Source organism: Arachis stenosperma, chromosome 6 (genome assembly GCF_014773155.1).
Source record: "Arachis stenosperma cultivar V10309 chromosome 6, arast.V10309.gnm1.PFL2, whole genome shotgun sequence".
Taxonomy (NCBI): domain Eukaryota; kingdom Viridiplantae; phylum Streptophyta; class Magnoliopsida; order Fabales; family Fabaceae; genus Arachis; species Arachis stenosperma.
The window spans coordinates 121,069,783-121,141,871 of NC_080382.1; the positions used below are offsets into that span (position 1 = coordinate 121,069,783).

At 39.3% G+C, this 72,089-nt stretch overlaps 1 protein-coding gene and 2 non-coding genes across 3 annotated transcripts; all 3 read right to left on the reverse strand.

The window, feature by feature from the left end:
• Window positions 1–1,469: 1,469 nt before the first annotated feature.
• On the reverse strand, window positions 1,470–1,573 carry LOC130937150 (small nucleolar RNA R71). Its single transcript, XR_009068382.1, has one exon. It is a non-coding gene; the product is annotated as a small nucleolar RNA R71 (small nucleolar RNA).
• Window positions 1,574–25,487: 23,914 nt separating this feature from the next.
• Window positions 25,488–25,591, reverse strand: LOC130937739 (small nucleolar RNA R71). The gene has a single exon (XR_009068942.1). It is a non-coding gene; the product is annotated as a small nucleolar RNA R71 (small nucleolar RNA).
• An 11,606-nt stretch (window positions 25,592–37,197) lies between these two features.
• LOC130934501 (protein FLOWERING LOCUS T-like) lies at window positions 37,198–39,164 on the reverse strand. The gene is made up of 4 exons (XM_057864065.1): window positions 38,961–39,164; window positions 38,231–38,292; window positions 37,988–38,028; window positions 37,198–37,427 (listed from the first exon to the last, which is right to left on the reverse strand). The coding sequence occupies exons 1-4, from the start codon at window positions 39,162–39,164 to the stop codon at window positions 37,198–37,200; spliced, it is 537 nt and encodes a 178-aa protein (XP_057720048.1).
• Window positions 39,165–72,089: the final 32,925 nt, after the last annotated feature.

A 72,089-nucleotide genomic window follows, 5' to 3' on the forward strand; every position in this document is an offset into this window, starting at 1 on the left:
CTATCTAGCTTATACCACGAAGATTCTGTTGGGGAATCTAAGAGATACACATTCAAGCCTTGTTGCATGTAGAACGTAAGTGGTTGTCAATCACGCGCGTTCATGAGTGAGAATGATGATGAGGGTTATTAACTCATCATCATTCATCATATTCTTGAGTACGAATGAATATCTTGGAATAAGAATAAGATAGAGAATTGAATAAAAGAAAATAGAACTTCATTAATCTTTGAGGTACAGCAGAGCTTCACACCCTTAATCTATGGTGTGCAGAAACTCCACCGTTGAAAATACATAAGTAAAAGAAGGTTCAGGCATGGCCGAATGGCCAGCCCTCTCCATGATCAAGTGACCGAATGATAAAAGACTTAGAGTGGTCAAAAGATGGTCAAAAGATGTCTAATACAATAGATAAATGTCCTATATATACTAGACTAGCTACTAGGGTTTACATGAGTAAGTAATTGATGCATAAATCCACTTCCGGGGCCCACTTGGTGTGTGCTTGGGCTAAGCTTGATCTATCCACGAGCTGAGGCTTCTCTTGGAGTTGAATTTCGAGTTATGATGTGCTTTGGGCGTTCAACTCCGGATTATGACGTTTTTCTGGCGTTTAACTCCAGAAAGGAGCGTGTACTTGGCGTTCAACGCCAAGTTGCGTCGTCATTCTTCGAATAAAGTATGGACTATTATATATTGCTGGAAAGCCCTGGATGTCTACTTTCCAACGCCGTTGAGAGCGCGCCATTTAGAGTTCTGTAGCTCCAGAAAATCCATTTCGAGTGCAGGGAGGTCAGAATCCAACAGCATCAGCAGTCCTTTTGTCAGCCTTTTTCAGAGTTTTGCTCAAATCCCTCAATTTCAGTCAGAATTTACCTGAAATCACAGAAAAACACACAAACTCATAGTAAAGTCCAGAAATGTGAATTTAACATAAAAACTAAGGAAAACATCCCTGAAAGTAGCTCAAACTTACTAAAAACTATATAAAAACAATGCCAAAAAGCGTATAAATTATCCGCTCATCAGAGGACCTAACCGAATTCTTCAAAGAAGAAGAACACATGGCAGCCGAAAACAACAACAACAACAACAATGCAAGGAAGGTGCTGGGTGACTTTACTGCACCTACTCCCGACTTCTATGGGAGAAGCATCTCTATCCCTGCCATTGGAGAAAACAACTTTGAGCTTAAGCCTCAATTAGTTTCTCTAATGCAACAGAATTGCAAGTTCCATGGACTTCCATTGGAAGATCCTCATCAGTTTTTAGCTGAGTTCTTGCAAATCTGTGACACAGTCAAGACTAATGGGGTTGACCCTGAGGTCTACAGACTGATGCTATTCCCTTTTGCTGTAAGAGACAGAGCTAGAATATGGTTGGACTCTCAACCTAAAGAAAGCCTGGACTCTTGGGAAAAGCTAGTCAATGCCTTCTTGGCAAAGTTCTTTCCACCTCAAAAATTGAGTAAGCTTAGAGTGGAAGTCCAAACCTTCAGACAGAAGGATGGTGAATCCCTCTATGAAGCTTGGGAAAGATACAAACAATTGATCAGAAAATGCCCATCTGACATGCTTTCTGAATGGAGCATCATAGGTATTTTCTATGATGGTCTCTCTGAACTATCCAAGATGTCTTTGGATAACTCTGCTGGAGGATCTCTTCATCTGAAGAAGACGCCTACAGAGGCTCAAGAGCTCATTGAAATGGTTGCAAATAACCAATTCATGTACACTTCTGAAAGAAATCCTGTGAACAATGGGACAAGTCAGAAGAAAGGAGTTCTTGAGATTGATACTCTGAATGCCATTTTGGCTCAGAATAAGATATTGACTCAACAAGTCAATTTGATTTCTCAAAGTCTGTCTGGAATGCAAAATGCACCAAGCAGTACTAAGGATGCTTCATCTGAAGAAGAAGCTTATGATCCTGAGAACCCTTCAATGGAAGAGGTGAATTACCTAGGAGAACCCTATGGAAACACCTATAATTCTTCATGGGGAAATCACCCAAATTTCTCATGGAAGAATCAAGAGAGACCTCAACAAGGTTTCAACAATAATGGTGGAAGAAACAGGTTTAGCAATGGCAAGCCTTTTCCATTATCTTCTCAGCAACAGACAGAGAATTCTAAGCAGAACCCCTCTGACTTAGCAACCATGGTCTCTGATCTAATCAAAACCACTCAAAGTTTCATGACTGAAACAAGGTCCTCCATTAGAAATTTGGAGGCACAAGTGGGACAGCTGAGCAAGAAAGTTACTGAACTCCCTCCAAGTACTCTTCCAAGCAATACAGAAGAAAATCCAAAAGGAGAGTGCAAGGCAATCAACATGGCCGAATTTGGAGAGGAAGGAGAGGAAGTGAACGCCACTGAGGAAGACCTCAATGGGCGTGCACTAGCCTCCAATGAGTTCCCTAATGAGGAACCATGGGAATCTGAGGCTCAAAATGAGACCATAGAGATTCCATTGGACTTACTTCTGCCTTTCATGAGCTCTGATGAGTATTCTTCCTCTGAAGAGGATGAGTATGTCACTGAAGAGCAAGTTGCTAAATACCTTGGAGCAATCATGAAGCTAAATGACAAGTTATTTGGAAATGAGACTTGGGAGGATGAACCTCCTTTGCTCACCAAAGAACTGGATGACTTGTCTAGGCAGAAATTACCTCAAAAGAGACTGGGAAGTGCATGGATGAATCTATCATCCTTGGCAGACCCTTCCTAGCCACAGCAAAGGCTGTGATTGATGTTGATGGAGGTGAACTGATCATTCAAGTGAATGAAGAATCCTTTGTGTTTAAGGCTCAAGGATATCCCTCTGTCACCATGGAGAAGAAGCATGAAGAGCTTCTCTCAAATCAGAGTCAAACAGAGCCCCCACAGTCAAACTCTAAGTTTGGTGTTGGGAGGCCACAACCAAACTCTAAGTTTGGTGTTGAACCCCCACATTCAAACTCTAAGTTTGGTGTTGGAAGGTTCCAACATTGCTCTGAGTATCTATGAGGCTCCATGAGAGCCCTCTGTCAAGCTACTGACATTAAAAAAGCGCTTGTTGGGAGGCAACCCAATGTTATATTTTATATATTTTCCTTTGTTATTTTATCTTATTTTGTAGGTTGATGATCATGAGAAGTCACAAAATCAATTGAAAAAGCAAAAACAGAATGAAAAACAGGAAGAAAAACAGCACACCCTGGAGGAAGAACCCACTAGCGTTTAAACGCCAGTGAGGCTAGCAGTTGGGCGTTTAACGCCCAGTCTGGCACCATTCTGAGCGTTTAACGCCAGAAAGGGGCACCAGACTGGCGTTAAACGCCAGAAAAGGGCAAGAACCTGGCGTTAAACGCCAGGAATGGGCATCAGCCCGGTGTTTAACGCCAGAATTGGCTCAAAACACGTTTTTGAGTGCCATTTGGTGCAGGGATGACTTTTCCTTGACACCTCAGGATCTGTGGACCCCACAGGATCCCCACCAACCCACCACACTCTCTTCTTCTTCACCCATTCATCCTTCATAAAACCCCACCTACCTCACCATTCAAATTCAAACCACTTTCCCCCCCTCTTTGGCCAAACACAAAGCCATTCCCTTCTTCCTCATTTCTTCTTCTACTCTCTTCTTTCTTCTTTTGCTCGAGGACGAGCAAACCTTTTAAGTTTGGTGTGGTAAAAACATTGCTTTTTGTTTTTCCATAACCATTTATGGCATCCAAGGCCGGAGAAACCTCTAGAAAGAGGAAAGGGAAGGCAAAAGCTTCCACCTCCGAGTCATGGGAGATGGAGAGATTCACCTCAAGGGATGCACTTTCCTCCACAAAACTATTGGGAGCAAATCAACACCTTCCTAGGAGAATTGAGTTCCAACATGGGACAACTAAGGGTGGAGCACCAAGAATACTCCATTCTCCTCCATGAAATTAGAGAAGATCAAAGAATCATGAGAGAGGAGCAACAAAGACAAGGAAGAGACATTGAGGAGCTCAAGCACTCCATAGGATCTTCAAGAGGAAGAACAAGCCGCCATCACTAAGGTGGACCCGTTCTTTAATTTCCTTGTTCTTTGTTTTTCTGTTTTTCGAATTTTTATGCTTATGTTTATCTATGTTTGTGTCTTATGATCATTAGTGTCTTAGTGTCTATGCCTTAAAGCTATGAATATGAATCCATCACCTTTGTTAAATGAAAACTGTTTTTATTACAAAAGAACAAGAAGTACAGGATTTCAAATTCATCTTTAAAACTAGCTTAATTAGTTTGATGTGGTGGCAACACTTTTATTCTCTGAATGTATGCTTGAACAGTGCATATGTCTTTTGAATTTGTTGTTCATGAATGTTAAAAATTGTTGGCTCTTGAAAGAATGATGAAAAAGGAGACATGTTACTGAGGATCTGAAAAATCATAAAAATGATTCTTGAAGCAAGAAAAAGCAGTGAATACAAAAAAAAAAAGAAGAGAAAGAGAAAAACGAAAAAAAAGGGGAGAAAGAAAAAGAAAAGAAAAAGAAAGAAATAAAGTTGTGATCCAAGGCAAAAAGAGTGTGCTTAAGAACCCTGGACACCTCTAATTAGGGACTCTAGCAAAGCTGAGTCACAATCTGAAAAGGTTCACCCAATTATGTGTCTGTGGCATGTATGTATCCGGTGGTAATACTGGAAGACAAAGTGCTTTGGGCCACGGCCAAGACTCAATAAGTAGCTGTGTTCAAGAATCATCATACTTAACTAAGAGAATCAATAACACTATCTGGATTCTGAGTTCCTAAAGAAGCCAATCATTCTGAATTTCAAAGGATAGAGTGAGATGCCAAAACTGTTCGGAGGCAAAAAGCTACTAGTCCCGCTCATCTAATTTGGAGCTAAGTTTCATTGATAATTTGGAGTCTATAGTATATTCTCTTCTTTTTATCTTATTTGATTTTCAGTTGCTTGGGGACAAGCAACAATTTAAGTTTGGTGTTGTGATGAGCGGATAATTTGTACGCTTTTTGGCATTGTTTTTAGTATGTTTTTAGTATGATTTAGTTAGTTTTTAGTATATTTTTATTAGTTTTTAGATAAAATTCACTTTTCTGGACTTTACTATGAGTTTGTGTGTTTTTCTGTGATTTTAGGTATTTTCTGGCTGAAATTGAGGGATCTGAGCAAAAATCTGATCCAGAGACTCAAAAGGACTGCAGATGCTGTTGGATTCTGACCTCCCTGCACTCGAAGTGGATTTTCTGGAGCTACAGAAGCCCAATTGGCGCGCTCTCAACGGCGTTGGAAAGTAGACATCCTGGGCTTTCCAGCAATATATGATAGTCCATACTTTGCCCAAGATTTGATGGCCCAAACCGGCATTCAAAGTCACCCTCAGGAATTCCAGCGTTAAACGCCGGAACTGGCACCTAAATGGGAGTTAAACGCCCAAACTGGCATAAAAGCTGGCGTTTAACTCCAAGAAGAGTCTCTACACGAAAATGCTTCATTGCTCAGCCCAAGCACACACCAAGTGGGCCCGGAAGTGGATTTTTATGTTATTTACTCATCTCTGTACACCCTAGGCTACTAGTTTTCTATAAGTAGGACCTTTTACTATTGTATTTTCATCTTTGGACATCTAGTTCTTAGATCATGTGGGAGGCTGGCCTCACGGCCATGCCTAGACCTTGTTCTTATGTATTTTCAACGGTGGAGTTTCTACACACCATAGATTAAGGTGTGGAGCTCTGCTGTACCTCGAGTTTTAATGCAATTACTATTGTTCTTCTATTCAATTCCGCTTGTTCTTGTTCCAAGATATCACCTGTTCTTCAACTTGATGAATGTGATGATCCGTGACACTCATCATCATTCTCACTTATGAACAAAGTGACTGACAACCACTCTTGTTCTACAAGCATACGAGGCTTAGTGAATATCTCTTGGATTCCTGATACACGATGCATGGTTAATCGCCTGACAACCGAGTGCTCGCCTGACAAACGAGCCAACCATTCCGTGAGATCAGAGTCTTCGTGGTATAGGCGAGAACTGATGGCGGCATTCAAGAGAATCCGGAAGGTCTAAACCTTGTCTGTGGTATTCTGAGTAGGATTCAATGATTGAATGACTGTGACGTGCTTCAAACTCCTAGCAGGCGGGGCGTTAGTGACAGACGCAAAAGAATCGATGGATTTTATTCCGGCCTGACCGAGAACCGACAGCTGATTAGCCATGCTGTGACAGAGCATAGGAATATTTTCACTGAGAGGATGGGAGGTAGCCACTGACAACGGTGAAACCCTACATGAGCTTGCCATGGAAAGGAGTAAGAAGGATTGGATGAAGACTGTAGGAAAGCAGAGAGACGGAAGGGAAGGCATCTTCATTCGCTTATCTGAAGCTCTCACCAATGATATACATAAGTATCTCTATCCCTATCTTTATGCTTTATTCGTTTATCACTATACCCATTTGAGTCTGCCTGACTGAGATTTACAAGGTGACCATAGCTTGCTTCATACCAACAATCTCCATGGGATCGACCCTTACTCACGTAAGGTATTACTTGGACGACCCAGTGCACTTGCTGGTTAGTTGTGCGAAGTTGTCGTGATCACAATTTCGTGCACCAGCTATTCTCAGGTAATTCAAATTTTGAGGGCAAAATTTCTTATTTGGTGGGTAGAATGTAAGAACCGAACTTAATTAACTATTTAGTTAAGTAATTATATTGCCCAAATTAGGTTCCAAATAATTAGAGTGAAAATTTGAGGATTTAAATATGATTTTTGGGCTCAGTAGATTTTTCTGAGTTAGAAAATGTGTTTTCTGCGAAAAACCGTAAAAAATCGCGAACCAACAGTCGAACCGGTTGAACCGGTTCAAGTCTGCCCGGTATTGCGCAAGAAAAAGTGAAAACAGTCAAAAACCTTAGAAAAATAGTAAAAATCGAAAACCGGGCGTTAATTTTAAAGGTTTGGCCCGAAGTTAGGCCAAACGGGCTAAAAACGCTAACGGATTGGACCGGCCCCAAGTTGGGCCCAAGCCCAACATATATAAGGATCCATTAGTGAACCCAATCAGCCATAACACACATAAACACAACTCCACCAGCTGAGAAAGAAAGGGAGGAAGAAGAAACCCCATGAGCACTATTCACTTCCATCTTCTCAAGCTCATATCTTGAGCTATAGAGCTCTGATCGCCGCACCGTTTGCGGCTACGCGTTCCTTGTGAAGAGCTCTACAAGAACCATATGAGAAAATGGTAAGAAAAGCTCGAATCCTTCTCAGTTCTTCTTTTCAAAATTTTGAGTTTAGGGCTTTTGATTAAAGTGAGATTTTGTGATTTTGGGTGTTTAGGTTCACTCTAATCCTTGCTTAGCATTGGGCTTTGGCTACCAAAACTGTTGGACAAGGTAAGAGACATTGAACTCTTGTGAGATTTTATTTATTTTGAGCCCTAGTTTGATTAGTCATGATTTATGTGTATATAGCTTGGTTTTTGTGAGCTTGGGAGCTATTGGAACTTGTTGGTGCTTGTTGGAGTTACATTGGAAGCTTGGATTGTGGTTGAGAGCTTGATTGTGCTAAATTTGGAGTTTTGGACATATTGGAGATTGGTCAAAGTATGGTCTCGGTTTTCTTTATGTAGTATATAATATTCATGGACACTTAGGCTAGTGACCCATAGGATAGGTTTGGATTAAAATGATTGTTGATTGGTTGAATGATGATGTATGATGGTTTATGATGAGTTGATATGGTTGAGTAATTATGATGATATGATGATGATGATTGATTGTGTGAATTGAAAAGTGAATGGTGATGATATATGTGATGTTGAGGTTGATGAAATGGTAAATTGAATGTAGATTGGTTATAAGTGTTATATAATTGATGTTGAGATTGAAAATGATGAAATATGAATGAATATGTGATAAGATTGGTGTAATTTGACACAAAGAGTAGGTTTTGCTGAAAAATGGAGTTTGGAATGGCTTGATATGATTTGGGTTGTGGTTTACAAGGAATTGTGAAAATTGTGGAGTTTGGTAAAAGTTAATTTTTGGTGAACTTTGTCTGATCATAACTTATGTCTCGGTTTTCAAAATCTGTTGAAACTGGTTTAGAATTAAAGTTTATTGAAAACTCTTCGAATCGATATGAAATTTGTGAAATTTGGAATTTTGTAAAGGAAGTTATGATAATTCAAATATTGGTATAAAAATTTGAAATTTTGCAAAGTTGTAGAATTTTATGATTTCTGGTATGTGCGCACGCACAACCCTGCGAAAATCTTAACCTGTGCGGACACATAGACCTGTGTGTACGCACACGCAGGGTAAGGCTCCCTGTTTGCAGCGCTAGCACAGCTTGTATGCGCATATACCGATGAGGATTTGCAACATGTGCGTACGCATAGCCCTGTACGCACGCACACGTTGGGAAGGCCAGTCTGTTGAGGGCGCTAGCACAGGTTGTGCGAGTGAACAGACATTGTGAATTTTGGTACCTGTGCGTATGCACACCTCTATGCTTACGCACACGTTTTAAAACTTCTCCAGAGCGTGTGCGCGCACACCCCTGTGCGTACGCACACGCCCTGTTTCTCAAATTTTAACTTTATTTTCAACTATTCTACCTTCCCAACAAGATTGTAAGCTTTTATAATACCATTTTAAGACTCTTGGGCCTAGTTTTGGACATTTAAAATATGGGAAAGAACTTAAGGGTTTTAGATGATATTATTTGGAAACAATTAGAAAACGGAGGACTAGATTTCTGGTGTACTGAGGATTGGTTTGATGGTATGTGATAAATGGTTGATGTATGAGATGAGAATTGAGGAACTGTTGAGTTCGGAATAAAAATGTGAATTGACAGTAGTTGAAATGGGTCGAGGACTCGGAATGAAACTATGAACTGACAGTGGTTGAGATGAGTCGAGGACTCGAATGTGTGATGAGAAATCACTGATGTATTGAAAATGTTTTCTAAAAAACCACTAAACTACTATTTTATATTGAGATTATGAGACGCTATGCACCCGGCAGGGACGGCGGTTGGATCCCGCCTGTCGGGGTAGCAGCGGCGGCGTAAGGGCGGTGGTTCGTCCCGCTTGCATTGAGATGTGAGGTCCGTGGCAAGAGTATCCCGCTCACATCCCTTCGGATCAATAGAGCATGCAGGTGCAAAACCCTGGACAGTGATCCGAGCACTATATCGCGGGGGTTCCTATATGATGATTCTGAAGGGCGACATCTCCATGGAGATATGTCGGGTTTACAGTTGAACCGACAATGTGATATCATAGCCAATAGTGCAGGCATTCATCATGTGCATTTTTTATCTGTTTGTTTGCTTTGTCGACTTGTAATTGTATACATATTTGTATAACATGTCTAATTGCTACTTGAGTTACTTGCCTTATATGCTTCTACTTGTGATTTACTTGCATTGCTATTAATTGTGCTTTCTACTGGGATTGAGGAGGTTCAGAAGGCGGTGGCGATGGGATCGGATAGGTTGGTGAAGGTTGTGGGACAGGGGTGTTTGGTTAGAATAGAAATCCCCTTAAGATAGAGTACCCTGTTTATTTATGTTAAGACTTATATATCTGCTTTATTGTTTTTAGTATGCCTTAAGATTGAAATCTTGTGATAGATATGAAGTCTAGGATTGCTTTTGGCGTCCCGGGGTCTTATATCCTACATCACTGGACACTGTTACCATACTGAGAACCTCCAGTTCTCATACCATATTTCTGTTGTATTTTTCAGATGCAGGTCGCAACCCACCTTGGTGAGTTGTTTGGATAGTGACAGAAGCGGAGGATCCTGAATATTTTGAAGTCTTTTTGATTATTTTGTTTATACCTCTCTCACCTTTGTATTTTGTTTTGCCTAGAGGCTTGTATTTGAGAGAGAAAACTTGTATAAGCTATTTTAAACTTCAGGTTCTATTTTGTCTGTACATATATGGCTAGCCGGCTTAAACTCCGTGAGCCGTGGCTAGATTCTTATGATGTTATACTATTATCTTTTGTTATGATGTATCTGTTTCTTGTGCTTTAAGTTAGAAGCTTCGTTAGTACGTTTTGCGCTTTTTGAATCCTGTTTTTGAGCTTTATCCTTCATCGGGCTTCTAGTTTATATTAATTCTTTCTATATATTATATGTATGCACTTAGAACTGTCGTAATCTTTGATTAACATTTGCTTTACGACGCAAGGTAAAGCTTAGGGTAATTAGGGTATTACAACCTGGTGAGGCTTCTAAACCTAGAGGCACCTTCATATAGACCTCCTCATTGAGTTCACCATGCAAAAATGCCGTGTTAAAATCAATTCGTTTAAGGTGCCACACTTTCACTACTGCAGTAGCCAGCACTACTCTCAAAGTCCCTAGCTTTACTACTGGACTGAAGGTATCTCGATAGTCAACACCAGCCACTTGTGTGAATCCTTTGGCAACGAGTCTTGCCTTGTGCCTCCCCACTGTGCCATTCGGGTGGTATTTGGTATGAAATACCCATTTACAGCCAATCGTTCTCTTTCCAATTGGTAAAGAAGTTAGCTTCCATGTCTTGTTTTCTTCCAAGGCAGTTAGTTCAGCTCTTATTGCCTCTTGCCAACAAGTTTGAATGATTGCATCCTCATAGGTTTTAGGCTTTAAATTCTGAATAACAATAGAAAATGCAAGATGCATGGGAAAAAGCCTAGTATAAGATAAGACATTGGAGAGAGGATACCTTTGAGTAGTGAGCTACGATGAGGGTGAAACAGTGTTGATGGTTTGGCACTTGTAGTCCTACAAGTATGCAGGTGGTTTAGTTTGCCTAGTCGATCTCGTTACATCAGCAATTTCAGGCATAATGGAGGATTCAGGCAGAGTAGCATAATTATGAGTTGAAAACTCTTCATGTGATGCAGATGTATGTTCTAAATGATTATGAATTTTAGGATAGAAAAGAATTTCTTCAGTTTTATTTAACTCAGATAAAACATTATCATGTTGATGGCTGAGATTTGGGTAATGCAAGCTTGGTTGAGGGGCTGCATCATTAGTGTTTAAAACCTGAATCTGAGTACCTTCCAAAAATTCATAATCAAAAGGATGAGATGAAACATGAGATGAATTAGAAAAATTTGAAAAATTGTTATCGTTGGAATTATTGGAGTGACAGTAAGGAAAATAATTCTCATGAAATTGGACATCCCTAGATAAGAAAATCTCTCGAGTTTGCAAATCAAAGAGCAGGTATCCCTTTGTTCCCTCTCTGAATCCAAGACGCAAACACTTTCTTGCTCTTAGATCCAGTTTGCCTCGTTGTCTTGCAAGGCTGCTAGAATATGCCAAACAACCAAAGACTCTGAGATGAGAAAGATTTAGCAGAGTCTTATAAAGAACTTGATATGGAGACTTATCTTGCAAAAAAGGTGTTGGCAATCAATTAATTAAATAAACCACATGTCTAACACTATAATTCCAAAAAGATTTTGGCAAGTGTGCATGAAACAAGAGAGTTCTAGCCACAGCAAAGATGTGTTGATGCTTGCGCTCAACAATGCCGTTTTGCTGTGGAGTTTCCACACAAGTTCTTTGATGAGATATGCCATTAGAGTTGTAAAAAGTAGGCAGTAAAAACTTAGGCCCATTATCCGTGCAAATTGTTTTAACTACTGCAATAAATTGGGTTTAGCAAAAATGACAAAATCTTTAACCAATGAAGAAGCCTCGGCTTTAGTTTTCATGAATAAAGTCCAAGTGAATCGAGAACAATCATCCACTATAGTAAGAAAATAACGTTTTCCAATAAAGGAGAGAACCGAAACAGATCCCCAAATATCAACATGAATTAGATCAAGTATGTTGGCTGCAGTACTAGAACTAATAGAAAAAGATAATCGCTTTTGTTTGCCAAGATGGCAAGAATGACATGGTTCCGTATGTTTTGTATCGTCAATAAACTCAAAATTCTTTTGTAATGCAACAAGCTTATCATGAGATAATGGTTGCGGGAAATTGCTGTGATGGGAGGGAGAGCTTTAACTTCGTTGTGCAGAATGTACAATCCATCAACATTGCTAGCTGCACCAATCATCTTCAAAGTGTGAAGATCCTGTATCTCATAAGCCTTGTCAGTGAAACTCATTTTGCAATGTAAAAATGCAGTAAGTTTTGAAACTGATATGAGTTTAAAGTTAAAAGTAGGAATAAACAATGCATTAGTGAGAAAAATATTGTCAGAAAACATAATGGTACCCATGATGCAGCTAGTAGCGAGTGCTCCATTAGGTAATTTGACAATGATTGGATCAACTTTGAAATAATTTTGGAAATCAACCAGAGTATATGATACATGGTCAGTGGCTCCAGTGTCAAGTACCCATAGCTTGTGTTTATTAGTTGAAATATTTAGAGCTCTAACATGAGAATCAAATTGTAAAATATTTACCATTCTACCTGTATAGGGAGAGTGATTGGCTTTGGCTGAAATTTGATTGACACTATGAGAATGAGGCACATCTCGTTTGCTAAGCAAGGCCAAAAGAGCTTCTCGTTGCTCTGGAGTGAATTTATTAACGGTTGGTTTACTTCTAACTAATTGTGGAACATTGAGACCATCATTTTAATCTTCAGGAGTGTTTGTAGCAGTCATACAATTTAGGACAGGAGATTTTTTCTCAAATCTAGGTTTGAAGTTGGGTGAATAGCCATGCTTCTTATAGCAATTATCCACAATGTGTCCTGATTTTTCACAATGAGTGCATTGCAATTTGATGCGATTTTGTCCCTTTCTAGATTGACCTCTACCTCTACTATCAGGTTGAGAAGAGGCTACCAAAATCTTAGTGTCTAAGGCATTATCAAAACTGAAGAGTTGCATTTCTTGCTGAGTGATCATTGAGAGGATTTTATTCACATTAGGCAAATCATCCATCAGCATGACTTGTGTCTTAATAGTGAAATATTGCTCTCCAAGACCATGCAAAAACTTGATGACTCTGTCTTCCTTCCTGTATTGCCTAACAATGCCTAAGCCACATTCACATTTAACACAATCACAGCCAGGGATAGTTCTAAAATCATCAATCTCTTCCCAAAGATTTTTTAATTTGGCAAAATAAGCAGTAACAGACAAGTCCCTTGTTTTAGTGCATAGACTTCCTCATTCAATTCAGCTACTCGAAACCTATCACCCTGATAATAACGATGCTTAAGAACATTCTATAATTCATAGCCTATATTGTTCCATAGAACACTCTGATTGATTTCTGGACAAAAGGAAAGGTTAATCCAAGCAACTACATAAATGTTGCATCATTGCCGTGCCTTGAAATCGGAATTAGTTTTTTCGGGTTTTAGGATGGTGCCATCAACAAATTCAATTTTATTTTTGGATGTAAGAGCATTGATCATAGCTTTGCTCCACGCACTGTAATTTGAACCAGTAAAAATCGCATTGGTAATAGGTATACCTGGATTTTCAGAAGGAAGTATGTAATAAGGGTTTAAAAGATCTTAATTCGGATTTGTCTTGTTGATATGGCTCTGGATTTGCGCCACCTGACTGAAGAACGCTGTGAATTATTGTATGTTCATCGTAGGACCACCTTCTGTGGATCCAGAACTTGGATTTGATTTTTCTTCCATCACTGCAAAGATGACAGAAGCGTTCATAACCTTTCTCTCTTGATCTCATAGATCGGAAACTCGTTATCTCTTCTTAACGGGAAGACAGTGAGATAACAGAGCTCTCATCAAACTCTATGGTATGAGTTCAAGAGAGAAGAAGAAAAGAAATAGATGAAGCAGAGGAGCTGAGATTTCAGAGCGGTGTGAAAGAGAAGGAGAAGAAATTGCGTGAAAGAGGGCGTTCAAATCAAACGAAGAAAAAAAGGGAAAAATAGATTCACGGAGCAAAAACCGCGAAAAGAACTTCAACTGTGAAGCTGGACTCATCATCCTTCTCTAATCACGTTAATGAATTGTGAATCAAAGAGCAAGTTTCTCATCCTTCAATTGAGATCTCCATGTTCCTCCATCTATGTTCACCGCACCATGTAAAAATTGCATATGAGCATGGAGAAGAACAATAACAGAGAATGTAACACCCTACCATACAGAGTCTTATGCTTAAGTCATAATTCAGAGATGGCAAGGTATTACGACCTCTAAAATAAAAAATTTAGTACGTATAATAGTATGAATGATTGATTATAACTAGGAGCCTTTGTAGAAAAAGGGGTAAACAAAAACCGCAACTCAAAAGCGCAACACTCCGATCGTTAACGTAACGAACAAGGATAAACCAACGCGAGATTATATATATACAAAGGAGTGTCAAAAACAGGAATATCAAGACTCAAGATTCGGCTGCGAAGATAACCGGTCCGAGCATAGCAATATATACATATGATAAAATAATGAAAACCCCAAAGGAAACCCAAAGGGACACAAATACATAAAACTTATTCTCCAAGATCTCCCATAAGAGGAGTCATCACAGTTTGTATTATTTAATGGAGATAAAAGTATCTAAGCAAAACATATAAACTAAACAGAGTCCCCAAGAACAAGGAATCTTCGCAAATCTAGAAGTCTCCAACATGCCTCAGCGGGAAACCTCACGTCCTGCATCTGAAAACCACAAAATCCGCATGGGTGAGAACCAGAGGTCCCCAGCATGGTAACAGCTTCCACATATATAATACATAATAATAGAGGAAAGCCAAAGGCAATCCTAGAACTTCCTCCAGATAATTCAAAGCTTATAAACAAGCTAAACCATATAAGGGCATCTGACTAAAGATTCTTCAGTCTAACTAATACTTCCCTTTCCAATTCCTTCTCACCTCCCAACCCCCAGCAGGAGTATAATGTAGCAAACACAGTTATATCAGACAAAGAATATACAAATAGGAGCAGTTAAGACATTTAGACAATTATTAAGTAATATGCAGTCAAATAGGCAATCTCAAACAATTCACATAGTATGCATATGATGAATGCCTGTCCCTAGTGGCCGATGATATCATCTTGTCGGTTATAGAGCCAACCCGACAAGTCCTGGTCGCTAACCATTGGACTGTCCCTCTGTCGCGCATCCCCAACTCGAGTTATACTCGTTATAAACTTGATCATAAACATGATCCATATCCATCACCCTCACTGGTGAATATTTCGGGGGCGAGCTCATCCGGGTCTTTCACAGTGCCCGGCCACACTTACGACATAGGGTCAACAGAGTCTCGAGCCTCCACCTGGAGCACGTGGTGGCTAGCCACTGCTTTCTCCCAGGGATCTCGTGCCTCTGATAGTGGAAGTGCAAATCTCAATTATCAATAATTCAGCATAAACATGCATGAATTCTCATCCATGGATCAACATCCATATCAGCCATCCGGCTCACGGTTCAGTCCAGAACCAGCCAATATTCATATCATACACAGCCTTTCCGGCTCACGGTTAAATCCATAACCAGCCATCCGGCTCACGGTTAAATCCATAACCAGCCGTTTCATTAACAATTATAGCCTTTCGGCCCATGGCATAACAAGCACTTCCACCACCATCCTCCGCATCTCACATAATCATCTTGATCCTCATTGATCATTCCTTTTTCCTTGCTTCACTCGCAAGTTACCTCATTCACTAGCCCCTTTTTAATAGCTAGGCATGTCATAATGATTTAAGACATAAATGGTGAGATCGGAGGCTTAGAAGTATGAGATTTGGCTTTTAAAACTCAAAAATCAACTTTGGGATGAAAACAGGGCCACGCGTACGCGCACTCCACGCGCACGCGTGGATGGCCTCGAAAACTCATCGACGCGTAAGCGTCATGCACGCTAACGCGTGGATTAAAAATTTGCCAATCGACGCGCACGCGTCAACCACGCGTACGCGTGGGTGCTCTCGTGCCCCAGGCACAAAGCTGGCACGGTTCTGGCACAACTCTCTGGAAAAATGGCTGGGCATTGGGTGCAGCACCATCGGCGCGCCCGTGCACACCACGCGCACGCGTGGATGGCGTTTTCTAGAAGATCGGCGCGTACGCGCCAAGTGCGCCCACGCGCAAGTGGTTATTCTGCTAAAAATTTTCTAAGTTAAAAGGCTGCAGAATTCACCAATTTAAACCCCAATCTTCCAACGGACATAACTTCCTCATTTTAAATCGTTTTTCACCCGTTCTTCGAACGGCACGGACATCCCGGATCCAATTTCATTTCTAAAAAGATTTGGTACAAAACAGAGATCCGTAGTCCAAGTTATGTCCCGCCAAAGTATGCCCAAAAACCATATTTTCATACAAAACCACAAAGTGCCATTTTCAAAACAAGACATTTCCAACTCTTTTCAAAACCAATCAAAACATGCCAATTTCATCCCTTTTCTTTGAAATCAATCAAAATATATCAATTTCAACATCAAGCCTCCTCAACTCACACATTGACACATTACCATAATTTACCAAGATCACTATCTTATCATTTTAACCCACTTCACCCAAGTGGCTCAAACTCAAACATATTGACATCTCATATACTCTTCCTCATGCCAATTTCAACAACACCAATTCCAATAAATCATCATTGTACACAATCAATATCATACTCACCATCAACATGGTTCAACCCACAATTCAACCATAACCAATCATCAAGCATATATCACAACATGCATATTTCTCATACATCATACCATCAAGGCATCAATAATCATCATCACATATATGACCACATCATATATCTCAATCATTCAACAACATCAACCATTCAATGCCTATCTTAGGGCCTCTAGCCTAAGTATTTCCTACCACATTACATATTAGATACGGGAAACCGAAACCATACCTTAGCCGATTTTCCCAAGCTCCCCCGAAGCACTTCCAAACCACTTATCCACAAGCTCTCAAGGCCTCAACACCTCCAAGAACAGATTTTTCACCACCAAACCCTTTCCAAGCTTTTCAAAGTCACCAATCGAGCTCCAATATCCACACATACACAACCTAAGCCACAACCATCATACCCATACACAACATCTCAAAACCCAAATATCATAAAATCACAAATTACACTAGGGTTGAGAGTCTTACCACACCCAAGGTCCAAGGAGACAAGATTAACCTTCTCCTTCAAGAGAGTTGGGTCCTATAACATCAAAGAACCCAAAATCTCAACATTTTACCCATGAAACTCGAAAATAAGGGCTGGAATTTCGAACAGAAACACGTGGCTTACCTCAAGATTAGTTGTATGGGTTTTGTAGAGCTCTCCGCGGTGAACGTGTGGCCGCAAACGGAGCGGCAATCGGAGCTCTAGATCAAAAGTTATGGTGATTTGAAGATCAACCAAGGGACTGAACTTGAGAGAGTGTTCTTCCTCCCTTTCTCTCTAAGTTCAGCGTGTTTTTGAGTGTTGTGAGGAGAGAGAGTGCTGAAAACTAGGGTTTTAGTTTAGTTATGTTGGGTCAAGGGCCCACTTTGGGTCCGGTTGGCCCGGTTTGGCCCGTTCGGTCCAATCTTGGTCCGAATTCTATAAAATTGGTACCAAAATTCTCGTCTCAATCTCCTCTATCACATTTTAGCCATAAAAAACCACATTTTAGGCTTTCTAGAATAAATTCTCATTTGTGGGTTAATTAGCCGTTAATTAACCGGGTTTTACATTCTACCCACCTAATTGGGAATTTTGCCCACAAAATTCAAATGCAATTACCTGAGATTAAGTGCGGATAATCCGTTCGCATCTCCGACTCAAGTTCCCAAGTGTGTTCCTCAACACCGCCTCGACTCCATGCCACTTTGACTAATGAAACCTCTTTTCCACGCAACTGTTTAATACTAATATCATCAATTCTGACCGGAGCCACTGGAAGCGTCAAATCTTCCCTTAACTGAACCGACTCAGGTTCTAACACTTGGCTAGCATCAGGAGTGTACTTCCGAAGCTGCGACACGTGAAACACATCGTGCAGGTTCGAAAGATGAGGTGGTAGAGCCATCCGATACGCCACCGGTCCAATCCTCTCTAGGATCTGAAATGGACCAATGTATCGAGGATTCAACTTCTTTGCTTTAATCGCCCTACCTACCCCCGTGGTCGGAGTAACCTTAAGGAAGACATGGTCTCTTTCCTCAAATTCTAAGGGCTTTCGCCTCTGATCGGCGTAACTCTTTTGACGACTCTGCGCCGTAAGCATCCTATCACGGATTTTCTTGATTTGTTCAGTGGTCTCAGCTATCATTTCCGGTCCCAACAAGCTTTTCTCTCCAGCTTCATACCAACATAGCGGAGATTGACATTTCCTCCCATACAAGGCCTCATACGGTGCCATTCCGATGCTCGCATGATAACTATTATTGTATGCAAACTCCACCAATGGCATATACCGATCCCAACTCGCCGGTTGGTCCAAAACACAAGCTCTCAACATATCCTCTAGTGTTTGGATCGTCCTCTCAGATTGACCATCTGTTTGAGGATGGTAAGCCGTGCTCAAGCTTAATCGGGTTCCAAAAGCCTTCTGAAATGCACCCCAAAACCTTGAAGTGAAACGAGGATCTCTATCAGAGATTATAGTAGCAGGTACACCATGAAGTCTCACAATCTCCTTTATGTATAACCGTGCTAGCTCCTCAAGGGTGTAAGTCATACGAATGGGCAAAAAGTGAGCTGACTTCGTCAGTCGGTCCACAATCACCCAAACAGCATCAAAACCAGCCCTAGTCCTTGGCAATCCTGACACAAAGTCCATTGCAATACTTTCCCACTTCCATTGTGGAATCTCTAAAGGTTGCAACATACCGGCAGGCTTTTGATGTTCAATCTTTACCTTTTGACAAGTTAAGCACTTTGAAACATATTCCGCCACATCGTTCTTCATACCCGGCCACCAAAACATCGCCTTCAAATCATGGTACATCTTAGTACTTCCCGGGTGAATGGAGAATCCGCTTTTGTGTGCCTCCTTTAAGATATCTTGCCTCAAAGTGCCAACATCCGGCACAATGATTCTACCCTTGAATCTCCATAACCCATCTTTTTCTTCCGACACTCTCCACTGTTTTTCTTGCTCAATGGCTGGTAACACTTTCCATAACGCTTCATCATTTTGATGAGCCTTTAGGAGTTCGGACTTAAAGTCACTTGAGATTTCTAGTCGGCTCAAACACAAAGTTCCGGATACTTCTCGAGCACCAATTTTAAGACTCTCGAATCCTTTGAGCAACTTCTCCTCTTGAAGCATCATCCAAGCCGCATATAATGACTTCCGACTTAACGCATCCGCCACTACGTTTGCCTTTCCCGGATGGTAATGCAACTCAAAGTCGTAGTCCTTCAACAATTCCATCCACCTTCTCTGCCTCATATTAAGCTCTTTCTGATCAAAAAGATACTTCAAGCTCTTATGATCAGAGAAAACTTGGAACTTAACCCCATAGAGATAATGCCTCCACACTTTCAAGGCAAACACAACCGCAGCGAGTTCCAAATCGTGCGTAGGGTAACTAACTTCATGAGGTCTCAACTGTCGTGAGGCATACGCCACCACATTAAGGTGCTGCATCAGCACGCACCCTAGACCCTTCAATGAGGCATCACAATACACCTCAAATGGCTCATTCGGCTCGGGTAACACTAACACAGGTGCAGTAGTCAACTTTTTCTTCAATGTCTGAAAGCTCTCCTCGCATTCAGGAGTCCAAACAAACGGAGTGTCTTTGCGGGTTAACTTTGTCATTGGCAAAGCTATCTGTGAAAAGCTCTTGATAAACCTTCGGTAATAGCCAGCTAAACCCAGAAAACTCCTTATCTCTGTTACGGTGGTTGGTTGTTTCCAATCCATCACAGCCTCCACCTTAGTTGGGTCTACGGCTATTCCCTTCTTACTCACCACATGGCCCAAAAACTTCACCTCACTCTTCCAAAATTCACACTTAGATAGTTTTGCATAGAGTTTCTTCTCCTTTAAAATCTACAACACGGTCCTCAAGTGTTCCGCATGCTCTTCCTCGGTCTTGGAATAAATCAGTATGTCATCGATGAAGACAACAACGAATTTATCCAGAAACGGACGGAAAACTCTATTCATGTAATCCATGAATACCGCAGGAGCGTTCGTCAACCCAAAGGACATCACAGTGTACTCGTAATGACCATAACGAGTCCTGAAAGCGGTCTTAGGGACATCCTCGCCCCTCACCCTTATCTGGTGATAACCGGATCGCAAATCAATCTTGGAGAAAACTCCAGCTCCTTGTAACTGATCCATGAGATCATCAATTCTCGGCAATGGGTACTTATTCTTTATTGTAACCTTGTTCAACTGCCTGTAATCCACACAGAGCCGCATACTCCCATCTTTCTTCTTTACTAGTAGCACTGGAGCACCCCACGGAGAGACACTTGGCCGTATAAAATTCTTTCCCAACAAATTCTCTAACTGAGACTTTAGCTCGTTCATCTCTAACGGTGACATCCTGTAAGGAGCACTTGAGATTGGTCCCGCCCCGGGCACCAATTCAATAGCAAACTCAACCTCTCGGTTAGGTGAAAACTCATCAATATCATCGGGAAACACTTCCGGAAACTCACACACAACCGGAATCTGTTCCAACCTTTGATCATCTCCCGAAACGCCTGCGGTTAACAACATGATACCCTGACATTCGATTCCAGAACAGTTCACCATCATCGAGTTCAAGTAATAATTATTCACCACGACCGACCCTTCTGTATCTTCCGGCATAAAGTACACCGACTTTGTAGAACAATCAAGCAGAACATGGTTCTTAGATAACCAGTCCAATCCCAAGATAAGATCAAGACCGATCATCGGTAAGCAGACTAAATTATGAACAAAATCATGCTGCTTGAACCTAAAGGAAACTTCCGGGCATCCTAGCCTAGTTACCGTGGCTTCATGGGTAGCATTGTACACCCTTAGATCATAACCTAAGGTTACAACCTTCAAGCCTAACTCATGGGCTTTCTCAATTGCAATGAATGAATGTGATGCTCCCAAATCAAATAAAGCATTTAAAGTTTGACCAGCCATTTCACAGTTACCTCGAATAAGTGTCTCGGATCCCTCAGCTCCTACAGCTGAAGTGGTGAACACCCGACCAGTCTGTTGTGCTTTCCCAGCACCTTGTTTTTGCCTTTCCGGACAACTTGTGGCTTTATGCCCCGCCTTTCCACAATTGTAGCACAAACCCCATCCGGCCTTGCATGGTGCTCCCGGATGGTGACTTCCACACCTAGCACAAGCTTGTTCATTCTGAGGTTGCTTCCCAAACTTCTTCCCTTGGAAATTGTTGTTGTTGTTGTTGGGCCTCCTGAAAGAGCTTCCCCTCTTGAAAGACGGACCTCTAGGTGCAAAGCTCTTCCCTCGGTTCTGTGGGAATGATCCTTTGTGACTCCCTTTCTCAGCGGTTGCCCTTCTCACACACTCTTCAGCAACCCTACACTTGTTCACCAATTCGGAGAAAGTCCTAATCTCCATTGGCCCTACTGAACTGAAGATATCACTCCGGAGTCCTCCTTCATACTTAACACACTTCCATTCCTCAAATTCCACCGGAGTCCCTTGGCACATACGAGAGAACCTGAACAGCTCCTCAAACTTGTCAGTATACTCTGATATGGACATAGTACCCTGCTTCAGCTGTAACAATTCAAGTTTCTTAGCCGTCCTAGCAGAAGTCGGAAAGTACTTCTTATAGAACTCTTCTTGAAAGACATTCCAGGTGATATAGTCATCACCCTGCTGCAGAAGACGTCTGATGAGCGGACAATTTGTACCCTTTTTGGCATTGTTTTTAGTATGTTTTTAGTATCTTTTAGTTAGTTTTTATTATATTTTTATTAGTTTTTAGTTAAAATTCACTTTTCTGGACTTTACTATGAGTTTGTGTGTTTTTCTGTGATTTCAGGTATTTTCTGGCTGAAATTGAGGGATCCGAGCAAAAATCTGATTCAGAGACTGAGAAGGACTGCAGATGCTGTTGGATTCTGACCTCCCTGCACTCGAAGTGGATTTTCTGGAGTTACAGAAGCCCAATTGGCGCGCTCTCAACGGCGTTGGAAAGTAGACATCCTGGGCTTTCCAGCAATATATGATAGTCCATACTTTGCCCAAGATTTGATGGCCCAAACCGGCGTTCAAAGTCACCCTCAGGAATTCCAGCGTTAAACGCCGGAACTGGCACCAAAATGGGAGTTAAACGCCCAAACTGGCATAAAAGCTGGCGTTTAACTCCAAGAAGAGTCTCTACACGAAAATGCTTCATTGCTCAGCCCAAGCACACACCAAGTGGGCCCGGAAGTGGATTTTTATGTCATTTACTCATCTTTGTACACCTTAGGCTACTAGTTTTCTATAAGTAGGACCTTTTACTATTGTATTAGACATCTTGGTAGCTATCTTTGAGTTTTATGCTATCTTAGGTCATTGGGAGGCTGGCCTCACGGCCATGCCTAGACCTTGTTCTTATGTATTTTCAACGGTGGAGTTTCTACACACCATAGATTAAGGTGTGGAGCTCTGCTGTACCTCGAGTATTAATGCAATTACTATTGTTCTTCTATTCAATTCCGCTTGTTCTTTGTCCAAGATATCACTTGTTCTTCAACTTGATGAATGTGATGATCCGTGACACTCATCATCATTCTCACTCATGAACAAAGTGACTGACAACCACTCTTGTTCTACAAGCATACGAGGCTATAGTGAATATCTCTTGGATTTTTGATACACGATGCATGGTTGATCGCCTGACAACCGAGTGCTCGCCTGACAAACGAGCCAGCCATTCCGTGAGATCAGAGTCTTCGTGGTATAGGCGAGAACTGATGGCGGCATTCAAGAGAATCCGGAAGGTCTAACCTTGTCTGTGGTATTCTGAGTAGGATTCAATGATTGAATGACTGTGACGTGCTTCAAACTCCTAGCAGGCGGGGCGTTAGTGACAGACGCAAAAGAATCACTGGATTCTATTCCGGCCTGACCGAGAACCGACAGCTGATTAGCCATATGCTGTGACAGAGCATAGGAACATTTTCACTGAGAGGATGGGAGGTAGCCACTGACAACGGTGAAACCCTTGCATAAGCTTGCCATGGAAAGGAGTAAGAAGGATTGGATGAAGACAGTAGGAAAGCAGAGAGACGGAAGGGAAGGCATCTTCATACGCTTATCTGAAGCTCTCACCAATGATATACATAAGTATCTCTATCTTTATCTTTATGCTTTATTCATCATCTATACCCATTTGAGTCTGCCTGACTGAGATTTACAAGGTGACCATAGCTTGCTTCATACCAACAATCTCTGTGGGATCGACCCTTACTCGCGTAAGGTTTATTACTTGGATGACCCAGTACACTTGCTGGTTAGTTGTGCGAAGTTGTAGTGATCACAATTTTGTGCACCAAGTTTTTGGCGCCGTTGCCGGGGATTGTTCGAGTTTTGAGCAAGCTTTTGGTCCGGTGACATCAGTGCCAAAATCCGGCAACAGCACCAAGTTTTTGGCGCCGTTGCCGGGGATTATTTTGAGTATGGACAATTGACGGTTCATCTTGTTGCTTAGATTAGGTATTTTTTTTTCTTCAGAGTTCTTAAGAATAAATTCTAGTGTTTCATGATGATCTGTTGAAGTCTGGCTGGCTGAGAAGCCATGTCTAATCTTATTGGACCGAGGTTTCAACCTATCATCACAAGAGCTTGTTGATTTCTATCAATTTTGCTATTGGAGCAATGATCTGCTAAGGCTTGGCTGGCCATTGGCCATGTCTAGTGTTTTGGACCGAAGCTTTCTCTGAAAGCTTGGCTGGCTGTGAAGCCATGTCTAATTCCTGGACCGGAGTCTTAGACTAACATTGCAATGATTCCTGGAATCCAAATTGAGAATTCTGAAACTTTTATTTTCTATTTTCATATAATTTTCGAAAAAGCACAAAAAAAAATTATAAAAATCATAAAAAACAAAAATATTTTATGAGTCTAGTGTCTGATTTTAAGTTTGGTGTCTTGCATGCATTGTTTATTTGATCTTGGTTCTATTTTCAAGTCAATAGTACAGGGAACTGAAGATTCAGAACATGCAGCAGAGGAATTACACAGAAAAAAACTGGGCGTTCAAAACGCCCAGTGAAGAAGGACAGACTGGCGTTTAAACGCCAGCCAGGGTGCCTGGTTGGGCGTTTAACGCCCAAAAAGGTAGTGCATTGGGCGTTAAACGCCAGAATGTGCACCATTCTGGGCGTTTAACGCCAGGATGGCACAAGGGGGAGGATTTTGTTTTCAAAATCAATTTTTTTCAAGTTTTCAAAGTTTTTCAAAATCAAATCTTTTTCAAATCATATCTTTTCAATCAAATGATTTCAAAATCAATTTCTTTCCTTTTTCAAAGATACTTGCTATCAATTAATGATTTGATTGAACATTTTAAGTATGTTGCCTTTTCTGTTGAGAAAGGTTTAATGTTTGAATCATATCTTTTCTTGTTAGGCAAGTCATTAGTTTTTTTAAATCAAATCTTTTTAAAAATTGTTTTCGAATCATATCTTTTCAATCATATCTTTTTAAAAGCATAATTTTTTTTATCATATCTTTTTAATCACATCTTTTTCAAAACAGTTTTTAATCATATCTTTTTGATTTCTAATTTCAAAAATCTTTTTCAAAAATTACTTGATTTCTTTCCCACTCTTGATTTTCGAAAATCAATTAAAGTTTTTCAAAAATGTTTTCAAAATATTTCACTTTATTTTCGAAAATTTCTTCCTCTCTTCCCACATCCTTCTATTTATGGAGTACCACTCCTTCTCAATGCACAATTCGAACTCTATCTAATTAAGTTCGAATTCTTCTACTTCTTCTTTCTATTTTTCTGTTCCTCTGACACCTCAAGGAATCTCTATACTGTGACATAGAGGATTCCACATTTTCTTGTTCTCTTCTCTTTCATATGAGCAGGAACAAAGACAAAAGCATTCTTGTTGAAGCTGACCCTGAACCTGAAAGGACCTTGAAGCGAAAGCTAAGAGAAGCTAAGGCACAATTCTCTGTAGAGGACCTAACCGAATTCTTCAAAGAAGAAGAACACATGGCAGCCAAAAACAACAACAATGCAAGGAAGGTGCTGGGTGACTTTACTGCACCTACTCCCGACTTCTATGGGAGAAGCATCTCTATCCCTGCCATTGGAGCAAACAACTTTGAGCTTAAGCCTCAATTAGTTTCTCTAATGCAATAGAATTGCAAGTTCCATGGACTTCCATTGGAAGATCCTCATCAGTTCTTAGCTGAATTCTTGCAAATCTGTGACACTGTCAAGACTAATGGGGTTGACCCTGAGGTCTACAGACTTATGCTATTCCCTTTTGCTGTAAGAGACAAAGCTAGGACATGGTTGGACTCACAACCTAAAGAAAGCCTGGACTCATGGGAAAAGCTAGTCAATGCCTTCTTGGCAAAGTTCTTTCCACCTCAAAAATTGAGTAAGCTTAGAGTGGAAGTCCAAACCTTCAGACAGAAGGATGGAGAATCCCTCTATGAAGCTTGGGAAAGATACAAACAATTGATCAGAAAATGTCCATCTGACATGCTTTCTGAATGAAGCATCATAGGTATTTTCTATGATGGTCTCTCTGAACTATCCAAGATGTCTATGGATAGCTCTGCTGGAGGATCTCTTCATCTGAAGAAGACGCCTACAGAAGCTCAAGAGCTAATTGAAATGGTTGCAAATAACCAATTCATGTACACTTCTGAAAGGAATCCTGTGAACAATGGGACAAGTCAGAAGAAAGGAGTTCTTGAGATTGATACTCTGAATGCCATATTGGCTCAGAATAAAATATTGACTCAACAAGTCAATTTGATTTCTCAAAGTCTGTCTGGAATGCAAAATGCACCAAATAGTACTAAGGATGCTTCATCTGAAGAAGAAGCTTATGATCCTGAGAACCCTTCAATGGAAGAGGTGAATTACCTGGGAGAACCCTATGGAAACACCAATAATTCTTCATGGAGAAATCATCCAAATTTCTCATGGAAGAATCAAGAGAGACCTCAACAAGGTTTCAACAATAATGGTGGAAGAAACAGGTTTAGCAATGGCAAGCCTTTTCCATCATCTTCTCAGCAACAGACAGAGAGTTCTAAGCAGAACACCTCTGACTTAGCAACCATGGTCTCTGATCTAATCAAAACCACTCAAAGTTTCATGACTGAAACAAGATCCTCCATTAGGAATTTGGAGGCACAAGTGGGACAGCTGAGCAAGATAGTTACTGAACTCCCTCCTAGTACTCTCCCAAGCAATACAGAAGAAAATCCAAAAGGAGAGTGCAAGGCCATCAACATGGCCGAATTTAGAGAGGAGGGAGAGGAAGTGAACACCACTGAGGAAGACCTCAATGGGCGTGCACTGGCCTCCAATGAGTTCTCTAATGAGGAACCATGGGAATCTGAGGCTCAAAATGAGACCATAGAGATTCCATTGGACTTACTTCTGCCTTTCATGAGCTCTGATGAGTATTCTTCCTTTGAAGAGGATGAGTATGTCACTAAAGAGCAAGTTGCTAAATACCTTGGAGCAATCATGAAGCTAAATGACAAGTTATTTGGAAATGAGACTTGGGAGGATGAACCTCCTTTGCTCACCAAAGAACTGGATGACTTGTCTAGGCAGAAATTACCTCAAAAGAGACAAGATCCTGGGAAGTTTTCCATACCTTGTACCATAGGCACCATGACCTTCAAAAAGGCTCTGTGTGACTTAGGGTCAAGTGTAAACCTCATGCCTCTCTCTGTAATGGAGAAGCTAGGGATCTTTGAGGTACAAGCTGCAAGAATCTCACTAGAGATGGCAGACAACTCAAGAAAACAAGCTTATGGACTTGTAGAGGATGTCTTGGTGAAGATTGAAGACCATTACATCCCTACTGATTTCATAGTCCTAGAGACTGGGAAATGCATGGATGAATCCATCATCCTTGGCAGACCCTTCCTAGCCACAGCAAAGGCTGTGATTGATGTTGATGGAGGTGAACTGATCATTCAAGTGAATGAAGAATCCTTTGTGTTTAAGGCTCAAGGATACCTCTCTGTCACCATGGAGAGGAAGCATGAAGAGCTTCTCTCAAATCAGAGTCAAACAGAGCCCCCACAGTCAAACTCCAAGTTTGGTGTTGGGAGGCCACAACCAAACTCTAAGTTTGGTGTTGAACCCCCACATTCAAACTCTAAGTTTGGTGTTGGGAGGTTCCAACATTGCTCTGAGTATCTGTGAGGCTCCATGAGAGCCCTCTGTCAAGCTACTGACATTAAAGAAGCGCTTGTTGGGAGGCAACCCAATGTTATATTTTATCTATTTTTCTTTGTTATTTTATGTTTTTTGTAGGTTGATGATCATGAGAAGTCACAAAAATAATTGAAAAAGCAAAAACAGAAAGAAAAACAGCACACCCTGGAGGAAGATGTTGCTGGCGTTTAAACGCCAGTAAGGCTAGCAGTTGGGCGTTTAACGCCCAGTCTGGCACCATTCTGGGCGTTTAACGCCAGAAAGGGGCCCCAGACTGGCGTTAAACGCCAGGAAAGGGCAAGAACCTGGCGTTAAACGCCAGAAATGGGCACCAGCCCGGCGTTTAACGCCAGATTTGGCACAAAACGCAAATTTTCTTGCCACTTGGTGCAGGGATGACTTTTTCTTGACACCACAGGATCTGTGGACCCCACAGGATCCCCCACCAACCCCACCACCCTCTCTCTTCTTCTTCACCCACTCACCAATCAACTCAACACCTCTTCCCCAAAAACCCTTCACCTATCAAATCCCACTATTCTCTTCACCCACTCACATCCATCCTTCATAAAACCCCACCTACCCTACCATTCAAATTCAAACCACTTTCCCTCCCAAACCCACACATACATGACCGAACCATAAGCCCCTCCTCTCCTATATAAACCCTTCTTCACTCCTTCATTTTCACACAACCTCAACACCACTTCTCCCCCTCTTTGGCCGAACACAAAGCCATTCCCTTCTTCCTCATTTCTTCTTCTTCTACTCTCTTCTTTCTTCTTTTGCTCGAGGACGAGCAAACCTTTTAAGTTTGGTGTGGTAAAAGCATTGCTTTTTGTTTTTCCATAACCATTTATGGCATCCAAGGCCGGAGAAACCTCTAGAAAGAGGAAAGGGAAGGCAAAAGCTTCCACTTCCGAGTCATGGGAGATGGAGAGATTCATCTCAAGGGTGCATCAAGACCACTTCTATGAAGTTGTGGCCTTGAAGAAGGTGATCCCCGAGGTCCCTTTTTCACTCAAAAAGGGTGAATATCCGGAGATCCGACATGAGATCCGAAGAAGAGGTTGGGAAGTCCTTACCAACCCCATTCAACAAGTCAAAATTTTGATGGTTCAAGAGTTCTATGCCAACGCATGGATCACCAAGAACCATGATCAAAGTGTGAACCCGGATCCAAAGAATTATCTTACTATGGTTCGGGGGAAATACTTGGATTTTAGTCCGGAAAGTGTAAGGTTGGCGTTCAATTTGCCCATGATGCAAGGGGATGAACATCCTTACACTAGAAGGGTCAACTTTGATCAAAGGTTGGACCAAGTCCTCACAGTTATATGTGAAGAGGGCGCACAATGGAAGAGAGATTCAAGAGGGAAGCCGGTTCAATTGAAAAGGCATGACCTCAAACCCGTGGCTAGAGGATGGTTGGAGTTTATCCAACGCTCAATCATTCCCACTAGCAACCGGTCCGAAGTTACTCTAGACCGGGCCATCATGATTCATAGCATCATGATTGGAGAAGAAGTGGAAGTTCATGAGGTCATAGCCCAAGAACTCTACAAGGTGGCGGACAAGTCCTCTACCTTAGCAAGGTTAGCCTTTCCTCACCTCATTTGTCACCTCTGCTATTCAGTTGGAGTTGACATAGAGGGAGACATCCCCATTGATGAGGACAAGCCCATCACTAAGAAAAGGATGGAGCAAACAAGAGACCCCTCTCATCATGAGATCCCTGAGATACCTCAAGGGATGCACTTTCCTCCACAAGACTATTGGGAGCAAATTAACACCTCCCTAGGACAATTGAGTTCCAACATGGGACAACTAAGGGTGGAGCACCAAGAACACTCCATTCTCCTCCATGAAATTAGAGAAGATCAAAGAATCATGAGAGAGGAGCAACAAAGACAAGGAAGAGACATTGAGGAGCTCAAGCACTCCATAAGACCTTCAAGAGGAAGAACAAGCCGCCATCACTAAGGTGGACCCGTTCTTTAATCTCCTTGTTCTTTAATTTTCTGTTTTTCGAATTTTAGTGCTTTATGTTTGTCCATGTTTGTGTCTTGTGATCATTAGTGTCTTAGTGTCTATGCCTTAAAGTTATGAATGTCCTATGAATCCATCACCTTTCTTAAATTAACAATGTTCTTAATTGAAAAAGATAAGAATTGCATGAATTTTGAATTTTACAACAGTTTAATTATTTTGATGTGGTGGCAACACTTTTGTTCTCTGAATGTATGCTTGAACAGTGCATATGTCTTTTGAATTTGTGGTTCATGAATGTTGGCTCTTGAAAGAATGATGAAAAAGGAGACATGTTACTGAGGATCTGAAAAATCATAAAAATGACTCTTGAAGCAAGAAAAAGCAGTGAATACAAAAAAAAAGAGAAAAAAAGAAAAAAAAAAGAAAAGAGAAAAAGAGAAAGAAATAAAGTTGTGATCCAAGGCAATAAGAGTGTGCTTAAGAACCCTGGACACCTCTAATTAGGGACTTTAGCAAAGCTGAGTCACAATCTGAAAAGGTTCACCCAATTATGTGTCTGTGGCATGTATGTATCCGGTGGTAATACTGGAAGACAGAGTGCTTTGGGCCACGGCCAAGACTCAATAAGTAGCTGTGTTCAAGAATCATCATACTTAACTAGGAGAATCAATAACACTATCTGGATTCTGAGTTCCTAAAGAAGCCAATCATTCTGAATTCCAAAGGATAAAGTGAGATGCCAAAACTGTTCAGAGGCAAAAAGCTAAAAGCCCCGCTCATCTAATTAATGCTGATCTTCATAGATGTTTTTGGAGTTCATTGCATATTCTCTTCTTTTTATCCTATTTGATCTTCAGTTGCTTGGGGACAAGCAACAATTTAAGTTTGGTGTTGTGATGAGCGGACAATTTGTACCCTTTTTGGCATTATTTTTAGTATGTTTTTAGTATCTTTTAGTTAGTTTTTATTATATTTTTATTAGTTTTTAGGTAAAATTCACTTTTCTGGACTTTACTATGAGTTTGTGTGTTTTTCTGTGATTTCAGATATTTTCTGGCTGAAATTGAGGGATCCGAGCAAAAATCTGATTCAGAGACTGAGAAGGACTGCAGATGCTGTTGGATTCTGACCTCCCTGCACTCGAAGTGGATTTTCTGGAGCTACAGAAGCCCAATTGGCGCGCTCTCAACGGCGTTGGAAAGTAGATATCCTGGGCTTTCCAGAAATATATGATAGTCCATACTTTGCCCAAGATTTGATGGCCCAAACCGGCGTTCAAAGTCACCCTCAGGAATTCCAGCGTTAAACGCCGGAACTGGCACCAAAATGGGAGTTAAACGCCCAAACTGGCATAAAAGCTGGCGTTTAACTCCAAGAAGAGTCTCTACACGAAAATGCTTCATTGCTCAGCCCAAGCACACACCAAGTGGGCCCGGATGTGGATTTTTATGTCATTTATTCATCTTTGTACACCTTAGGCTACTAGTTTTCTATAAGTAGGACCTTTTACTATTGTATTAGACATCTTGGTAGCTATCTTTGAGTTTTATGCTATCTTAGGTCATTGGGAGGCTGGCCTCACGGCCATGCCTAGACCTTGTTCTTATGTATTTTCAACGGTGGAGTTTCTACACACCATAGATTAAGGTGTGGAGCTCTGCTGTACCTCGAGTATTAATGCAATTACTATTGTTCTTCTATTCAATTCCGCTTGTTCTTTGTCCAAGATATCACTTGTTCTTCAACTTGATGAATGTGATGATCCGTGACACTCATCATCATTCTCACTCATGAACAAAGTGACTGACAACCACTCTTGTTCTACAAGCATACGAGGCTATAGTGAATATCTCTTGGATTTCTGATACACGATGCATGGTTGATCGCCTGACAACCGAGTGCTCGCCTGACAAACGAGCCAGCCATTCCGTGAGATCAGAGTCTTCGTGGTATAGGCGAGAACTGATGGCGGCATTCAAGAGAATCCAGAAGGTCTAACCTTGTCTGTGGTATTCTGAGTAGGATTCAATGATTGAATGACTGTGACGTGCTTCAAACTCCTAGCAGGCGGGGCGTTAGTGACAGATGCAAAAGAATCACTGGATTCTATTCCGGCCTGACCGAGAACCGACAGCTGATTAGCCATATGCTGTGACAGAGCATAGGAACATTTTCACTGAGAGGATGGGAGGTAGCCACTGACAACGGTGAAACCCTTGCATAAGCTTGCCATGGAAAGGAGTAAGAAGGATTGGATGAAGACAGTAGGAAAGCAGAGAGACGGAAGGGAAGGCATCTTCATACGCTTATCTGAAGCTCTCACCAATGATATACATAAGTATCTCTATCTTTATCTTTATGCTTTATTCATCATCTATACCCATTTGAGTCTGCCTGACTGAGATTTACAAGGTGACCATAGCTTGCTTCATACCAACAATCTCTGTGGGATCGACCCTTACTCGCGTAAGGTTTATTACTTGGACGACCCAGTACACTTGCTGGTTAGTTGTGCGAAGTTGTAGTGATCACAATTTCGTGCACCAACGTCGGATGCCTTGCCACCAATGCGACGCTTCACCGGTGAGCATATAAGTGGCAAACTCGACACGCTGTCCTTCAGGTACCACTTGTGCTTGTAATGCTCGCTCTATAGCCTGAAACCATGTATCAGCCTCAGTCGGGCTAGTAGTTCCCTTGAACTTAGGCGGATTAACCTTCAAAAAGTTTGCCAGTGTCATCGGGCCTTGAACTCCACCTCCATCATTACCATGGTTGTTCATCTGTTGGCCAAGAGCCTCAGCAGTGGCTTGCATAGCAGCAGCCATGTTCTCCAACGCAGCCATAAAGTTCACCGGGTCATTAGGGTTATTCTCCGGTGCACGAGCATTCGTACGACCTCTCGCACTACCTCTACCGCGTCCACGAGGCGCCATCTGGTTCCTATACACACCCAACAATCGATATTAAGTTGATCAGTCTCAATATCGGAAGTCTAGTGCTTCAAAGTCCCAAATGCATGCTCATGAACGTTTATGCCAATTATATCAAGCAGATATACTAATAGCACATAACACACATACAGAGAATGCACAGAAGCATAGTCAGTCCATCCCTCAGGCTCTACAGGAACGAACTGCTCTGATACCATAATGTAACACCCTACCATACAGAGTCTTATGCTTAAGTCATAATTCAGAGATGGCAAGGTATTACGACCTCTAAAATAAAAAATTTAGTACGTATAGTAGTATGAATGATTGATTATAACTAGGAGCCTTTGTAGAAAAAGGGGTAAACAAAAACCGCAACTCAAAAGCGCAACACTCCAATCGTTAACGTAACGAACAAGGATAAACCAACGCGAGATTATATATATACAAAGGAGTGTCAAAAACAGGAATATCAAGACTCAAGATTCGGCTGCGAAGATAACCGGTCCAAGCATAGCAATATATACATATGATAAAATAATGAAAACCCCAAAGGAAACCCAAAGGGACACAAATACATAAAACTTATTCTCCAAGATCTCCCATAAGAGGAGTCATCACAGTTTGTATTATTTAATGGAGATAAAAGTATCTAAGCAAAACATATAAACTAAACAGAGTCCCCAAGAACAAGGAATCTTCGCAAATCTAGAAGTCTCCAGCATGCCTCAGCGGGAAACCTCACGTCCTGCATCTGAAAACCACAAAATCCGCATGGGTGAGAACCAGAGGTCCCCAGCATGGTAACAGCTTCCACATATATAATACATAATAATAGAGGAAAGCCAAAGGCAATCCTAGAACTTCCTCCAGATAATTCAAAGCTTATAAACAAGCTAAACCATATAAGGGCATCTGACTAAAGATTCTTCAGTCTAACTAATACTTCCCTTTCCAATTCCTTCTCACCTCCCAACCCCCAGCAGGAGTATAATGTAGCAAACACAGTTATATCAGACAAAGAATATACAAATAGGAGCAGTTAAGACATTTAGACAATTAGCAAGTAATATGCAGTCAAATAGGCAATCTCAAACAATTCACATAGTATGCATATGATGAATGCCTGTCCCTAGTGGCCGATGATATCATCTTGTCGGTTATAGAGCCAACCCGACAAGTCCTGGTCGCTAACCATTGGACTGTCCCTCTGTCGCGCATCCCCAACTCGAGTTATACTCGTTATAAACTTGATCATAAACATGATCCATATCCATCACCCTCACTGGTGAATATTTCGGGGGCGAGCTCATCCGGGTCTTTCACAGTGCCCGGCCACACTTACGACATAGGGTCAACAGAGTCTCGAGCCTCCACCTGGAGCACGTGGTGGCTAGCCACTGCTTTCTCCCAGGGATCTCGTGCCTCTGATAGTGGAAGTGCAAATCTCAATTATCAATAATTCAGCATAAACATGCATGAATTCTCATCCATGGATCAACATCCATATCAGCCATCCGGCTCACGGTTCAGTCCAGAACCAGCCAATATTCATATCATACACAGCCTTTCCGGCTCACGGTTAAATCCATAACCAGCCATCCGGCTCACGGTTAAATCCATAACCAGCCGTTTCATTAACAATTATAGCCTTTCGGCCCATGGCATAACAAGCACTTCCACCACCATCCTCCGCATCTCACATAATCATCTTGATCCTCATTTATCATTCCTTTTTCCCTTGCTTCACTCGCAAGTTGCCTCATTCACTAGCCCCTTTTTAATAGCTAGGCATGTCATAATGATTTAAGACATAAATGGTGAGATCGGAGGCTTAGAAGTATGAGATTTGGCTTTTAAAACTCAAAAATCAACTTTGGGATGAAAACAGGGCCACGCGTACGCGCACGCGTGGATGGCCTCGAAAACTCATCGACGCGTAAGCGTCATGCACGCTAACGCGTGGATTAAAAATTTGCCAATCAACGCGCACGCGTCAACCACGCGTACGCGTGGGTGCTCTCGCGCCCCAGGCACAAAGCTGGCACGGTTCTGGCATAACTCTCTGGAAAAATGGCTGGGCATTGGGTGCAGCACCATCGGCGCGCCCGCGCACACCACGCGCACGCGTGGATGGCGTTTTCTGGAAGATCGGCACGTACGCGCCAAGTGCGCCCACGCGCAAGTGGTTATTCTGCTAAAAATTTTCTAAGTTAAAAGGCTGCAGAATTCACCAATTTAAACCCCAATCTTCCAACGGACATAACTTCCTCATTTTAAATCGTTTTTCACCCGTTCTTCGAACGGCACGGACATCCCGGATCCAATTTCATTTCTAAAAAGATTTGGTACAAAACAGAGATCCGTAGTCCAAGTTATGTCCCGCCAAAGTATGCCCAAAAACTATATTTTCATACAAAACCACAAAGTGCCATTTTCAAAACAAGCCATTTCCAACTCTTTTCAAAACCAATCAAAACATGCCAATTTCATCCCTTTTCTTTGAAATCAATCAAAATATATCAATTTCAACATCAAGCCTCCTCAACTCACACATTGACACATTACCACAATTTACCAAGATCACTATCTTATCATTTTAACCCACTTCACCCAAGTGGCTCAAACTCAAACATATTGACATCTCATATACTCTTCCTCATGCCAATTTCAACAACACCAATTCCAATAAATCATCATTGTACACAATCAATATCATACTCACCATCAATATGGTTCAACCCACAATTCAACCATAACCAATCATCAAGCATATATCACAACATGCATATTTCTCATACATCATACCATCAAGGCATCAATAATCATTATCACATATATGACCACATCATATATCTCAATCATTCAACAACATCAACCATTCAATGCCTATCTTAGGGCCTCTAGCCTAAGTATTTCCTACCACATTACATATTAGATACGGGAAACCGAAACCATACCTTAGCCGATTTTCCCAAGCTCCCCCGGAGCACTTCCAAACCACTTATCCACAAGCTCTCAAGGCCTCAACACCTCCAAGAACAGATTTTTCACCACCAAATCCTTTCCAAGCTTTTCAAAGTCACCAATCGAGCTCCAATATCCACACATACACAACCTAAGCCACAACCATCATACCCATACACAACATCTCAAAACCCAAATATCATAAAATCATAAATTACACTAGGGTTGAGAGTCTTACCACACCCAAGGTCCAAGGAGACAAGATTAACCTTCTCCTTCAAGAGAGTTGGGTCCTATAACATCAAAGAACCCAAAATCTCAACATTTTACCCATGAAACTCGAAAATAAGGGCTGGAATTTCGAACAGAAACACGTGACTTACCTCAAGATTAGTTGTATGGGTTTTGTAGAGCTCTCCGCGGTGAACGCGTGGCCGCAAACGGAGCGGCAATCGGAGCTCTAGATCAAAAGTTATGGTGATTTGAAGATCAACCAAGGGAGAGAACTTGAGAGAGTGTTCTTCCTCCCTTTCTCTCTAAGTTCAGCGTGTTTTTGAGTGTTGTGAGGAGAGAGAGTACTGAAAACTAGGGTTTTGGTTTAGTTATGTTGGGCTAAGGGCCCACTTTGGGTCCGGTTGGCCCGGTTTGGCCCGTTCGGTCCAATCTTGGTCCGAATTCTATAAAATTGGTACCAAAATTCTCGTCTCAATCTCTTCTATCACATTTTAGCCATAAAAAACCACATTTTAGGCTTTCTAGAATAAATTCTCATTTGTGGGTTAATTAGCCGTTAATTAACCGGGTTTTACAGAGAAACTAAGAAAAAATTGAGATTTGAACTTGAATAATGATCAGACTCAAAGAATACAATACTCCAATAATGCTATTTATACAGTCACTACTTCTAACAGAATTGTCTTATTATTCTAACAAACTATACAACTCAGCATATCAACAAAATCCACAACCAATAACTTTTTATACAAGAGAAATAACAACCTGTATTAACAAATTCTAATTAATAGAATAAATATCAAGTAACAGAGACAGAGACAGAGACAGTATACAAATCAAACAAGAATATATATATATAATGCTCAAATGTTTAAATCTAGAAAACTAATATTCTTTTGTTTATTATAAAAGGTAATGGGGAACAACCTTCTTCAGTTAATATTAATTATATATTTTTTTTAAATTATTTTACTAAGGACAGTTACAAGGACTTTGTACTCTACTCTTGATAAAGAATGAGCCATATCCAATTTCTTCGTTTTTTTCTCTAGCCAATTAACGAGAAGCTAAACTAGAAACAATAGTCATTCATTGGTCTTTCAACATTAGCGTATGTTGTCCAATTTGCATTATAGAGTTAAAGTGAGGTTAAAGTTTAACTTTGTGGAGAAGGACAAACTATTTGTGGGACCATCTTTCAAATATTTGAGCATTCTATGAGACTACTCCGAAATGGTTGGTGGTGGAACAATCCACAAATTGATTGAGTCTTCAAAGTTTTTCTTCTAATTGTCTATACAAAGTAAAATTGTCAAGTGTGTTCCATTTTCGTTAAATATCCTAAAAGGATATGAATCAGGTAATAATATCTTAATTATTGCATATCATTTTGTTTTGGTATTAATAGCTCTATTATAATATATTTAATTTAATTGCTCATATATATATGTAAAAGAATTTATAGAACATAAAATTAATCATTAATGATAGATAAACAAAGGTTATATTTTATTGAAATAGTACATGCATGGTAGAAGTGATTACCATATACATAATATGTTTCAATACACGAGAGAAGTATATAATTCATTGTATTGTTTCTATTTTTTCTTAAGCAAAACAATAAAAATTATGTTGTAAACTGATTTTATATAATGTGTATATGTATAACACTATCATTGATAATGTATTATCTTTTTATTTTTGCTTTAAAAGTACACTGTTGCTATTTATATCAATTGAGAAATTAAGTATACCACATGCACAAAAGTACGCTGTTAATTCATCATTGTTCTTCCACCGGATCCAGACTCCCTTTGACAGTTAAAGAAGAGAGCAGCAGCAGGCGAGTTAAGATTATAAAGCTCAGCAAACTCTCTTGTGTTGAAGTTTTGTCTCCATCCAGGAGCATATACTGTTTGTCTTCCCGGTTGTCGAAACAACACAAACACAAAACGATGAATCCCCATGGTTGGTAGTGGCTTTTCATAGTTCACTATCACATTACCTACAAGCATATAGAAAAGGAGTTCAAAATGAAATAACATATCTTTTTCTAATTTTTATATGCAAACTCAGAATGTTAATTATGTAAACATTTGTTTTACAATTGACTTTTATTACTTGATTTGAGAATCATTATTGACTATAATAGGTCTCTGTCTAGAATTTAAATTTTTAAAAGAGATAACTCATGATATGATATTAAAGATTCTTATTAATATATGTTATTCTTTTATATAAAAATAAAATATAATCCAAGTTTCAAGTATAAAGTAAAACGGTAACAAAACATGTTTAAACATATGAGCATTTTATATCCATTGAAGATGGAATTGTTGAAAGTTGGAATCTGATACTCTAAAATATCATTTTTAGTTCTTCCCGCACTATAGATATGCATTTAAGATAAATCATATGAATATATCTTTCAGTCCTTAAGAAAAATAGACAGTACGTAAAAAATTCAAATCATAAATCAAATGATGTCATATATGCGTCAAAATAATAAAATAGGCTCATGAAAAAACAAATGAAATACATGTAAAATTTATATAAACTACTAACCAAAATTAACTCCTGTTGTTGCTGGAATATCAGTCACCAACCTAAAGTAATGTAAGATTATTTAGTATTTTAGTTTATATGATAAGTAGAAAGTATTAATGAAAAATAGAAAATAAGTATAATCTTATATATTTTAATATAATTTTTTAATAAGAATACTTTTATATGTCTATTTCTCAACCTATACATTTTTAATCCATGTCATTTTTCTGAATCTTAGATTCAAATGTTTTCTGTACTCACCAATGGAGGTACTCTCTGCAATTAGGATTACTTGGACTAGGTGCATCTGGATCAACCATAACCTATATATGATCAAAGAAAATAAAAGAAATAATAACAATAATTCGGTATCTATATTAAAGATCATATAATAAGATTTGAATTTAGATAGTAATAAAGTCTTTAGTTACTATATCACTCTAACAATCTCTAAATATCTTTCGGCGGAATTACACAAAAATTTTCTTATTATTTAAAATATATAAATATTTTTTTCTTAAAAATAATTATATATTTAAATATGAAATACGTTTTACACAAGTTGTAGTTGTATATTTTTTTTATTTGCGCATGTTCTCGAGTCTCTTGTATGTTTTTAGATGAGAGCCAAGGACTACACTATTCAAGATTAGCCGCCTTAATTCAACTGTGAATATTGTTGTTTAAAAAATTAAAATTATTAAAAATTATTTTTAAAAGTTATTATCATATGGTGGTCATCCTTTTAGATAATATATAGAATTCAAAATTTATAATCGAAGAGATATACATATATAATATCAAAATACCCATCAAAACTTAACGAGATAAGATCAACTTTATTAAAATTGTCCTATAAAAAATCTTTGTTAATTAGTAAAAAAAACATTACAGATGACTAATAGTATTTTAGTCAATATATAGCCCCTTGCCACATGTAATCACTTAAGTTAAATTTGTTACAAAATATTGTTATGACCATTGTTCTTACCAGGGTGTAGAAATTCCTGAGGTCATCTCCACCAATAGTAACTCTAGGCTGGTTGACTACATGAGAAGGCTTAAGCTCGCAGCCATTGGTTACATCTCTATTACCGTACGATACTCTCATAGGGATTGTGCTTTGAAAAGGGTCCAACACATCCCCAATCACTCTTCCAACAACAAGAGAGTTCCTGCTACCACCACTAGGCATCGCATATAGTATAGTATAGTATATGTATGTTCTTTACTTACTAATTAACAAGATCTCTGGGGCAACTACTATTTATACCGAGCTGGAAGGAATTAAGGTAAGGGATATGAGATATTAGTATTATTATTATTCTTGTGCCGTATGTGTCTGCCTGGTGCAGATTACATATCTTGAATTATTGCTTTTCGTGTGAAAACTTGAAGGAACAAATTTAGGAGAAAGTGATGTTCTAGATGGAGGAAATGGAGGATTTTATTCCAAAAGAAGGAAAGGGCTGCCATGCCAAAATAGGAGTTAGTTAGTTAGTTGGTGCAACTGTATGTCAAGTGAATCAAGGTGACTCAAGGCTGCATGCTTGTCATGATCATGACTCTTTAATATGGTTGTGTAAAGAAGAAGATGCATCGTACATATCATATATCAAATAAAATCATGGTAAATTCTTTAGGATTGTAAAATTATTCTTGCGTCAGAGATTAGGGAAAAAATAAAAAGATAAAGAGGTTAAAATTTTTAGTTATTTCATTAAATCCGCAACATGTATGTGCATCCAATTATATCTTTTATATTAATTATATCATCAACGTATTTATCTCTAGCTTAAATTACACATGTGAAACCTAATCCAACTAAGACATAAATAACAATTCATTTTTGCAAACCCACTGAACAAGACCAAAATTAAAGCGTCTCAATAAAGACAATGGCAGCAAACATGTTATAACATTTAAACTAAATATATTTAATGGTAAAATATATTTTTGGGCTCATCCTTAAATAAAAAAAGTGCTACATTAATTAAATAAAGAAAAATTTTTAGGGCCAATAATTTTTAGTATTTTTTGCCATTATTTGACTAGTATAAACACTAAATTATCTTTAACAAATAAATTTTATTAATTTATTGTGAAATTTCTAAAAACATATGTACAAACTGTATGTATTAATTCATATGTGTAAAATTTTAGTAAATATAGGTACAAATTATATGTTTCTTGTATACAAAACGCCTGTAAATATGAATATAAATTATTGCTGAAAAAAATAATAATATTTTTTAATCATGTAGAATTGTTGATAAATAAATTTTAACTATCTATTTATTATATTTTATATTAATAGTTTAAAGTTAAGTTTAAAATTTATGATATAAAATTTAGAGTTTTAGATTTAATATTTATGATTTGTAGTTTTTTTAATTTTTTGTTTCCTTTTTTTATCCTCAATAGCAAATTAATTTTCAGAAAACAACAAGTTTCTTACTTTTTTTTCAGTATACATTAGCATTTAATTATTTCTTGTTTATGAAATTTTTTCAAAAAATTTAAAAATATTCTTAATATTTAATTTGCTTCAATTTCGCTCCTAATGTTTTAAATATGTTTTATAGGAGTGCACATGGGTCGGGTAAAGTTGGGTTCTTCTTGACCCAGACCTGATCCTAATAATGATTGGGTCTATTTTTGAGATACTTACTCGGTCCTAAATCCAGTAAAATCACACTACTTTCGGATTATACTAAAACCGAATTTAGACCGGATAAAGTCAGGATCTTGATAAATTTAATGTCAAAAAATTATGATGCACTTATTTATAAAGAAAAAAAAATATGTTACTGAAAAGTTGATATCTCCACTTGAATTTAAATTTGTCCATAAATTCTAATTTTATGCTTCTTTGATCTATTTTTTAATTCAACAAATGTGATTAAAAATAAAATAATAAATTTATAATTAATATAACATAATATTAGAATTAATTTAAAACATATATGCCTTTTAATTTTTACTCTCTTTAAGATACATATGGGGTCAAATAAAGTCGAATTTACTTTAATTTAGACCCAATTTTAAATAATGATCGGATCTATTTTTTAGATTCTTGGTGCACCTATAATGCTTTATACTTTTCAAGGTTCACACCGTTAGCAAAAATACTAATGTAATAATCATACGCTAACGTATCAAAGACTCATGACAATCCTACTAATATGTCAGTCTACCATATATTAAAAATATTTTTAAAGGTAATCGATTTATTTTTATATAATAAAAGTGATACATTTAAAAAAAAATTATACAATTTACTAACAAAAACATGTGATACTTTTCATAATTATTTTTATGTATTTAATAAAAACTGTTATCATATTAAAGTAAATTTTGAATAAAACTGATATATTTTAAAAGTGCTATTAATATGATATTTATTTATAAACAAATTTACTAAACAATAAATATATATTATTGTTCTTCTCAATATTTACATTTCATTCAAGTTTATCCTTCAATGTTAGCCCTAATTTACCATCAACGAGCTTAATGGCAAAGGAATCAAGTAGAAAAACGGCCAAGATAAAAATAGAATCAATATTAATTATGGGTCATGTCACTCGTGTATATGCTGAATAATTGATCGAATATGACCTTGGATATATAGTTGGATATATACGTATGTTGTACATTGTATATTTGTATGTGAGGTTTTAGACATGATCGAACAAGGCCAATCAGATTTGGATATCTACCAACGCTGTATGACTTAAAAGTAACAAAGACATGAACATAACCAACCATTTTCTTCAAGCTTTATTGGACAAATAATATCCGCCTTGCATTCTTAAACTCTTGACATTGACTCCAATCAGGGTTGGATACCCAAGTTGCACGTAAAAAATTAACTACATGTGATACCCAAGTTGCATTCATGAATGTGATAGATTTGTTTCGAATAAAAAATTAACTACATTCTGTTTTGAATAGCAAATTAATTATTTGAGATTATGTTAACGAAGCTTCGATTATTGTACAGATATAAATTAAAATATATAGGAATATGATGATCGAATTGTATAAATCTAAGAAAAACATAAAGAAAACTTAACTACTTTAAGAATTAATATATAATACGTACATAGTAAATATATATTCTAACCAAAAACGAAAGTTAAATTGTAGTTCATTTAGTTGTTAGTTATTTTAATATAAAATTAAAATTTAACAGACAATTGTTTTTAAATTAATTATAAAATAGAAATAATAATTAAATTAGTTCTCCATTTTTATTTAATGATCAATAATAGAGTTTGTGACCCAAATTCATAAAGTCAGGTCCAATAAGAATAAAAGGCCCAATCCAAAAAGGAGGCCTCTACACATACCCGACCTCTTTAAAGAGGTCGGACACCATAAAGGAGCCCAGCACTACTTGCCCAAGCAAGTAACTGCCTTCATGAATCTCTCTCACTATCTCTAACTTCCCTAAAATGATGGACTCCAACAAACTCCCAAGATAAATGGAACGGTTATTCATCAATAAAGATGGAAATACTTTAGCAAAGGTAGTTCACAAACTCTACTATAAGTACACTGACACCCCTCAGGTATATTCAAGTTCTAATATTTTAAAAACTTGCCCTAAAGCTCTTGCTAACTTAAGTATCGGAGTCTCTTGCAGGTACCACCCCCACCTCTTCATGAGAAACTCGGACGGCGGCACTTTGGCACAAGAACAAGTCAGACGATATTTTAGAAGGAGTCTAGACCTCACGTTCAAACCCAGAATCAACGTTTCAGGTAATCGTCGAAACATTGGCGCCGTTATCGGGGACCTGGAGCTCGATCCTTGATAATGGTAGATAATCTGTATGAAGACAGCCATCGGCGTCTGAATTAGAACCCGAACCTCAACGGGACGACCTCGCACTTTCAATACCTCCACCAAGCGAGAGGACGTACATTCCTCATGGAGTTCACTCAAAGGTACATCCACCTGAAGAGAAAGAACCACCACTGTCCACTGAAATACTATGTTTGGTCCACGGCCAAGATGGACGACTAGAGTAGCTTGAACAAGAAACTGAACGACAACAGAAAGTAGAGCAAGAACTAAGGAAGGAGGTACGACGACGAAGGGAGCTGGAAGAAAAGCCCTTAAGATTGGAAGCCGACCTCTTGAAACGTAGTAACCGAGCAGATCGAAAAGAAATCCCCCTAGGGGGAGAAGATCCGTTCGTAGAAGAAATCATGCGGGCCAAAGTTCCAAAGAATTTTAAAACCCCCGACATGGATCTCTACGACGGAACAACCGATCCGAGACACTATCTCAGCAACTTCAAGAGTCAGATGCACCTAGCCGACGCCTCAAATTCCACTCGTTGCAAAACATTCCCGACGACTATGACAAAAGCCGCGATGAAGTAGTTCGAAAACTTACCACCTAGATCAGTAACTAGTTTTGACGATCTGGCGAGAAAGTTTCTTAATCGATTATCAATACAGAAGGATAAAACAAAGCATGCCCTGGACTTGTTGGGAGTTAAACAAGAGGTTTGGGAGACATTCTGAGATTACATGAAAAGATTCAACAAAGCATGCTTGGAGATTCAAAACCTACCCACTGAAGTAGTAATAATAGGATTAGTTAACGACCTTAAAGAAGGGCCACTTTCTCAATCCACATCCAAATGACACTCGGCCTCCTTATATGAAATACAAGAATGGACAGAGAAATATATCAACATGGAGGAGAACTCACAACTAAGGGAGCCACTTCCGAGACCCAGCCTGCCTTATCCATCTCGGCAGAAAGATAAAGAAGATAATAAGAAGGAAGAGTACGACCCAAAGAAATCTCGATGATATCATAACTATACCCTCATCTGGGTCTCTCTTGTGGATGTTTATAGAGAAATATGTCACACCGAGAAGCTTCCACCTCCTCGTCCAATTAAACACAAAAAGGCAGGAAGCCGGATAGAATACTGTGAGTACCACAAACTCTATGGGCATTCTACTAACGACTGTTATGATTTAAAGAATGTCATAGAGAAGTTGGCCAGAGAAGACCGACTAGACAGGTACTTGGTGGGTAGGTCGGACGACCCAAGAAGGAGGAAAAGAGATGAAGAAGGGGGACGGCGAGAACATCCACCTCAAACCCCCGGGAGTGCCACATACACATGATTAATGGGAGATTTTCTGGAGGAGAAATATCTAAATCATCACGAAAAAGGTATCTTAAAGAAGTGTACTAAGTCGGGGAAGATAGCGAGTCTCCCAACTTGCCAACAATCTCGTTCACTAGAGAAGGTGCTCAAGGGATAACACTTGGCCATGATGACCCCGTGGTGATAACTCTGATCCTCGCCAATGCAAATTTTCATAGAACACTAATAGATCAAGGCAGCTCGGTAGATATACCATTTAAACCCATTTTTGACAAGTTTGGACTAGAAGAAAAGGATCTAAAAGCATACTCGGATAGCCTCTTCAGGCTAGGGGACACGTCGATTTGACCTCGGGTACATTTTTCTACACCACTTTTGGAAAGGGCCCAAAGTAAAAAACATTGAGCATCGACTACATTGTGGTTGACGTCACCTCGGCATACAACGTCTTAATAGGACGGACAACCTTGAATTGACTTACAGCTGTTGTCTCTACACCCCATCTATGCATTAAGTTTTCCATAGCAAAAGGGATAGCCACTATAAAGAGGGATTAGAAACTAGCACTCAGGTGCTACAATGAAAGCCTTGATTTAAAAGGCAGTCTTGGAGGGAAAGAAGTCAACACCATCGAGCTTGGAGGTGTCCAAACTCGGGAGAAACTGCACCTCCAACTCGGAGAAAAAGTAGAAGAAGTGCAAATTGGAAATCACCCTAAAAAAATAACGAGTATAGGGGCTAACTTGAAGGAAGGGCTCAAAAAGCAGCTCATTGACCTTCTAAGAAGAAACTCCAACCTCTTCGCTTGGAAAGCCTCTGACATGCCTGACAATCCCGACCTGATGTCCCACAAACTAGCCGTCTACCCGGGTTTTAGGCCTGTCCAACAAAAGCGTCGAAAGCTCGGGCCTGAAAGAACATAGGTCGTGGAAGAACAAGTTCAAGCCGTATTAGAAGCAAGATTCATAAGAGAAGTAAAATATCCATTGTGGCTGGCCAACGTAGTTTTGGTAAAGAAACAAAATGGAAAATAGACGATGTGTGTCGATTAGACCAACTTCAATAAAGCTTGTCCTAGGGATCCATACCCTCTTCCCAGCATTGATGCCTGGTTGACTCTGCCTCTGGCTATCGATACCTATCCTTTATGGACGCTTACTCGGGATACAGGCAAATCCCGATGTATAAGCCGGACCAAGAGAAGAGCTCGTTCATAACTCTAAAAACTAACAACTGCTACGTGGTAATGCCTTTTGGATTAAAGAATGCTAGAGCCATCTACCAGAGATTGATAAACAAGGTGTTTTCCTCCCATTTAGGGAGACTTATGGAAGTATATGTGGATGACTTACTTGTTAAAATCAGGGATGACTCGGTGCTTTTGTCCGATCTCTCTGAGGTATTTTCTATAATAAGAAAGCATGAGATGATGTTGAATCCCTCAAAATGCATCTTCGCAATAGAAGCGGGAAAATTCTTGAGTTTCATACTAACTCAGAGAGGCATAAAATCTAACCCAGACAAATGTAGGGCTATACTTGACATGAAAAGCTCGACCTATCTTAAAGAAGTTCAACAACTGAATGGAAGGTTGACGGCTCTATCCAGATTTCTAGCAGGGTCAGCACTGAAATCACTACCCTGTACTCAATTGTCAAAAGGGAAAGTAATTTGAGTGGACTCCAGAATGTGAGCAAGCTTTTCAAGAATTCAAAGTCTTTCTAGGACAATTCCTTATACTTACTCAACCTATAGCAGGAGAAGAGCTCATTTTCTACCTAGCAATGGCAAGCCGGACCATATATTCAACCTTGATATGAGAAGATGAAAAGGGGAAGTAACCTATCTACTTTGTCAGCAAAGCTTTACAAGGAGCATAACTAAACTATCAAAAGATAGAAAAGTTTGCATATGCCCTTATACTTGGCTTTCGAGGGCTTCGACCTTATTTCCAGGCTCACACTATAAAGGTCTGCACTAATCAACCAATGAAACACATTCTACAAAAGACAGACCTAGCAGGACGGATGTTGCAATGGGCTGTGGAGCTGTTCGAGTTTGACCTAAAATACGAAACCTGAGCAGCAATCAAATCTCAATATCTCACCGAATTCATTGCTGAATATACGGAAAATCAAGGAAGCCCAACAACATGGAATCTATATGTAGATGACTCATCTAATAAAGCCGACAGCAGGGTCAGAGTTATCCTGGAAAGCGAACAAGGAACTCGGATAGAAGTCTCGTTAAGATTTGAGTTTCCCATTTCTAACAACCAATCAGGAGGTTCTATCCGGAATCCTCTGCCTTCAACCACGGCAGCCTGCTCTAGTTCGAGGCCTGTTGGTACCTCTTCATCTCTGCCTGTGATTGAGACACAGGCAATTTTGGTGGCCTTCCCATCCTTCGCTGCTGATCTAAACCTCACTTGTGACAGAGAAAGGGTTGACACTGGGCTCGTAGTTGATGTTGCGATTGCGATAGCCGGCATTGATGATGTGTTACCAGAATCCCAATAGGGTAGAGCACCAGATGGTGTAGAAGATGTATTTTAGGATGAGGATGATGATGATGTGGAGCCCGCCACGATTGCCGATGATAGCGACGATGAGGATGCGAGGACTACTCCAGCTGGGGTTGGTAGGGCAGCTAGTTTAGGAACTCTGCAATACCCCTCGCACTTTTCTGATTTAGACTTAAATGCCATGAGACAGCAGGGGGAACCTACCGTGCTTGATAGATTTGGGGCCAGAGACACATAGGATACAGGAGGACTAGCTGAGTTCCAAGTTGGTCAGTAGTTACAGGATAGAGAGAAGGTCGTGTTGAGCGTGAAGACTTACAGCATCCGACGTGGGGTTGAGCATAAAGTGTTGGAGTCCGATTACCACAAATACCATGTCAAGTGTAAATATTTTGGCAACGGGAGTACATGATTGATTCGACGAGCTGTACGACATCCAAACAAACTGAAAAGGCAATTCGGTCCAACATAACGCTTAATCCAGTAACCTCACAAAATAAGTCAAGAACAAAACACTAAACTTTTTAGTATTCACATCGCCAGGACGAAGTAAATCTATTTGCAGTCTGCAATGCGCAACTCGAGGTCCCTTCTCGTTCGACGTCGGCTGATAACCGACCACCTGCCGCCCAATAAATGTTATTAACAATTGATAAAAATATAAATATAAATTGTCAACACAGAAAATAACTACTAGTCAATTGCGTACCTCGAGGCCAATGGCCACTGAAAGGCATCAAACCCATCAGGCCTAAAACCCGGAAACCTCCAGAAGATCCAAGTTCTTGTTGACTACATGGCATAGGCACCTCTATAACCACGACAGAGCGGCAGATCCCCAGCTATAACTACCTATATCCTCTAACCTCGCCACATAGGGCAGCCACCTGATATGCATACGAGTACCAAACTTGTCGCCAAAGAGCTGCGTCGATTGTAGCATCATAAAGTATGCTTGATGATTGGATTTTTGATGGTATAGAATTTCACAAATGAATTCTCGTTGCAAGTATGGTTTCTAAACCAATCAATAATCCTTTAATACAAAAAGTTGTTTGTCACTAGCACAAACCCCTAAAATTTATAAACCGAAGTATTCAAACCTCGGGTCGTTCTCCCTAGGAATTATAATAAAGTGTCTTGTTATTGGTTGTGAGTTATTTTGGGGTTTTGATAAGAAGCATGAAAGATAAATGACAAGAAAGTAAACTAAGGCCTAAAAAGATCTTGGCAAGGGTTGGTGGTCAAGGATCTCTATCCTAATCACTAACCACAATATGAGAATTGGCAAGGATTAATCTCATTAAATTATCCTCTAACTAGTAGTAAAGGAAAGTCAAATGAGCTATATCAATCCTAGTCTATAAGTCCTAACTCTCCACTAATTCAATTAGTGAGAACTAGAGTCAATGGATCCCAATCATCAATTACTTGGACATTAGTAACTCAAGAGGTCCTATGTTATCTTTCCAAGCCAAGAGTATAAAATTCTACTCTAAAATCCAACCAAGCATTTCATCAAACACTTGGAAGGCATAAAAGGAAAGCATAGTAAAATTGCAAGAAAAGTAAATCTACACTACTCAATTGCAAGGAATTAAACAACAACAAATCAAATAAACACAATTATTATGAATTACCTCTAATTGAATTGAAAGAGAATAGGAGGAACAAAAGTAGATCCACAACAAAGCATAAGAACAACATAAAGAAAATTACAACAAAAGAATAGAGGAAGATGAATGTAACAACAAAGAATTGAAAGGCAGAAGTAGAAGAAGATGAATAAAATCTAGATCTAAGAACTAAACCTAATCCTAATCCTAATTCTAGAGAGAAGAGAGAGCTTCTCTCTCTAGAAACTAACTCTAACTACTAAACTAAACTAATGGTTAAAAGTTAGTTGATTCCTCTTCAATCCTTGGCTTAAATAGCATCAGAAGTGAGTTGGATTGGGCCCACAAGGCTTCTAAAATTGCTGGCCGCGTTTTTATTTAAGTGGACCAGGTGGCAGCAACAGCGCGTGCGCGTACTATGCGCGTGCGCGCCACCATACGTATGGAAACTATGGCAAATCTTATATCATTTCGAAGCCCCGGATGTTAGCTTTCTAACCCAACTAAAACCGCATCATTTGGACCTCTGTAGCTCAAGTTATGGTCGTTTAAGTGCAAAGAGGTCGGCTTGACAGCTTTCCGGTTCTTTCATTTCTTCATGAGTTCTCCAACTTTTCATGCTTTTTCTTCATTCCTTTAATCCAATCTTTGCCTCCTAAATCTGAAATCACTTAACAAACATATCAAGGCATCTAATGGAATCAAGGTAAATTACATTTATCTATTTTAAGACCTAAAAAGCATGTTTTTACTCTTAAGCACAATTAAAGGAGAATATACAAAACCATGCTATTTCATTGAATAAATGTGGGTAAAAGGTGATAAAATCCCCTAAATTCAATACAAGATAAACCGTCAAAATGGAGTTTATCAATTCTCTTGCATACCTTTGGACCGTCTCCTCATTTGCCCCCTCGGGAAGGTCACTGAACATCTGATGCATCCAAGTGCACTTCATAGTTGACTTGTCGATGCAGTCCGGTGGCGGCATCACACCCAATGTAACATCCTAATTATCCTAAGCCTTATCTTGTGTTGTAAAGCAAAGGTTAATCAAAGGTTACGACAGTTCTAAGCTCATACATATAATATATAGAAAGAATTAATATAGTTTAGAAGCCTGATGAAGGATGTTGCTCAAAAACAGGGTTTCAATAGTGCAAAATGAACACACGAAGCTACAAGCTTAACGCACAAAAAAAGATATAATATAATAAAATATATGAGTATAACAGTATAAAGATCTAGCCACAACTCGCGGAGTTTAAGCTGGCTAGCTATCTACAGACCATACAGAAATCTGAAGTTAAAATAGCTTATACAAGTTTTTCTCTCAAAGTAAGCCTCTAGGAAAAAGTAAATACAAAAGATGAGAGATTTAAACAAAATAATCAAAAGACTTCAAAATATATACAGAATTCTCCGCTCCGTCACCATCGAAGCAACTCACCGAGGTGGGTTGCGACCTGCATCTGAAAAACAACAACAGAATATGGTATGGGAATCGGAGGTTCTCAGTATGGTAACAGTGCCCAGTGATGTAAGATATAAGACCCCGGGACGCCAGAGGCAATCCTAGAACTTCATATCCATCACAAGATTCATCTTAAAGCATAACTAGAACATTAAAGAATAACTTAAACTTTAACATATTAAAAGGGGTAATCTAACTTAGTGGATTTCTAAACTAACAACTCTCCGCTGTCGCACAGCCTTCACCAACCTATCCTCCATGCAATTCCATCGCCACCACCTTTCGAACCTCCTCAATCCCAGCAGAAAACACAGATAATATCAATGCAAGTAAAACACAAGTATAGGCATATATGGCAAGTAATTCAAGTAGGCAATTAGACATGTTATACAATTAGGCAAGCAATTTCAAGTTGGCAAAGCAAACAAACAAATAGAAGATGCACATGATGAATGCCTGTCCTATTGGCTGTGATATCACATTGTCGGTTCAACTGCCAACCCAACACATCTCCAAGGAGATGTCACCCTTTGGAATCATAATTGGAAACCTCCGAGATATGGTGCTTGGAACACTGTCCAGGATTTCGCGCCTGCGTACTATAGTGATCCGAAGGAATGCAAGCGGGATACTATTGCCACGAACCTTATATCTCAATGTAAGCGGGACGAACTACCGCCCTTACGCCGCCGCCGCTACCTTGATAGGCGGGATCCAACCACCGTCCCTGCCGGGCACATAGTGTTTCAACAGTCTCAGTATAAAACAGTAATCCAGTGGTTTTCAGAAAACATTTTTCAGTATATCATGGATCCATCATTCCATTCTGAGTCCTCGACTCATCTCAACCACGGTCAATTCAACATTTCCATTCCGAACTCATTAGTTCATCAGTTTTTCAATTCATATACTATTCTTCCTTCTCACTCCACCAAACCCATCCTCAGTACACCAGAAACCTAAACCTCTGTTCTCTAACTTTTCAAAGTAATACCAAATAATTCCACCCAAGACCTTTTCTATGTTTTAACAATCTAAAAACAAGCCAAAAAGTCTTAAATAGGTGTCACAGAAGTTTACAAGCTTGTTGGAAAGGTAAAACAGTTAAAAACAGGAGTTTAATTGAAAAACAGGGCATGTGCGTATGCACATGGGTGTGCGTGCGCACGCCCAAGGAGATTTTCAAAAAGTGTGCATACGCATAGAGGTGTGCATACGCACAAGTGTAAAATTTTACAATTATTTTCACTTGCATAAGGCGTGCAAACGCCCTCAACAGAATGCACCTTCCAACGTGTGCGTGCGCATAGGGCTATGTGTGCACATAGCTTGCAGAACTTTGTTGGTTATGTGCGCGCACAGGGCATGCTAGCGCTTCCATCAGTAGCCATGTCCCCGTGTGTGGGTGTGCACAGGTTCAAAAATTCACGGGGTGTGCGTGCGCACAAGGCTGTGCATGCGCACACAAACCAGAAATCATAAAATTCTGCAACATTGCAGAATTCAGATTTTGACACCAAACTTTCAACAATCATATCTTTTTCTTCCAAATTTTTATTTCCACAAAATATAAACCATTTTAAAGCTTGTTCAATTATCTTTCATTTGATATAAAATGCATTGAATTTCAAGTACGGTAGCTCAAGATATGATCCATTGAAGTTCATCAAAATTTCAGTTTTACAAAAGTTTACAATTTCTCCATTCATAGAGATTCATAACCAAAACCAACTCAAACCTATAGCATCTCATCATACAACATTATCAAGCACTACACTTTACCTTTCCATCATATTTCAACCATTCAAACCTATATCCATCAACTCCACCTCTATAACCCCACAATTTCATATTTTGCATATCAACATTCAATATTACATATTTACACCAATTCTCACCACTCACAAACTTCATCTATCATGAATCATCAACATTCTCATTTCCACATATCCAACCATCACAAGTATTAACATCATCAGATATTATCAAGTTAACACCATCATCATGCATCATCAAAATCCAACAATCAATTCAATTCAAACCAATCCTATGGGTCACTAGCCTAAGTGTCCAGAAATATTATATATTACATATAGGAAACCAAAACCATACCTTGGTCGATTCTCAATATGCCAAAAATTCAAAATTGAGTGCAATTTAAGTTTCCAACCACAAATCAACTCCAACAAGCACAAACTCAATTCCAAAGGCTTCCAAACTCACAATAATCAAGCTATATACACACCAATTATAACTAATCAACCTAGGGTTCATTATAATTATAATTTCACAAGGTTTCAAGAACAACTCACCTGACCCAATAGTTTTGGAAGCGAAACCAATGGTAATCAAGTGCTAGAGTGTACTAAAACACCCAAAATCACAAAATTTCACTCAATACAAAACCCTAAAAATTCGAAATTTTGGAAGGAAGAACTGAGAGAGATTTCATGATTTCTTTACCAATTTCTTGGGTGAGTTTTGTAGAGCTTTTCGCGAGGAACGCGTGGCCGCAAACGGTGTGGCGATCGGAGCTCCATAGCTCAAGATACGAGCTTGAGAAGATGATGATGAATAGTGCTTCTTCTCTCTTCTCCCACTTTCTCTTTCAGTTGAGTGTGTGTTGTGTGCTGAATTGGCCTTTAGTGAGAGTATATATATGTTGGGCTTGGGCCCATCTTGGGACTGGTCCAACCCGTTAGCGTTTTTAGTCCGTTTGGCTCAATTTTGGGCCAAACCTTTAAAATTAACACTCGGTTTTTGAATTTAAATATTTTTCTAAGGTTTTCTACTATTTCTAATTATTCTCGCATGTACGGGGCAGACATAAACTGGTTTGACCGGTTCATCTGTCAGTTCGTGATTTTTCTCGATTTTTTTCAAAAAATACATTTTCTGACTCAGAAAAATCTACTGAGCCCAAAAATCATTTTAAATTCTCCAATTATCATTCTAAATTTTTGGATCCTATTTTAAAAAACATTAATTATTTAACTAAACGGTTAATTAGTCGCGGTTCTTACACCCAACAACTCCTCAAACCAAGCCCACGCCGTAGGCCTCCTTCGATGTACTTCTCGAAGTTCGTCAAACATCCATTGACGTACTGACAGTCAAACATGCACTCACCAAACGATAGATTAAAGGTATGAGTCTGCGGATGCCATCTCTCCACAAATGCACTGTCTAGTGGCTTATCCAACTTAAACCAGTGGTCATTAAGTCTCACGAGATTGAGCAGGCCAGCCATCTGAACGTACGGCATGATCCTATCATCTAACGGCATACCATGTTGCCTCCTCATGCTCGAAATGCAACGGTGGGACTGCATGACATTGAAAAAAATACTCTTACAATCATAAAACTTTTAAAAAAATATATTATCCAAAACGGATAATTTTTATTGTGGATTTACTTTAACCAGATATCCATTAAAATCTCAGAATCTCTTATTTAATATACATTTTTTATTTGTATACTCTAACACACTACCATCCTTGTATCAATACTCTAACCCTTGTTGGAGATTTATAAATTCTATCAATTATAATATTCAAGTTCTAAACAGTTTAATATCAGTAACTAGCTTCTAATATATTGCTACCCATAAATCAAATATCTAACTACTACTTGAAGTTTACACATTCTAATCATGTTAATAAACAAGATCTAACCGATTTAAACAAAGCTAACACATAGCTTATTTCTTACAGAAAAATAAAATAAAAAATAAAATTTATTTCACTAACTTCATCATGCACGATACCAGTGATATGTGCAACTCCATCCAAGCGATAGATTCGATTCGAGTCGTCTTCCATTTTGATAGGCTGCGTCGTTTTCTCCAGATTTGGTGTGGTATGGAATGGTGAAATGTAATTCGAAAGAAGTGAATTCGAATTATATATATAGCCGCCATGCATGTAAATCAAAACAGGAGAAGTAGATTTACATTGAGCACTCGTTCTTATATAAATTGAATTAGGGAATAGATTTACTATTGGGTAAATCGAAACCACCCAATTCGAATTACTATGGTCACAAAATTATGGGATAATTCGAACTACTCTCATTCGAATTACCATGGATAGGCAAAACCGGCTGCGTTGCTTACTAAATCTATGGAGCCTATATCGATTTACTTAAAGCATGCTTAAATTGAGATGATGTAATTCGATTTATGTGTATCTCAACTTTTTCTAGTAAATCTATGTAGCTTGATTCGATTTATATAGTAACACTCTTTGGGAGATCCACATACCATTATTTAGTTTAGGTGATATATGTAATTTTTTCATGCATTTGATTTATCTCAGTCATTTGCCCCAGAATTTATTCAACTATATAAAATAAGAATTAATAGAAAAGAAAACCAACTAAAAGTTTATAATGTCATATAAGTATAATTTAAGCGTTAATAGAAAAGAAAATAGTGTTCAAATCTCAAGATTTATATATGTATAATATTCATAATTATTATATATTTTATGTTATACAACAATAAAAAATACTCAAACAAAAAAAATTATTAATTTAGTTATATCTATATCTTAATTCATAATTTTTTTTATTTGAAAAATAAGTGTTTTTCATATCTTTTATCATAGATATTTAACTTAAATTAAATATATTATATTTTGGTATTATTAAATATATTATGTTCTAATATTAAAAATAAAAATAAAGATAATTTATTATATATAAAAATATTTTTTGTCATGGACTTAAATAGCCTACTGAAAATACCCACACAAAAATAAAAAGAGAGACATTCACAAAAAAAATCAATCGTTTTTTAGTTCGGTGTAATTAATCAATTTTTAATCGGTTTAGTTAATTTTTAATTAAAAAACGATTTTAATTTATCAACCGAATTACATAGTTAAATGTTTTTTGATTCGATCAGTCTTTTTAGTTTGACTAATCTCATGGGTTAATTGTCAATGAATTATAGTTTAAATGGCATGGTCTCCCTATATTCAATTAAAAGGTTGTGGGTTCAAATCTCCTATCTTTTGATAAAAAAAAAAAAGAAAAAATCTCATGGGTTAATTTGGTTCGATTTTTAAAATATTATTTAAAATTTATAGAACAACTGATTTGATTATCGACTAAAATTAGAGATTGCCAATTTGACTATTATCTTCCATCTCAATCAAAATTGTTATAACAAATTTATCCATTCTCTATAAAGCAGGGCATATCTTTGATAAGTTAATCACTAGAGTCACTTGTGTTGTACTTAGGTATAAAGTGTTAATTAGAATTATATTCATGTAAATAAATTGGTCAAGATAGAAAATATATCGATCACTTGATTCACTTCTATATGAAAATGACGTTCGAATCTTTCAATTGGTTGTTACATCTCATGCGAACCGAACCAGTTTATTGGCTAGAAACTCATCTTTAATTTGCATAGTGAATCTAACGATGACCTCATCATAGGGGTTCCTCCAATAGCAATGTAGAGTGATTAGGAATCTCACATTATATGGTGAAATAATGTTACGACAGCAACTTGTGTGATACTAATCGCTCGTCTTATGTTATGATCATGAGTTCCCTTTTGTTTTTTTTTTTTCTTTCTTCTTTTGTAGCCCCTTTTTTTCCTGGGAAACCGAAAGGGAATTCTCCTCCTAATCTTGTTCGAATATTAGAATTTAAAAAAGTCGATAAACTTTTGCTATCTTATTAGAACCTTGTACTTCCTCCATTGTATTGACATTTGTCGAATGAGAGAGAGAGATGATCATCTAGAATTCCTAACAAATTAAAAAGAATGAAAATCCAGTTCTATCTAGAAGAGTTACGGTAAAGAAAAAAAATACACGTAGATCTATTTGTATATAAATATATATAATTTAATTTATTTTTAATATTTGTAATATATATTTTATATTTTAATGTGTATTTTATATTAATAATTAATTTTAATAATTTATTTTAATATATATCTAGCATAATTAAAAAATATAATACGTTTAGTTGTAATTCACAATAACTTTCAGTAAATAATATATAAAGAAAAATTTTAAATGACCCTAATAATTATTTCAAAAGATATAGATTTTTGATAAAAAAAATACTCTTTTCAATCCTTGATCTTTATTTTTGTCAGACTGATTAGTCCATCTGTTAATATTTTCTTTCTATATTAATGGAATTAATCTACATGACATATTAAACTGTTGATTTATCCGTTAAGAGTCAATTAGAATTGACAAATTCTTTTTTTAGCGAATCTCGTTGTCTTTTAAGGATAATTATTAATGCCGTTTAGTTATATTTTATTTTTTTTGGTTACCATTTTTAAATATATTTACTAAATTTACTGTGTAAAATTAAAAAATATTAGTGATTTTAAAATTACTTTTATTTATAAAAATTAAATGGAGAATATATTAAAGATTAACGTGTTACATAAGCATGTTTTAAGAGAAAATTGATAAAGAGGCTAACAAATCTCACGAAATTAAATATCAAAAGGACCGAAATGGGTATCTTTTTATTGGACACCTCGTAGTTCTTTGAAAGAATTATTAAGGGTTGGGATAGGTATTGTTCATACCCTACCCCAGAAACATAAAATCAGACCCAAAAAGAATAAAAAGTCACCTAAAAAAGGTAGCCTCTTCTACTCCTACGAGGTCGGGCACAACAACAGTAGTTCAGCCCTAATTATCTAAATAATTAACTAACACCTAAGATATCGCCCACTTTTCTAGAAGGGAGATATCATCAACTTCCCTACAAAAAGTAAATAGTTATCCAACAATAAAGGTGGAACTACTCTAAAAGGTGGTTCAATACTCTACTATAAATACACTGACACCCTTAGGTATATTCACACCCAATCTACTAAAAATCTGCTTAAACTCTTAGAAACTTAGGCATCGGAATCCCTTGCAGGTACCACCCCCACCTCCTTACGAGAAACTCGGACGGTGACATCTCGGCATTAAAGGAAGTCGGAAGCTGTCACAAAGAGAACCTGGACCTCACATCTCGGTCTATTAGTAGCAACCCATTTCATGTAACCCTTGGAACATTGGCGTTGTTGTCGGGGACCTGGAAGTCTACACTTACATATAGTTGATAATCAGTTCAAGGATGGTTATACGGCACCAGAATCGGAACCAGAGCCTCACAACAACGACTGAGCACTTATATTACCTCCACCATGGGAAAGAACAGGTGCCCCCCACGGGGAAGGGATGTCACGAAACTCCCCATCCACGACGAATTCACTCGAAAGTCCACTCACTTGAAGAAAACCCTCCTCATCCAACAGAGATGTTAGGACTGGTACATGGGCATCGTGGCCGGTTAGAACAGCTTGAGCAGGAGACTGAACGACAATGAAAAGCAGAAAAAGAATTACGAAAAGAAGTGCGGCAACGGAAAGAGCTAGAGGAAAAGCTTTCGAAGTTGGAGGTCGACATTCGAAGTCGTAGCAATCGGCCAGATCGGGAGGAAAGTCCATTCGGAGGGGAGGATCCATTTATTGAGAAAATCATGCGTGCCAGAGTACCAAAGAACTTTAAAACCAACATTGACTTTTATAATGGTACGACCGACCCGAGACATCACCTTAGCAATTTCAAAAGTCGGATGTACTAAGTTGATATGTCCGATGCGACTCGTTGCAAGGCCTTCCCAAAAACGCTGAACAAAACAACGATGAAGTGGTTTTGATAACTTACCACCCAGGGCAGTGACTTGCTTTGATGACCTGACAACGAAGTTCCTTCCCAATTTTCAATTCAGAAAGATAAAGGCAAACATGCTCCAAGCCTCCTCGGGGTCAAACAAGAAGTCAGAGAAACACTCTGAGATTATATGGAAAGATTCAACAAAGTTTGTTTAAAAATATAAAACTTACCTCCTGAAGTAGTGATAATGGGGTTGGTTAACGGCCTTAGAGAAGGGTCGTTTTTCCAATCTATATCTAAGCGACATCCGACTTTCTTGTACAAAGTACAAGAGCGGACAGAGAAATATATCAACATAGAAAAGAACTTCCGAGTTAGAGATCCAGCCCCAAGTCCAAACCTGTCCTACCAAGCTCGGGATAAGGAAATGAGACAAAGAAAAAAGAAGAGTATAGCTCAGAGAAGCCTCAAAGGTATCACAACTACACTCTACTCCGAGTTTCTCTTATTGATATATACAGAGAGATCTGTCACACCGAAAAATTTTCGCCTCCTCGTCCCATTAAGCACAAAAAGATTGAAAGTTAGACAGAATATTATGAGTATCACAAGCTACATAGGCATTTTACTAATGACTGTTATGACGTAAAGAATGTCATAGAAAAGCTGGCCAGGGAGGTCGGCTGGAAAAGTACCTAGCTGAGAGGTCGGACAACCAAAGGAAAAGGAAAAGAGATGACGATGACGAAGGGCGGCGAGATCGATCCCCCAAACTCTTGAGAGACACATACACATGCTAAATAGAGGATTTGTAGGAGGAAAAATCACTTAATTCTCGCGTAAAAGGCATCTCAAAGAAGTTTATCAATTTGGGAAAGATAACAGAGTTCCCGACTTACCAACAATCTCATTCATTAAAGAGGATGAAGAAGGGGTAACACCTGGCCACAATAGTCCTGTAGTAATTACCATGATCCTTTCCAATGCAAACCTGCATAGAACTTTGGTGGACCAAGGGAGTTCAGCCGATATACTATTTAAACCCGCTTCTAACAAACTCGGGTTAGAAGAAAAGGAATTGAAGGCATACCCAGACAATTTGAAGGAGGAACTATGCCCCCAACCTAAAGGAAAGATTGAAAAGGTGCAAATCGGAGATCAAGCAGAAAAGACAATGAGTATTGGGGCCAACTTGGAGGAAGGTCTAAAGGCATAACTTGTTAATCTCTTATAAAGGAATTCTGACCTTTTCATTTGGAAAGCCGCCGGCATGCCTGGTATAGCCCCCGACCTCATGTCTCACAAGCTTGCTATTTATCCAGGTTTCTGACCTGTTCAACAATGGCGACGGAAGCTCGGTCCTAAAAGAACACAGGTCATGAAAAAATAAGGTGCAAGCCTTATTAGAAGCTGGATTTATAAGGAAGGTAAAGTATTCCTTGTGGTTGGCTAATGTGGTCTTTGTTAAAAAGCAGAATAGAAAATAAAGGTGTGTGTTGATTACACCAACCTCAACAAAATGTCCCAAGGATCCATACTATCTTCGCAGTATTAACGACTTGGTTGTTTCAGCCTCAGGGTATAGGTATCTGTCCTTTATGGACACATACTTAGGATACAATCAAATCCCGATGTATAAATTGGACCAGGAAAAGACTTATTTCGTTACTCCAAAAGCTAAGTATTGTTTTGTAGTAATGTCTTTTAGACTGACAAATGCTGGAGCCACATACCAATGAATAATAATTAAGGTTTTTTCATCTCACTTTGGAAAACTAATGGAGATATATGTAGACGATATGCTCGTTAAGACCAGAGACGACCTTGCCCTTTTGACCAACTTATCTGAGGTGTTTTCCACAATAAGGAAGCATGGAATGAGATTGAATCCCTCAAAATGCACCTTTGTAGTGGAGGCCGAGAAGTTCTTAGGCTTCATGCTCACTCAAAGAGGCATTAAGGCCAACCCAGACAAGTGCACAATGATATTGGAGATGAAAAGCCCGACTTGTCTCAAGGAAGTCCAACAATTAAATGGGAGGTTGGCTGCATTGTCTAGGTTCCTAATAGGATGAGCCCTGAAGTCCCTACCTTTGTTCTCAATTCTGAAAAAAAGGGGAACCAATTTGAATGGACTCAAGAATGTGAGCAAGCCTTCCAAAATATTAAAACATTCCTATGCCAACCCCCAATCCTTACCCAACCTGTCCCAAGTGAGAAGCTCATTCTTTATATAGCAGTATCAAGTCGGGCTATAGCGTCAGCCTTGGTCCAAGAAGATGAAACCGGATAACAGCCCAACTACTTTGTGAGCAAAGTCCTACAAGGGGTAGAACTAAATTATCAAAAGATAGAAAAGTTCGCATATGCCCTTATCATCACCTCCAGAAGGCTCCGACCTTATTTTCAAGCTCACACTATAAAGGTCCGAACTAATCAACCCATGAAGCACATTCTACAGAAGACATACATTGCAGGAAGGATGCTACAATGGGCTGTGGAACTGTCTGAATTTGACGTAACATATGAAACTCGGACAGAAATCAAATTCTAGTATCTGACCGACTTTGTGGCCGAATACACTGAAGGCTAGGAAAATCCATCAACTTGGAATCTATATGTAGATATATTGTCCAAAAAAGTCAAAAGTGGAGCAGGAGTTATCTTGAAAAATGAAGAAGGAACTCAGATTGAACTATCACTAAAGTTCGAGTTTTCTACTTTTAACAATCAAGCAGAATATGAAGCCTTACTTGCTGGCTTGATGCTGGCTAAAGATGTAGGGATAGAAAGATTGATAGTGTTTAGTGATTCTCAAATGATAACTTTCCATGCTAACAACGTTTATCAAGATAAAGATCCCAACATGAAGAAGTACCTAGAAGAAGCACGAGAACAATTAGCACGGTTCTTGAAAAAAGAGGTCCGGCATATATCTTAGGAATCCAATGCCCAAGCAGACGCCCTCTTTAAATTAGCCAGCACTAGCCCAGGGGATAACAACAGAAACCTGATCCAAGAAACTCTCCACGCATCATCAATATTGAAGGAAGAAGCCAAGCTGGACATAATGACTATATCCAACCAAAGTCTAGGGTGGATGACTCCCATAGTCGAACAAGGAGGCTTATAAGGGAAGCACAAAATTATACATTGGTCCATAATATTCTCTATGAAAGAGGAGTATCCACATCTCTATTAAAGTGTGTCTCGATCTCAAAGACTAAAGAAGTCTTAGAAGAAGTCCATAGTGACATATGTGAAAATCGCCTAGGAGCACAATCACTAGCCAAGAAAGTGATCCGAGCCCCTTTTTTTGGCCGACCTTGCAAAAGGAGGCGACCGACTTCGTCAAAAAGTGTCCACCTTGTCAAAAGTATGCCAACTTCCATGTAGCACCTTCGGAGGAACTTATCAGTGTCACATCACCTTGGCCATTCTCAAAATGGGGCCTTGACCTTCTCAGTCCGTTTTCACAAGCTCCCGGACAGGTAAAGTACCTCATAGTGGGTATTAATTTTTTTACTAATTGGATTGCGGCAGAATCTTTGGTAACCATCATAGCTCAAAGAAGTAAAAAATTTCTCTATAAAAACATTGTCACCCGATTTGGAGTTTCACACTCTATCACCACAGATAATGGAACTCGGTTTACCGACTCAACTTTTAGGAATTTGGTGGTCAGCCTCAAGATTAAGCACCAATTCACATCGGTAAAACACTCTTAGGCTAATGGATAGACTGAAGCTGCAACTAAAGTTGTATTAGCCGGGTTGAAACACCGACTACAAGAGACAGAGGGAGCATGGGCAGAAGAGCTTCCTCAAGTCTTGTGGACATATCAGACAACTCTCCACTCAACAACTAGGGAGTCACCTTTACGATTTGCTTATGGTATAGAGGCCATGATTTATGTAGAAATCGCTGAAGAATCTTCAAGAGTTAGATTTTATGATGAAGTGATCAATGTCCAAGTTCAAAAGGAAGAGCTTGACCTCCTCCTAGAAGTCTGGTGCACGAAATTGCAATCACACTTTTGCAATCCCGCACAACTAATCAGCAAGTGCACTGGGTCGTCCAAGTAATACCTTACGTGAGTAAGGGTCGATCCCACGGAGATTGTCGGCTTGAAGCAAGCTATGGTTATCTTGTAAATCTTAGTCAGGATATCAGAAATTATCAGGATTGATTGTAAAAGGCAAAAGAACATGAAATAAGTACTTGTTTTGCAGTAAAGGAGAATAGGTTGAGGTTTTGGAGATGCTCCATCTTCTGAATCTATGCTTTCCTACTGTCTTCTTCTTCAAACACGCAAGGCTCCTTCCATGGCAAGCTGTATGTAGGGTTTCACCGTTGTCAATGGCTACCTCCCATCCTCTCAGTGGAAATGTTCAACGCACCCTGTCACGGCACGGCTATCCATCTGTCGGTTCTCGATCAGGCCGGAATAGAATCCAGTGATTCTTTTGCGTCTGTCACTAACGCCCCGCCTTCAGGAGTTTGAAGCTCGTCACAGTCATTCAATCATTGAATCCTACTCAGAATACCACAGACAAGGTTTAGACCTTCCGGATTCTCTTGAATGCCGCCATCAGTTCTAGCTTATACCACGAAGATTCCGGTTAAAGAATCCAAGAGATATCTACTTAATCTAAGGTAGAACGGAGGTGGTTGTCAGGCACACGTTCATAGTTGAGAATGATGATGAGTGTCACGGATCATCACATTCATTCGGTTTAAGAACAAGTAATATCTTAGAATGGAAGCAAGCATAATTGAATAAGAAACAGTAGTAATTGCATTAATCCATCAAGACACAGCAGAGCTCCTTACCCCCAACCATGGGGTTTAGAGACTCATGCCATGGAAGGTACACAAAGAAACGTGTAAAGTGTCATGAGGTACAGATACAATGTCAAAAGATCCTATTAATAGTGAACTAGTAACCTAAGGTTTACAGAAATGAGTAAATGACAGAAAAATCCACTTCCGGGCCCACTTGGTGTGTGCTTGGGCTGAGCATTGAAGCTTTCATGTGTAGAGACCTTTTCTGGAGTTAAACGCCAGCTTTCATGCCAGTTTGGGCGTTTAACTCCAATTTTTGTGCCAGTTCCAGCGTTAAACGCTGGAAATTCTGAGGCTGATTTGCAACGCCAGTTTGGGCCATCAAATCTCGGGCAAAGTATGGACTATTATACATTGCTGGAAAGCCCAGGATGTCTACTTTCCAACGCCGTTGAGAGCGCGCCAATTGGGCTTCTGTAGCTCCAGAAAATCCACTTCGAGTGCAGGGAGGTCAGAATCCAACAGCATCTGCAGTCCTTTTCAGCCTCTAAATCAGATTTTTGCTCAGATCCCTCAATTTCAGCCAGAAAATACCTGAAATCACAGAAAAACACACAAACTCATAGTAAAGTCCAGAAAAGTGAATTTTAACTAAAAACTAATAAAAATATACTAAAAACTAACTAAATCATACTAAAAACATACTAAAAACAATGCCAAAAAGCGTATAAATTATCTGCTCATCACAACACCAAACTTAAATTGTTGCTTGTCCCCAAGCAACTGAAAATCAAAATAGAATAAAAAGAAGAGAATATACTATAGACTCCAAAATATCAAAGAAACATAGTTCCAATTAGATGAGCGGGACCAGTAGCTTTTTGCTTCCGAACAGTTTTGGCATCTCACTTTATCCTTTGAAGTTCAGAATGATTGGCATCTTTAGGAACTCAGAACTCAGATAGTGTTATTGATTCTCCTAGTTAAGTATAATGATTCTTGAACATAGCTAGTGTATGAGTCTTGGATGTGGCCCAAAGCACTCTGTCTTCCAGTATTACCACCGGATACATACATGCCACAGACACATAATTGGGTGAACCTTTTCAGATTGTGACTCAGCTTTGCTAGAGTCCCCAATTAGAGGTGTCCAGGGTTCTTAAGCACACTCTTTTTGCCTTGGTTCACAACTTTATTTCTTTCTTTTTCTTTCCTTTTCTTTTTCTTCTCCCTTTTTTTTTGTATTCACTGCTTTTTCTTGCTTCAAGAATCAATTTGATGATTTTTCAGATCCTCAATAACAGTTCTCCTTTTTCCTCATTCTTTCAAGAGCCAACAATTTTAACATTCTCAAAACAACAAATTCAAAAGACATATGCACTGTTCAAGCATTCATTCAGAAAACAAAAAGTATTGTCACCACATCAAACTAATCCAACTAGTTTCAAGGCTAAATTCGAAATCCTGTATTTCTTGTTCTTTTGTGATTAAAGCATTTTTCATTTAAGAGAGGTGATGGATTCATAGGACATTCATAGCTTTAAGGCATAAACTTTGAATTTTATTAATTATGAATTAAGAACAGGACTCAAAAATAGATATAAAATGAAACTAAAAATAGAAAAAAATAGAAAACAGAAAATTTAAATAGGCTCCTAATGATAGAGGTTTCACAGAGTTAGGACTCAACAACCTTGATTTTGAGAAGTGGATGCTCCCTCAAATTGAGGGGAGAACTTTTGGCGTTTCCATTCTTGAAGCTCACGCCCCTGCTTCTCTTGTTCCTTCAGCAATTTGCAGAGCATGCAGTTCTGATTCTGCTGTTCTTCCTTAAGTTGCTCCATAGTCTCTTGTAACTTGGTGATAGATGCTTCTAGGCTGGCCCAGTAGCCAATTTCAGGAAATTCAGGGAGGAACTCCTGCGCCCTCCTTTTGATAGAGTTGTCTTGTGTTTGTCCTTCCATTGACTTCTTGGTGATTGGATGTTCAATGGGTATGAATTTATCTACTCCCATCTTTACCCCAGCCTCTTTACAGAGCAAGGAGATCAAGCTTGGGTAAGCCAGTTTGGCTTCAGTGGAATTTTTATTTGCAATTGTGTAGATCTCACAAGCAATCACGTGATGAACCTCCACTTCTTTTCCAAGCATAATGCAATGAATCATCACTGCTCTCTTGATAGTGACCTCAGAACGGTTGCTAGTGGGCAATATGGAACGCCCAATAAAGTCTAGCCAACTTCTTGCAATTGGTTTGAGGTCTCCCTTCTTGAGTTGGTTTGGGACACCCTTTGAATTGGTTATCCACTTAGTTCCAGGGAGGCATATGTCCTCTAGAACTTAATCCAACCCTTTATCTGCTCTCACCATTCTCCTATTAAAGGATTCAGGATCATCTTGCAGTTGAGGCAACTTGAAGATTTCTCTTATTTTGTCCAGATGGAAGTACATAACTTTCCCTCTGATCATGGTTCTGTAAGTATGGTAAGCGGTTCCAGTCATTCTCTGCTTATCTGTTAGCCACAGATTTGAGTAGAATTCCTGAACCATATTCCTTCCAACCTTTATCTCAGGATTGGTTAGAACTTCCCATCCTCTGTTTCGAATTTGCTTTTGGATCCCCGGATATTCATCTTCTTTCAGATCAAATTTAACTTCCGGGATCACTGACCTCAGACCCATTATTTTGTGATAATGGTCTTCATGTTCTTTAGTTAAGAACTTCTCTTGATTCCAAAGATTCTTTGGATTGTTCTCTTTCTTTCCTCTTAAATTGGTTTGTTTTCCCTTAGGAGCCATGATCTTGATGAATCTTGGCTTAGTGATCACGGAAAAGAACACCAAACTTAGAGGTTTGCTTGTCCTCAAGCAAAAGAAAGGAAAGAAGAGAGAAAGGAGAAGAGCAAATTCGAATGGTGTGGGGGAATGGTAAGGCCGAACGTGTTTTTATAAGGGGGGGGGGAGATTTCGAAAAAATTGAAAAGAGATTTGAGAAGATATGGAGAGAATTTGAGAGAAGGGTGAGTTTTTGAACAAGATTTGGGATTGATTTAAGAGAGATTTGAAGAATGGTTTTGAGAATTTTAAAGTGAATGATGAAAGGTTGAGATGGGTTTATGTAGAAAAGTATGGGTAAGATAAGGAAAGTTGAAAAAAATTTGATTGGAAAACAAAATCTTGGTTCCCCCACCTTTCTGGCGTTAAACGCCCAGAATGGTATCCATTCTGGCGTTTAACGCCCATTTGTGGCCCATTGTGGGCGTTTAACGCCCAGCCAGGTGCCCTGGCTGGCGTTAAACGCCAGAATCCCCTTTGTCACTGGGCGTTTTGCTAAACGCCCAGGATGCTGCACACCTGGCGTTAAACGCCCAGAATGGTGCCCATTCTGGCGTTTAACGCCCAGAATGGTGCCCATTCTGGCGTTTAACGCCCAAAATGCCCCTTACTGGCGTTTTTTCGCCAGTAAGTTCTTTTTTTCTGCTTTTTGCGCTGAATCCTTCTGTAACTCTGTGAATTCCTTCATTTTTGATACTTGCCTTTGTAAAAACAAAACATATAACCTGCTAATGACCGGGTTGCCTCCCAGCAAGCGCTTCTTTACTGTCTTTAGCTGGACTTTTACTGAGAATTACTCAAGTCTCAGTTTTGAGCATTCCTGCTCAAAATTGCCTTCAAGATAATGCTTGATTCTTTGTCCATTAACAATGAACTTTTTGTCAGAATCAATATCCTGAAGCTCAACATATCCATATGGTGACACTCCTGTAATCACATACGGACCCCTTCACCGGGATTTAAGTTTTCCTGGAAACAATTTGAGCCTAGAGTTGAAGAGCAGAACTTTTTGTCCTGGCTCAAAGACTCTGGTTGACAACTTCTTGTCATGCCACTTCTTTGCCTTTTCCTTATAAATTTTTGCATTTTCAAAGGCATTGAGTCTGAACTCCTCTAGCTCATTTAGCTGGAGCAATCTTTTTTCACCAGCTAACTGAGCGTCCATGTTTAGGAATCTGGTTGCCCAGTAGGCTTTATGTTCCAGTTCCACGGGCAGATGACAGGCCTTCCCATACACCAGTTGGTATGGAGAGGTTCCTATAGGAGTCTTGAATGCTGTTCTGTATGCCCACAGAGCATCATCCAAACTCTTTGCCCAATCCTTTCTTCGGGCTATCACAGTCCGTTCTAGGATTCTTTTTAGTTCTCTGTTAGAAACTTCAGCTTGCCCATTTGTCTGTGGATGATACGGAGTTGCCACCTTGTGGCTAATTCCATATCTGACCATAGCAGAGTATAGCTGTCTATTGCAGAAATGAGTGCCCCCGTCACTGATTAGTACTCTGGGAACCCCAAACCTGCTGAAGATGTGTTTCTGGAAGAATTTTAGCACGGTCTTGGTATCATTAGTGGGTGTAGCAATTGCTTCTACCCACTTAGATACATAGTCCACTGCCACCAGAATGTAAGTGTTTGAATATGATGGTGGGAATGGACCCATGAAGTCAATTCCCCATACATCAAACAATTCTATCTCTAATATCCCTTATTGAGGCATGGCATATCCGTGAGGCAAGTTACCAGCTCTTTGGCAACTGTCACAGTTACGCACAAACTCTCGGGAATCTTTATAGAGAGTAGGCCAGTAGAAGCCACATTGGAGGACCTTAGTGGCTGTTCGCTCACTTCCAAAATGTCCTCCATACTGTGATCCATGGCAATGCCATAGGATCCTTTGTGCTTCTTCTCTGGGTACACATCTGCGGATCATTCCGTCTGCACATCTCTTAAAGAGATATGGCTCATCCCATAGGTAGTACTTGGCATCTGAAATTAATTTCTTTCTTTGCACTCTGCTGTACTCCTGGGGTATGAACCTCACAGCTTTATAGTTTGCAATATCTGCAAACCATGGAGCTTCCTGGATGGCAAAGAGTTGCTCATCTGGGAAAGTCTCAGAAATCTCAGTAGACGGGAGGGACGCCCCAGCTACTGGTTCTATTCGGGACAGATGATCAGCTACTTGATTCTCTGTCCCTTTTCTGTCTCTTATTTCTATATCAAACTCTTGCAGAAGCAACACCCATCTTATAAGCCTGGGTTTTGAATCCTGCTTTGTGAGTAAGTATTTAAGAGCAGCATGGTCAGTGTACACAATCACTTTGGATCCCACTAGATAAGATCTAAACTTGTCAATGGCATAAACCACTGCAAGTAATTCTTTTTCTGTGGTTGTGTAATTCTTCTGTGCGTCATTTAGAACACGGCTAGCATAATAAATGACGTGCAGAAGCTTGTTACGCCTCTGTCCCAACACTGCACCAATGGCATGGTCACTGGCATCACACATTAATTCAAATGGCAATGCCCAATCTGGTGCAGAGATGACTGGTGCTGTGACCAGCTTAGCTTTCAGGGTCTCAAACGCCTGCTGACACTGTGTGCCAAACACAAATGGTGTGTCAGCAGCTAGCAGGTTACTCAAAGGTTTTGCAATTTTCGAAAAATCCTTTATGAACCTTCTGTAGAATCCTGCATGCCCCAGAAAGCTTCTGATTGCCTTAACATTGGCAGGTGGTAGTAATTTTTCAATTACCTCTACCTTTGCCTTATCCACCTCTATTCCCTTGCTTGAAATTTTGTGCCCAAGGACAATTCCTTCAGTCACCATAAAGTGACATTTCTCCCAGTTTAAAACCAGGTTAGTCTCTTGGCACCTTTTCAGGACAAGTGATAGGTGATTAAGACAGGAGCTGAATGAGTCTCCATATACTGAGAAGTCATCCATGAAGACTTCCAGGAATTTCTCCACCATATCAGAGAAGATGGATAACATGCATCTCTGAAAGGTTGCAGGAGCATTACACAGACCAAAAGGCATCCTCCTGTAGGCAAACACGCCAGAAGGGCAAGTAAATGCCGTTTTCTCTTGGTCTTGAGGATCTACTGCAATTTGGTTGTAACCTGAATAGCCATCCAAAAAGCAGTAATAATCATGACCTGCTAGTCTTTCTAGCATTTGGTCTATGAATGGTAAAGGAAAATGATCCTTTCTGGTGGCTGTATTGAGCCTTCTGTAGTCAATACACATACGCCACCCTGTGACTGTTCTTGTAGGAACCAGTTCATTTTTTTCATTATGAACCACTGTCATGCCTCCCTTCTTGGGGACAACTTGTACAGGGCTCACCCAGGGGCTATCAGAAATAGGATAAATAATCCCAGCCTCTAGTAATTTAGTGACCTCTTTCTGCACCACCTCCTTCATGGCTGGATTTAGCCTCCTTTGTGGTTGGACCACTGGTTTGGCATTATCCTCCAACAGGATCTTGTGCATGCATCTAGCTGGGCTAATGCCCTTAAGATCACTTATGGACCACCCAAGAGCTGTCTTGTATGTCCTTAGCACTTGAATCAGTGCTTCCTCTTCCTGTGGATTTAAAGCAGAGCTTATAATCACTGGAAAAGTGTCACCCTCTCCCAGAAATGCATACTTCAGGGATGGTGGTAGTGGTTTGAGTTCAGGTCTGGGAGGCTTATCCTCCTCCTGAGGAATTTTCGAAAATTCCTTTGTTTCCTGTGGTTCTTCTTGATCAGGTTGAACATCCTTGAAGATGTCTTCAAGCTCTGATTCTAGGCTCTCAGTCATATTGATCTCTTCTACCAGAGAATCAATAAGGTCAGCGCCCATGCAGTCATTTGGTGTGTCTGGATGCTGCATAGCTTTTACAGCATTCAACTTGAACTCATCCTCATTGACTCTCAGGGTTACTTCCCCTTTTTGTACATCAATGAGAGTTCGTCCAGTTGCTAGGAAAGGTCTTCCTAGAATGAGAGTTGCACTTTTATGCTCTTCCATTTCCAGCACCACAAAGTCAGTTGGAAAGGCAAATGGCCCAACCTTAACAATCATGTCCTCTATTATGCCTGATGGATATTTAATGGAGCCATCAGCAAGTTGGAGGCATATCCGGGTTGGTTTGACTTCTCCAGTCAACCCAAGCTTTCTGATAGTGGATGCAGGTATTAGATTGATGCTTGCTCCAAGATCACACAGGGCTGTCTTGGTGCAAGCACCTTCTAATGTGCATGGTATCATAAAGCTCCCTGGATCTTGAAGCTTTTCTGGTAAGCTTTTCAGAATGACTGCACTGCATTCTTCAGTGAGAAATACTTTTTCAGTTTCTCTCCAATCCTTCTTATGACTTAAGATCTCTTTCATGAACTTAGCATAAGAAGGTATTTGCTCAAGGGCCTCTGCAAACGGAATCTTTATTTCAAGAGTCCTTAGATAGTCTGCAAAGCGGGCAAATTGCTTATCCTGTTCCGCTTTGCGGAGTTTCTGAGGATAAGGCATCTTGGCTTGATATTCTTCAACCTTAGATGCTGCAGGTTTATTCCTTACAGAAGTGGTTGAAGAAGCCTTTTTAGAGGGATTACTGTCAGCACTCTCAGGTGTCTGATCCTCCCTTGGCGTCTGAACGCCAAGAATGGGTGAAGATTGGGCGTTAAATGCCAACTTCTCTCCCTTTTCTGGCATTTGAACGCCAGAACTGGGCAAGGAATGGGCGTTTAACGCCAGCTTTCCTTCCCCTTCTGGCGTTTGAACGCCAATAGCATTCCTCTCTGGGCTCTTACTGTCCTCAGAGGGATTTTGAACAGTGGTTTGGTTATCCTCTGTCAATTGTTCTTTGTTTGGTTTTTTGCTACTTTGAGCAGTGTTATTCAATGTCTTCCCACTCCTCAGTTGAACTGCTTGACATTCTTCTGTTATCTGTTTAGATATCTGCTGTTTTGCTTGATTCAACTGCAGTTCTATGTTCTTGTTAGCAACTTTAGTTTCATGGAGCATCTCTTTAAATTCTGCTAACTGTTCTGTCATCAGGAGCAATTATTGATTAAGCTCAATTATCTGTTCTTGAGGATTAGGATCAGTGACTACTGCCATGACTTCCTCTTTTGGAGAGAACTCATTGCTAGAGTATAAGTATTGGTTTCTAGCAACAGTGTCTATAAGCTCTTGAGCCTCTTCAATTGTCTTCCTCATGTGTATAGACCCACCAGCTGAGTGGTCTAGAGACATCTGAGCTTTTTCTGTAAGCCCATAGTAGAAGATGTCTAACTGTACCCACTCTGAAAACATTTCAGAGGGGCATTTTCTTAGCATACCTCTATACCTCTCCCAGGCATTATAAAGGGATTCATTATCCTCTTATTTAAAGCCTTGGATGTCCAGCCTTAGCTGCGTCATCCTCTTTGGAGGGTAAAAGTGATTCAGGAATTTGTCTGATAACTGTTTCCATGTCCTTATGCTTGCTGTAGGTTGGTTATTCAACCACCTTTTAGCTTGATCTTTTACAGCAAATGGAAACAGTAATAGTCTGTAGACATCCTGATCCACCTCTTTATCATGTACTGTGTCAGCAATTTATAAGAACTGTGCCAGAAACTCAGTAGGCTCTTCCTGTGGAAGACCGAAATACTGGCAATTTTGCTGCACTATGATAATGAGTTGAGGATTTAGCTCAAAGCTGCTTGCTTTGATGGGAGGTGTACAGATGCTACTCCCATATGCAGCTGTAATGGGATTAGCATATGACCCCAGAGTCCTTCTGGACTGATCAATCCCACTTAGGTCCATAATGGATAAAGGAAAATGATATCGATTGCAAATAGATAAATTTTGTTTTTTTTTTGAATTATCCGAAAAAGATAAAATAAAACAAAAGAAAAATAAAATAACAATTCGAAAATTAAAAGAAAATAAGATCAAAGCAAATTGAAAACTGAATCAATTCGTTAATTAAAAAGATTTTGAGATTAGCAATTAGAAAGATATGATTGAAAAATTTTTATGAAAAAGATTTGATTTTTGAAATGAGGAAAGAGAAAAATAACAAAATGATACCAAACTTAAAATTTTAGAAAATCAAACACAATTTTTTTTTCGAAAATTTTAAAGGAAAAAACACAAAGAGGACACCAAACTTAGAATTTTTACGGATCAAAAAGGGACTAAAGACATGCAATTGACACCAAACTTAAAATATGAAACTAAACTCAACTAAAAGACTCTAAACCAACAAAAATAAAACAGTCCTAATCTAAGCAACAAGATAAGCCGTCAGTTGTCCAAACTCGAACAATCCCCGGCAACGGCGCCAAAAACTTGGTGCACGAAATTGCAATCACACTTTTGCAATCCCGCACAACTAACCAGCAAGTGCACTGGGTCGTCCAAGTAATACCTTACATGAGTAAGGGTCGATCCCACGGAGATTGTCGGCTTGAAGCAAGCTATGGTTATCTTGTAAATCTTAGTCAGGATATCAGAAATTATCAGGATTGATTGTAAAAGGTAAAAGAACATGAAATAAGTACTTGTTTTGCAGTAAAGGAGAATAGATTGAGGTTTTGGAGATGCTCCATCTTCTGAATCTCTGCTTTCCTACTGTCTTCTTCTTCAAACACGCAAGGCTCCTTCCATGGCAAGCTGTATGTAGGGTTTCACCGTTTTCAATGGCTACCTCCCATCCTCTCAGTAGAAATGTTCAACGCACCCTGTCACGGCACGGCTATCCATCTGTCGGTTCTCGATCAGGCCGGAATAGAATCCAGTGATTCTTTTGCGTCTGTCACTAACGCCCCGCCTTCAGGAGTTTGAAGCTCGTCACAGTCATTCAATCATTGAATCCTACTCAGAATACCACAGACAAGGTTTAGATCTTCCGGATTCTCTTAAATGCCGCCATCAGTTCTAGCTTATACCACGAAGATTCCGGTTAAAGAATCCAAGAGATATCTACTTAATCTAAGGTAGAACGGAGGTGGTTGTCAGGCACATGTTCATAGTTGAGAATGATGATGAGTGTCACGGATCATCACATTCATTCGGTTTAAGAACAAGTAATATCTTAGAATGGAAGCAAG

What these genes read in the sequence shown, in the direction of transcription:
- LOC130934501 (XM_057864065.1), bottom strand. Translation starts at nt 39,164, where the DNA reads ATGCCTAGTGGTGGTAGCAGGAACTCTCTTGTTGTTGGAAGAGTGATT. An exon ending in TCAGGAATTTCTACACCCTG is followed by an intron (nt 38,293 to 38,960) that starts GTAAGAACAATG and finishes GATCATATATAG; the next exon opens with GTTATGGTTGATCCAGATGC. An exon ending in AACAACAGGAGTTAATTTTG is followed by an intron (nt 37,428 to 37,987) that starts GTTAGTAGTTTA and finishes ATATGCTTGTAG; the next exon opens with GTAATGTGATAGTGAACTAT.